The 72,089-nt window shown below is 43.4% G+C and overlaps 1 protein-coding gene across 4 annotated transcripts; it reads right to left on the bottom strand.

The window, feature by feature from the left end:
- Positions 1 to 15,765: 15,765 nt before the first annotated feature.
- MKNK1 (MAPK interacting serine/threonine kinase 1) lies at positions 15,766 to 52,622 on the bottom strand. 4 transcript variants are annotated; one of them, XM_038413307.2, is made up of 14 exons: positions 52,370 to 52,622; positions 47,247 to 47,309; positions 41,700 to 41,805; positions 37,088 to 37,189; positions 36,082 to 36,179; positions 34,406 to 34,485; positions 33,108 to 33,181; positions 28,618 to 28,722; positions 23,318 to 23,373; positions 23,081 to 23,176; positions 20,656 to 20,850; positions 20,017 to 20,181; positions 19,230 to 19,273; positions 15,766 to 17,865 (listed from the first exon to the last, which is right to left on the bottom strand). In XM_038413307.2, exons 1-14 carry the CDS (start codon positions 52,373 to 52,375, stop codon positions 17,634 to 17,636), a joined length of 1,422 nt encoding a protein of 473 aa, XP_038269235.1. In that variant the 5' UTR covers positions 52,376 to 52,622; the 3' UTR covers positions 15,766 to 17,633. The 4 variants fall into 4 exon arrangements, with proteins under 4 accessions (XP_038269235.1, XP_043376178.1, XP_038269236.1 ...); XM_043520243.1 differs by lacking the exon at positions 52,370 to 52,622 and adding an exon at positions 50,318 to 50,426; XM_038413308.2 differs by lacking the exon at positions 19,230 to 19,273.
- Between the last annotated feature and the right edge of the window lie 19,467 nt (positions 52,623 to 72,089).

Genomic DNA, 72,089 nt, shown 5'->3' with positions numbered 1-72,089 from the left:
GGGCTAAAAACATCAGAACCTCAGTATCCTAGCTGGAGGCTACAGTAGACTCTCATCCTCTATGGACACAGGAAGGGATGATGACAGCAGGCTGAACAATGAGTCCATGTATACTTCACAAAGGGGACAAACTATTATTTTCTTTTGCTTTGCCATTCACTAACTCTTAAAAGCAACAAGCCAGGCGAGAGAGCTGCATGGCTAGCAAGGGAAGAAAAGAAACCGTCCTCATCTCAAAGCTCGGAGACAATGGGGTGATTACTCATCCCATGATCGCCTTCCCCAGCTGCTACAAAAATGAAGCACTCATGTGTAGCCCATGCATGGAGGAAGGGCCAAGCAGAATCACAGCGGATAAGAACATTGTTCCTTCAAGGTGAAGCTCTGATTTGAAGCCGCTGTCTTAGTTTAGTTTGATTCTAGAAGAGATGAATGTTAGCACCTGGAGAAGCAGCACCTTGGTGGAGGAGACACTTTTAGATATTGCCAAGTCACGTTACCAAAAGCAAGAGCGAGGTACAGGGGCTAGATCCTCAGCTGGTGTAAATCAGTGCAGCTCCATCAAAGGTTATGAATTATGCTGATTTACACCTCATGATCTAGACCATAGTTTCTACTGGCTCATCTTCAGCAAGCTCAAGGAAATCTATTCATTTAGTCCTACAGTTCACAGCAGGCCTACATTCAGACAGGTGCTGAGTGCCTGCAACTTCAGTCAAGTCCCACAAACTCACATCCCTGTAGAAAACAGACAAGGCCAGAGAATACAAAACAAACATGACCGTCTGCTGTTACTCTTAAGAATACCACCCCTGCTCTGACTGCAAGCATGGCATTAAAGGTCTATGGCAGCAGCCATTAATAATACTTGGACAAGATAAGTCATCCTTCTTAACAGCCGGGTAAAATCCAATCTCATGCAAGCCAGAGGGGCATATGTATTCCTTCCACTAATGGCTCAAAGATGAGTCAAGAAGGCAATGAGCTCCATAGGACACTGCCGAGAGGAAGCCTGCAGGCTGATTATAAACAATAAGCTGACAGTGATGAGGCCCGGTGGCTGAAAGCCTCATGCAACTAGAAGTCAAGCTGCCTTTTAAAGCAACAGTTGCAAGCTAGTGTTCCCCTAGGGATGAGCAAAGGGAAGGGTTTCATTGTGGGGAGCATTGCATGAGATTTTACAATTATTTGCTTTGCCAGGTTTTTTTTGTCCATCTCAAATTCACCTCCCCAGTTTTTGGATATATCAGATCGATCCAAACAACAACCCATATCCTCCGCTGCTGTAGTCCAGTCAGCTCTGCAAATTTACACATCCGCTTTGTGTCTGTTAAGGGTACGTACATTAATACCAGCTATGTGAACAGGACTTTTCTTTAATTTCAAATTCACAAATGCTTATCTCAAGCCGAGACTGCTACATCTTGTCCAGATCTGAAATTCAGCTCAGTTTTCTGCATCTCGATGAATTTGCTTCCAGTAGTAAATCCAGGCCACATGAAACCAGGAAAATGGAATATAAACTCTTTGTGACAGGACCTGCCTTTTTTAATCCGTCTTTGTAAAGCACCTAGTGCAAGGGGATCCTGTTCCATGACTTAGGCTCCTAGATGCTCCTGCACGACCACCACCACCACATTTTTAAAAGCGAAAAGATTTGAAGGAACAATTTGTAAAACAATATAAATTATCTTTAATGGGCTACTCTCAAGTCAAATATCACGGGCTAGATTTTAAGCTGACATAAAATCAGCATCATTTCATTGCCTTCAGTGGAGCCCTGCTGATTTACAGGACCCGAGGATGCATTCTCAATATTTTAACAAACAAATGCGTTTTGTTATATTGCAAGCCACATCTCAGAGAGTGTTGCATCTTAAAGAAGCAGTGAAAATTAAATTAGCTTTTTCATGGTTGGTTTCTTTTTGTTTGCGTTATTCTCAATACCCTGTGCCTCAGTTTCCCAGCTGTAAAATAGTGATGATGATGCTGAGCTCCTTTGTAAGGTGCTCTGAGATCTGCTGCTGCTGAATGCTAGGTAAGAGCTAGTTATTAATTTGGTTTGTAGCCAGCTTCTAGAGGGATTCACTTTCAAATTCTCATGCCCTAGAAATCCTGTTGAATTTCACCATACAGAATTTTTAACAGTCACTTGTGGGGGGGGGGAGGGGGAGGAGAAGAGGAGCTGTGCTTGCAAGCAAAAGGAAGGTGGGTTTGTTGCAAACCTCAATGTGTCTATCTGTTTCTCTGCCACACAAAGTGTTGTGGGTGTACAAAATGACAATACTAATAAATAACCGCAACTCCTTGATTTAGTGGGGTTTGAGAGTATTCAGCACCCGGAAGACTCTGACCCTGAAACTCAGAGGCCCTGCTTCTCCGTCACCTTGCCCCCTGTGTAGTCCAGCATGAAGTGAGTCTAACATCACCACTCCCATTCATCTGGGGTTTTCCCAACTACTTTGCACAGTGTAAATAACTACACAACATGCAAGTCCGTGGAGACAGAGGCATTCCGGTGGCTGATAGTAAGACAGAACTGGACTGTCTCTTGTCCCCAGATCTCATGGAAATCCATTATTTCTGCGCAGGTATACGTAAAAGCATGAGGCATGGCAGGAGTGTATACTTAGAAATGGGGTGCATCTGGTTGCTTGCCAGCATTGAAATGAGGTGAAATCTGGGCAACATGACCCTAGAGCAGTGGAGGTAAACAGACAGGTCAATCCAGGTATGAAGCAATGCAGCATGGGATAACACTGGGAGGACTGCCAGAGGTGGAAAAGTTGATCCAAAATACAGATGCAGCCGCATGAACCCCTCTCTGGACTAACTCATCCTAAAATAGCCTTAATACACTTAAAGGAGATTATCCAATTTGCAAGTAGTAGTGAAAGAATCAAAAAGTTGTCTCACATGGATGCATTCAATCCGAAGAAAACAGAAGTTAATACAAAACTCCCTCCCTTTGTAGACAATCTTTTTCATGCTCACATAGAGAGAGAGCCGGAGTAGAAACATCCAGTCTTATATTCCTGTGCTCTAAACTAATGTGGCCGTCTGTCTTTGGAGAGCCAATGTTCTTTCTTTCAAACATTGCAACATTTACAACGCTCTTGGGCAAAAGATGTGCCTGCTGCAGGTGCCTCTTTTCACACACATTTCACTTCTGAACATTAGGTCAGGTTTTTCACTCCATTTACTTTCTTCTTGCCCACTTAAAAACAACATTTTGTTTAGTACCTCCAACATTATTCCATGTTGGTTTGCAATCAAATGACTGGAAAGCTGAAAGTTGGCCAATAGCTTCCCTCATTAGAAATCACAAGTCTCAAGGACTTGAACTGCAGTGGATAGGATCAATAATTCATTGGCAGGAGAGGCGAATGAAAAGAAAACCTCCTTCAAGTAGGTGGTGGTGGGGAATCTGACTTTGATGACCAGTATCAGGGGGTAGCCGTGTTAGTCTGTATCCACAAAAACAACGAGGAGTCCAATGGCACCTTAAAGACTAAGATTTATTTGAGCATAAGCTTTTGTGGGTAAAAACCCACTTCTTCAGATGCATGGAGTGAAAATTACAGATGCAGCGTACACTGGTTCTCCACTTGTGAGGTAGCTCCCTTCTCTTCATGTGTCAGTATATTTATGTCTGCAGCTGTAATTTTCACTCCAAGCATCTGAAGAAGTAGGGTTTTTACCCACGAAAGCTTACACTCCAATAAATCTGTTAGTCTTTAATGTGCCATCGGACTCCTTATTGACTTTGATACACCTAGAAAAGTCTGACATCATTCCTTGAAGATACACCCTGGAGTTAAATTCACAAAACAAATACATACAGGGCTAAGTGGCTGTGTGTGAACAGACAGAGCCTGCTGTTAATAATTCAGCCCTGGTAGCACTGCAGGTCTTTAGATCTGACATTAATGGGGAGAAAACACTGGGAGGCCAAATCACTCTTTATTAATTCTTGCAACCAAGTTAAGGCTACAGTGAAGTTCTTTGTATTTTCATTGGTTTAAAATGCATTAACCAGCAAATCCTTTGGGTAATTTAGAATATGACTTAAAATATAAGCAATGTTTAAAAGAGGATGCAAAAAACCTACAGCTGAAGCAATATTTTGGCAGACTGCTGGGACTTTTATGCCAGGGAGTGGCCCTTTAATGGAAATGAAAAGGAGACTGCTTCCTGGCTCTGAGGCTCTCTTGCATTGTGTACTCACATAGGTGCCAAGCTAGAAAAACTCTGAACTTAAAAGATGCCCTCAAGGACTTCACTAGATCAGGACCCTGTAGCTGTGCCAAGTGGCTGCAGGATACAACCAGAAAGAATGTGAATTCTGCACCAACGGTGACATTTTATGCCAGCTATGCTCAGGGGTATCCAATCACACAAGGTGCAAGGTGGAGTCAATGCCCTTGTCTCCAAGATGTGCTGATCCGGGCTCTGGTGGTAGGCTCTGTTGCACAAGGCAAAATCTCTGAGCCTATAACACAGACTCCTGGGAGAGAATGCCACTAAGATGCAGAGGTGGATGCCTTTCGTCAGAGAGCCAACATCCAGTATGCATGGATAACGGGCATTTGCCTGGAAAGGCCCTGTGCTTTCATACAACTCCCTGGTATCCATTCTCCATTTGAGGTATTTATATGGTCCCCATTCCTATAATCTCTGAGCACCTCACAATCTTTAATTCTCACAACCCTCCTGTAAAGATGGGCTGTGCTGTTACCCTATTTTACAGATGGGCAGCTGAGGGACAGAGAGACTAAGTAAGTGACTTGATGAAGGTTACACAGGAAGGGTTTGACAGAGCAGGGGATTGAACCTTGGTTTTCCAAGTCCCAAGCCAAACACCCTAACCACTGGACCTTCCTCCTCCTTTATATATAATATAGTCTGACAAAGATTAACTAACCAGGATCTAATTGGATGCTCCTGCTAAGCTATTCTTTTTCCTTGCTTAGAATTCCATAGGGTACAGATGGCAAGGAAAGTTTTGCCTTATTTATATGCAACAGAGGTTTCGTGCTATAAAGGTTATCAAGTGGTTGGTACAGAGCATGATGGAAACATGGGTAGTTTATAGTCATCTCATCCAATTGCCAGGAAAATGTAAAAGCACAAATCATTGTGCAAATCATTCACTTCATCTAGAAGCAGAAAGGACCCTTAAAAATAATAATTAAATGAGAGAAAATACATAGTGAGATCAAAATGGTTTATAGCTTACTGACTTTTTTCCAACTGCCAAAGAAACGGCAAGAGGAAAAATATGAACAACAAATTAAGTGAGAGCGCCCTACCTTGATACTTGGTTGTAGGGAGCTTTCAAATGACCCCAGAATCCTCCTTCCTTTCTCGCATTTATGTCCTCTCCTTGAGAGCTGTTCCTTTGCAATGCTGCTTATTTCTTCCCAAGTTGCATGCTGTCATTATATGAATAATTAAATTGTTCGTTGGCATAATAACCTGCCAGCCCTGAAATTCTGAGACATAACCAAGGGAATTTGCCTGAGTTTTCCTGACAGAATATAAACGTAGGCTGCTCTTCCACTTTTCATTGCTTTTGGCAAGGATTTCCTCAGCCTCCAATTGTGGGGAGAATCAGAACCTTTGACAGAATGCAGCTTACTCTGTATTCTTGTCCAAACCATTAGCAGACTCTGAAATAACTGTCCCACGCTAAGTAGGGGTGATTCATTGAAATTAGAAAAATATATACATCTAATGACACATTTTCAAAAAACAAATTGGAAAATTTTGGCAGAAAAATGTCCCCTTTTTTCATACCATTTGTAGATCTGGTTAAAATGTTCCGAGTTTCAAAATGTCAACACAATTTTGAAATTTGGGCAGATAACGGGAAAAAAAATACAAATTTTCCTTCCACCTCAAATATTCTATTTGCTAAATTGTGATTAGTATTTAACGCGTATAGCAGTAGCACCTGGGAACCCGAGTCATAGATAAGGGATCCGTAGTGCTAAGCAAACACAGAGCCAAAAGACAGTCTCTACCCCTCAAGAATTTAGGTCTGATTGATTATATAATCAATTGGTGCATTTTTAATTTCTCTTCTTTAGCAAAATCCAATTAAGAGGTTTGTGTAGCTACTGCACGGTTTCTCCAATGCAGCATTGTCCTTTTAAAGTACATTGGTGAAAGATCAGGTTTTTTAGATAGCTTTGCATTCAATGGTGTTATTTTATTCTTGAAACTTTCCTTTGCTGCGATATCTACCAAAAAATCGACACCTGTTTGGCTGCTGCACTGATATGACTGCCAATCATGCTGAGCAATAGTGTCTCATTGTTTCTTTGTATTCTCCCCACCTGTCCATCTGTATCCATCTGTGTGTTGGCTTATTTTGTGAGCTGGTTGGGGCATGCACCACCTTTTTGTTCTGTATTTGTACAGCTCCTAGAGCAATGAAGTCCTGTTCTGGAACTGGGACTATGGTAATACACAAATAATGTTGCAAGACTCCTCATGCTCTTTATAGATATACTATTTCAGAGGAGAGATGGGCCTGAACAGGAACGTCAGCTCCAAAAAACTGAATTTGGGGAGTCTTTGGACCCAGGATGCCACATCTATCATCTGGGCTTCTGTAACCCTGAAAAACATCAGTTATCTGCTTATGAGCTTCAGCAGTGGAAGTTACATCACTCTCCCTTCCCTTCCCCCACTACCTTCACTCACCATTGGGCTCTTCTGGGATGGGGGCTTCCATATGCCTTGACCCCCTGACTGTTCAGGTGAATGAGGCTGCTCCCCTTCCGCTGCTTCTTTGGGGGGGGGGGAGGGGAGCTTTCCTGATCCAACTCTGGCCCTAATCCACTGGAAGTTTTCCATGGGGTAGCAGATGGTCAGATACACACAAAGGGCAGCAGTCTGCAGTACTTTCTGTTCCCGGTACCATCCACTACAACTACAAATCCCAGAATCCCTTGCATGTTTGGCTAGAAGCCTGGGACCTTGAGCATCACTGCTTTGTCTGCTTTTATTTATTTTTTTTAAAAAAAGGGAAAATGAGAAGCCTTTTTGCTTACTAAGACTTGAGGCCAGGCACGTGTACCAGAGGGAACTCCTTGAGACTCCTGACTGAATCATAAGGGGGATGTTAATAATTATTCCATCTTATTTATATAGCACTTTTCATTACCAAGGGCTCCAGAGTGCACAGGAAGGAAAGTACTTACTGAGTGAGCAGTTGTTTAAGTTTAAGTTGTTTAAGTTTCTTTTAATCTCTTCGGTATTTCTTTTTAGCCTCATCATTCAACGTGTGGCCCGTGCATTAGCCACGGCCCATCATCGTGCACTCGATACAGAATTATTAATTTCCTTAGAAGTTTTTTGATGATGCTCTTAGCGAAGTGTCTCTCAGTGCCTTAAAAACACTAATGAATTTATGTTCACAACACCCACGAGAGGTGAGGAGAGATCTTTAGCCTCGTTTTGCAAACGGGGAACCACGGCACAGAGATTAAAGCCCAAAGGGTCAAAAGTGTTCACTCATTTGAGGCATTAGTATGAGACGCCTAAGCTTTATTTTTCAGAGTGCTTAGGTTTTCTGTGGTATTTTGTACATTCAGAGCAGAGCTCCCCTTCACCACAGTTGCAGTTGTGGGGGGAAAAACCACTAGAACCATGCTTACCCCTCCACCTGGGTCATCAGCAAGGCTGAGCTCTCTGATGCCACACACAGTCCTCAGCCACATGAGCTAGCTAGCTAACTGGTAGCAGCAGAAAGCTTTCATGTTCTAGGTGGCTCTACCAACTAGAGGGGGATGGAGACACTTTACCAGTGGGTTTCACAGCTACCTGCTGACATTAATGATCTGGATGCACGGGATGGATTGCACCCTCCGCAAGTTCATGGATGACACTAAGTTGTGGGGAGAGGTAGATGCACTGGAGGGTAGAGATAGGGTTCAGAATGACCTAGACAAATTGGAGGATTGGGCTAAAAGAAATCGGATGAGGTTCAACAAGGACAAGTGCGGAGTCCTGCACTTAGAAGGAAGAATCCCATGCACCACTACAGACTAGGGACCAACTGGCTGAGCAGAAGTTCTGCAGGAAAGGACTTGGGGATTACAGTGGATGAGAAGCTGGATATGAGTCAGCAGTGTACCCTTGTTGCCAAGAATGCTAATGGCATATTGGGCTGTGTTAGTAGGAACATTGCCAGCGGATCGAGGGAAGTGATTATTCCCCTCTATTAGACACTGGTGAGGCCACATCTGGAGCATTACGTCCAGTTTTGGGTCCCTCACTACATAAGGGATGTGGACAAATTGGAGAGAGTCCAGCGGAAGGCAACAAAAACAATCAGGGGGCTGGGGCACTTGACTTATGAGGAGAGGCTGAGGGAACTGGGTTTATTTAGTCTGCAGAAGAGAAGAGTGAGGGGGGGATTTGATAGCAGCCTTCAACTACCAGAAGAGAGGTTCCAAAGAGCTCAGCTGTTCTCAGTGGTGGCAGATGACAGAACAAGAAGCAATGGTCTCAAGTTGCAGTGGGGGAGGTCTAGGTTGGCTATTAGGAAACACTATTTCACTAGGAGGCATGGTGAAGCACTAGAATGGGTTACCTAGGGAGGTGGTGGAATCTCCATCCTTAGAGGTTAAGGCCTGGCTTGACAAAGCCCTGAGTGGGATGATTTAGTTGGGATTGGTCCTGCTTTGGGCAGGAGGTTGGACTAGATGATCTCCTGAGGTCTCTTCCAACCCTAATCTTCTATGATTCTATGATGAGAAGAATGGTGAGAAGCAAGAATGATGAATTCAGCTCCAGGTTCTGGAAGGGAGGATGTTCTAATGGTGATAGACCCTTCTGCCCCAGTGCCTCCCAACCTACCACTGTCCCCTTTGCTCTTAACCCTTCTCCCAGGCTGCTGCCCTCCTTCTATTATCCCCCCAGCTCCTGTCCATTCCCCCCCTACTACTCTAACCCTTCCCCAGCTCCTGCCTCCCTCTCTCCATTTTCTGCCCCCATCTGCTTTTCTCTCTGGTTCCTGGTCCTCACCCCCTCCTAAGAAGCCTATCCCCCCCTCTTTCATTTTGTCATTAGAGTCAGGCTGCTCCTCTATTCCACACTGCCTGGGTGTCAGCAGAGGGCGCACCCAGAGACAGGAGAGAAGGTCATCCCTGGTGTTTAGCCTTTCAAGCGCCCAGGAGAAATAATTGCAGGGAAAAATCCTGCTCAGTCGCTATAGTCCAGGGCTTGTCCATGCTCCGTTGCTTTGTGGGGATGGCCCTCACTCAGTATAATTGGCACATAAAAAGCCATGAGAGGTTGGAGCATGCTCAGTACATAGATGCTTTTTCAGAGAATTTATGCCAATTTTTTTTTTGTTTTTAAAGATTCAATCTGAGGCAAACACCCTGCATGGAAAATTTCAGCCTGAAACATTTATGTTTGGCAAAATTATAAGCAACTACAAACAGGGTCTTAGAATAAAAAGTGTTTGGCCACCTTAACTATAGGTACCACTATGCGTAACCTATCAAACAAAATTCTCCCCAGGGTCAGGCCACTACTGAAATGCAGCAATTGTTTAAGAAGGCATGGAACTGCTAACAGTTTAGTACAGGCAATGAAGAATACACTGTCCAGTTGTGACTGGAGGGAGAGCTAAGGTGTTGCCCAAATTGGAATTTGGCCAGAACATGAGCGTTAACACAGCCTGCTTTTGCAAAAAGTTACCCAAGGAATTCTCTAACAGCTTTACAGTGGTCATCACCATAAAGTACTTGCCAAGTTTGCCATAAATACATATATACACACCCAGTATTACCAAAACTGCCCTAGAAGTACTATATAGAACAACATGGATACTGCACATATTAATATTAAATGAAGCTATTTACAACTTGATCCAGCACCGTGGTTCTCAATCAGGGGTACACAAATCCCCTGGAGCTATGGAGAAGGCTTCCAGGGGGCACATCAACTCATCTAAGTATTTGCCTAGTTTTACAACAGGCTACATAAAAAGCACTAGCCAAGTCAGACATTAAAATTTCAGACAATGACTTATTCATACTGCTCTATATACTATACACTGAAAGTACAATATTTATATTCCAATTATATGTAAAAATGAGAGTAATTTTTCAGAAATAGTGTGCTGTGACTATTTTTTTGTCCGATTTTGTAAGCAAGTAGTTTTTAAGTGAGGTGAAACTTGGGGTACACAAGACAAATCAGACTCCTGAAAGGGATAGAGTAGTCTGGAAAGGTTGAGAGCCACTATCTAGCAGTCATTGAGCTCGGTCAGTTGAAAGAGTCTCGGTGACTTCAATACTTTGGCATTGGATCAATCCATTAGTTCTTCTTCGAGTGATGGCCCCTATATGGATTCCAGACATGGATGTGCATGCGCGCCATGCACCGGAACTGTTTGTAGCAGTGTCCGCTGACCCACACATGCGCCGACCACGTCTGAGGCTTTGATGTGAGGCAAGTATTCAAGAGTAAACCAGCTGATTTACATCTCACCTGCAAGACAGCACATCGGACTCCTAACTCCATGCAGGAACATAGTTAACAACAACTTGGAGGGATAAGCGTCTTCTGCTAAATCACGAACATGTCTCTTGAGGTCTCCCCTCCAAGCACCATCCCAGCCTGATACTGTTAAGTTTTTGAGAGCCAGTAGGATGGCAACACAAAGTGGCAAACATAGCAGCAATGACAACTCCAGTTTCTTCAATACACTGCACCACACTCCTAACGCACTACTTGCAAATCAGGTTCCTGCTAACACTGCTTGGGGGCTTCTTTTCCCCATTCACCTCATCTCTCCAAGTGCAACACCTGTCCTGTTTTATCCTCCTATCAGTTTTCACCACAAATAATCCACTCATTTCTGTAACTAAGTTGCCCCCAGAATAGTTTACCTGTGAGAGATCCAGGCTGTGAGCAGATGGATCTCTCTAGAGTGACATAGGAAGGCCAAACAAATGCCAATCATAATCAACAGACCTGAATGCAGATATTTCATGTAAGGCCCTGAACATCCTTCCAAAAATCTCTGAAGACTGTGCTAACTGTGAACAGCTATTTCTGGCTCTAATGAAATGAACATTCTACAGAGAGGCTGATCAATCAGTTCATAGTTAAGTAATGCTCACCACACAGCAAAAATATATTATTGCAGAAAAATATTTACAATTATAATTCTCAGCTTGTAGCCTTTGGTACTCTTCTACTGCCTCTGTTTAAGGTAGGAATTCACCCCCTCTGCTTTTTTATCTGCCATCCACACTCTCCTCTTACATATTCCTCCACAAAACTCCCTTCTTCCATGTCTATTGCAGCAGCTTCTAGAGGCCAAAGTCTGGATGGTGGTTTATCATGCAAGTAAAGGACACCCCTTGCTCCAAGGGCCATCACAACACAAATAAATAATGGAGACACGAGTTGACAAAGGGGAATAGGAGACATTTTCCCCAGAAAGCAGCCTGTAGCTAGGAGTCAGACTCCACCAAGGACTTTGCTATTGCTATTTGAGCTGGTTGATAAATTTTTGATGAAAGACTTTTCTGTCAAAACATTTTGCCAGCTCAAAATTTTAGGTAAAAAGTGAGAGAGACGGACAGCAACTCACATGAACAGCCAAAAGCCTGGTGGTGAAGGCACTCACCTGGGACGTGGGAGACCCAAATCCAGATTAGAGTTGGACATTGGGTCTACCACATCCCAAATCAGACCCCAACAACCACCAGGCTATGCTCGGGTGTATTTTCATGACAAGTTTCCAAGGTCTTGTTTTCATTCCGTATCAGAAGGGAGCAAAAATTTTGAAGTCTTAAATTTTTTTTTTTTTTTTTTTTTGCAAAATAGAATTTGTTTTCCAGCCCAAACTGCTACTGATCTTATGTGGAAGTTTAGATATTACGGTGATGGTCAGTAGCATAAAATTTAGATACATAAGCCAGAAGGGACCAGACATAGTGCTGGTATTCTGTGCTTCTCTGCTAAGCTGTGTCTACACTTACAAGTGGTGGGTGAAATACACACACTGCATATATCTCCAGCACGGTATGAAGAGCAGTGTAAACGGAGACTCTGATGAGCCAAAAACTTCAGGTACATACTTTACATATCCAAGCAATGACTCCCCCAAGTACATTGCTATTTTTAGCAGGGTCGCGTCTCACTGCTGCACGTAGCTACATGCTGCATTGTGGATGCAGCCTGCTTTTCGCTGCAGCACATAGCTACGCGTACTCTCCACACCACCGCCAGTGTACACAAGCTCTTAGATGACAAACCGGCTCTCTTACTCTCAGGGTTCATTACCACCAATTTACATCAATTTGTACATCTGATTAATAAAGCAGCCCATTATTACTACTCCCATTAAGCCCACTGGCAAACTGTATAGATGAAGAGTTCACTTTATGAAGTAGTCTCCTCCTATTGTCAGAAGAGAAATGTGCTTACTGAGAACATCTCCCTCTAAACTTGCAATAGCTTTTCACAAAACCAAAACAGAATACTGCTATTTTCAAAACTATTTCTTCCCAGGAAAGTGCCTCTCTCTACCGCACCCATCACTGTGGTATAAGCAAGTCAAACAAACATATTTCGTGGTGAATGAAATCAAGCAGCAAGGGCAAAGGGAACCATGAGTATGTCTTAGTACAATTATACATTTCCTCTGCATTGTCAGGTCTTTTGGTTGCCATGGCAGTGTGTTTCCATGGAAGTCAAACTTGAAGCCTGTTTCTGCCACTGGAACGTCCAAAGAAAATCATCAGCCTTGGAAATTAACCAAGCTGCTCTTAAGTTGAAAGCCAGCCCTCCCACAGCCTCTGCAAAAATAGACTCTCTTTCCATTTCTGACATAGGAGTAAGAGGGAAAAAACACACACCTAGGACCATTAGCACTCTTTTGTGCAATGACCGATACGGAAAGTAAACCCTTCTAAAAAAAAAAACAAAACCCTTTGCCAAGATTGAGCATGAATATTTGTATTAAGGTCACTTCAAGATACATCATGTGCACAGACAGCAAAATCTTGCAAAATGTTCTGTTCCGCAAGATTTAAAAGAATGTAATTCAGTACTTTGAGATTAATGCATGTTGGTTACTGTTCTTTTAACGTCAGGACGGGGTTAATTAGATGCTGTCTATGGGGATGCCTTACTTATGACTAAATATCAGTTTCCTTAAGGAAACAGTAGGTTAGTGAGTGTCCCTAGCTTCTGTATGCCTGAAACTGGGAGTGGATGACATTACTTGAGGATTACCCAATCTCTTCATTCCCTCTGAAGCATCTGGCATTGGCCACTGTCAGAAGACAGAATATTGGGCTAGATGGACCATGAGCCTGACCTGGTCTTATACTCTATATACTTATACTCTACTTAGATCTTTGCTTGCTAACAGCCTCACCGCTTATCCTGACAGTCAGATTTCACCTGCCAAGGCCCACACGTGGGAAACAGCATAGGACAGACACTCAAAAATGAGGGACCAAGTTAATGCAGGAAAGTTTAAATGACATCAGATTCCTCCTTGTAGAGAAATGACTTTCTATAATCTCACCTACATAATTCTGTGAGGTGAAGGGACATCAAGGTGTGTGCAGAATATGTGACTAAAGTGAGACATTCCTTGAAAGAAGGGACAATTGAGATAAAAAAATTGGTATTCTGCTCAAAGGCTCAGATAAAAGTCATGGGTATGATTCATCAGGTCCTGAAGGTGGGTGGGGCCAGTGTCATTCTTACTGATCTGTAGAAACACTAATCCTCTTTAGATGGCACCTTGATGTGTTGCAACAGGTCAAGGGAGTTCTCTCAACTGCAAACCTGAGTGATTCAGTGGTGATTCAGCCTCTTTTATATTGTCGCACTGGCTCTGATGTGATTCAGCAAGGAAATGGAGACACTTTCCAGTAGGCCACCTTAAAGGCAGGGCTTGTAAAGACAAGGGCAAAACCATTGATACTCCCAGGGTGCAGCCCAGCCAGTATCTAATCTTGTGCTTCATTCTCCATCTTCAGGAAGCAAGAAAACTAAAGAATTTAAGTTGCTGACAAAAGTGTGAATTTTCCACTTGTATGGAAAAAATGGCAAAGACATACTAAATATACCAAACTCCTTAGAAAACACTAGGACCTTAAATATTTGAAATCATTAATTCTAATATGAAGACACAAGAGGTAAGAGGGGTAAAAGCATTTAGTGGTAACAGAGCTAAAGCACTGTTACCCCCCTGTATGAATATTGTAGTACTTGGAGCATAGCTCCTATCTTATTTATCAAGACAAAAAAAGTGAACCTCCCTCTCCCTTTTGCTGTATTTCCTGCTGGATGCAAGAGAATGTTAACACAGATGCACCTAACGCACATTTTAATAAAGTACCTGGAACAGGATATGACCAGAAGGCTGACTTTAAAATGAAGGTGATCACCAAGGAGGGACTCAAGAAGGCTGATGAATCAGAGATGCTGGCTGTCTGCCTTTGAATTCCAGCCATGTTCAGAGTTCCTTGTGAAGCTTTACTGAACACTACAATATCTTTCATAGGATGAATCATCTGCTTCCTCCAGTTTTTTTAAGATTGAACATTGCACCCCTCAGTGTTGCAAGCTGTACTCTGCCTAGTGAATTGCTGTTCATTTAAAGACAAGATGGCAGATTTGCGATCTATCCCTTTAGGATCTGAACTAGGTTTGTTCATTCATTTTTAAAACACATTCAAGATGAAAGTTTTGGAACAATGTTCAAAACTTTAAAGTTCTTAATGGAGTAAGGAAGTTTGCTTAAAGGTCAGTCAAGTTCAGGAGGTTCACTTAGTTTCTAACTTTATACAGAGGGAATCTACAACCAGTTTCACAAGGTAATGTTTTTTCCTCTGAACGCCTAAAATATAAGAATCAGCTGAAGTTAGCCCAGCTGACTGCATCCCTCCTCTTAAAATTCGTCGTCTCCAAATCTTAATACATGCCAACTAGAAATTGAGACCACAGGACATCAGGTGACGTTCAGAATCTTTTCATAAGCTTTGCTTTGACATCAAATATAGATTGTCCACCTGGACTTAAGGGCAGTCTCAAATTTAAAGGGACAGTTGAGAAATGTCTTCTGGATTCTATGTATCCAAAGGCTAAAATTCTCTTATATATGCATAGTCTTTACCCATTAAGGGTGTACAGAAGAGCCATAATAAATGGTCTGCATTGATTGTAAGAGTGTAAACCTTTACATCAACCAATGCGATCACATTTTAAAATCAAAATGACATTACGACCTGCACTCACAAGAGCCGGATGCTACACTAAGATATACTGAAACCTCTCTCCTCCATCCCTTCCAGCAGGACTTATGGGCAGCAGCAGCTCCCCGACTTTCAAACTGACAATTCCTCATTGTATGTTTGTGTGTAAATATGTGCATTGTATGCTTCACTTCCTACTGTCTCCTACAGAATGAGCAGGGAGAATGGACCAGTAAGCCAGCAGATCTTCCAAGATCCATGGAGGTGCCCTGGCCCCTGCTCAGCTGACCTCCCCTCACCTTGACAATGCAGCTTCTTCTACCTCCACTGGACAGTAGCATCTGCAGAGGTATTGGGCTTGATGTAGGAAATCTCTAGATGAAATTTATGACCCGAGTTACACAGGTCAGACTAGATCATAATGGTTCCTTCTGGCCTTAAAAATCTAAAATTAGTTGATTAGTTTAACCATGAAAGAGACTAACACAACACCAGAGATGGATAAAGACAATACAGAAGGTAAATTAAGTTTAATTTTCAGAACACAAGTTAACAAGAGTGTAACAGAGAGCGGTAAGCAAATTGCTTCCTGAGTTTTCAGTCTCCAAAATCAGACCAAAAATACTCAGTAAATTATGGAATGTATTAAATCTATAACTTAACATTTTAAAAAACAAGGCTAAGTACAATTCATAATCTTTACCACTGGCACAATATATAAAATAGTTTAAATAAAGTATAACATTTTCTTATTAGTCACTAATACAGCATGTTGTATAAAAATATTTATATATAAAAATACACACTTCTCAAAAGGCAAATGTGAAACTCTGACAGACTGGGTGATGAAATCTGCTATAGTTCAGATTTCTCCATTTCCAATGGTTTACTGGATTATTTCCGGTGTTCATTCTCTAGCTGTTTAGGATGATTAATCCTGAAATCTGAAGGCATATTTTTCACCTGCCACGACACATTAGTATAAATTTTCAAAAATGACTAGCACTTTTGCATGCCCAGCCTGAGACAACTTAAAATGGCCAATTTTCATAGTGTGGGTGCTGAGCGCTTTCTGAAAATGAAGTGCTGTTAAGTTACCTCAAGTTGAATACTTAAAATTGCTAGAGACTTTTGAAAATTTGGGCCAATGCACTTCCATGATCGCTCTTGAACCACCTTGGCTCAGTATGCATAATGTAACAATGCAGTAACAAAAACATTCTGATCTAAACCTCACCCACCTGGTTTGACTGCTGCAAGTGCCTGACCATGCCCCCTCCCTGCCCTCACACAAACTGTATCTTCCCACAGGCTGGAAAAGCTCAGATTTCTCACCAAAATAATAATTGCTTGGAACCTGTGCATTCACCCCTCCGACATCAAGAAATAGTCAGGATAACACAGGAAAAAGTAATTAGAGACATGCTCCTCATAAGATAAAGATCCCTACATCATTGTTCTTAGTATAACATACATTTGTTTAAAGTTTCTCTGCTAAGACTACTATATCAGATTCAGATTTAAGAATGTAACTGGCAAGAAAAGGTGGAATTTTATGTATTAAAACAGAGAGCAACAGTTGAAATTGATATGAGTGAGTACATTCTAGTTATGAGACTATAAAGAGATGTCTGGTATAGAAATAAAACAATGTTCTGGGTCCACGTGCTTGCCCACTGCACCCCCTCCCCAAAAGATGAAAATCTACTTCCTGGCATTTATTTTTGTTTCCAAGGCCCTGATCCTGTTACATGCTTGAGCATCCTCAGCATCTTCAAGGATGCGCTTAACTCCAACTGAAGCCAATGGGAGTGGAGAGGGCTCATCAAGTTGCAGGGTCCAGCCTTAAGCATCCTCTGCACTTCCTGAGTCAGCAGGTGTTAAGGACAAGGGGCACTAACGGCCTTTTGGTGGGTTAAAAGAAATGTACAGAGTAAATCATTAGCAGCAGCTCCAGCTGATTAAAGCAGCAGCACCAAGAGGCCCCAAAGGAGCAGCACCATAGTTTCCTACACAAGGGTGATTGAGTTGGAGGTAGAATGCCTTTGTACTTGGACACGCAAAGCAAGAGAACTTTTCCAAATGTCCTCAAGTCTATATTTTAAAGTGTGCTCTTTTAATAGAAAATAAGGAAAGCTTAGTGGTTTATCATCTCTGGAAACATAGCAGCAACCTCGCTTTCTTTAGTTTAAAAAGAATTTCAATTAAATTGTCTTAATCTACCAAATCCATCAAGCAAAAACATTCCTACAAAATATATCCATTTAAAAGGTACAAGTGAGCTTACTACTAAAAGTCATTAAACCTTGATGTCTATTAGACTTTAAAATACATGAAATAAAGTTGACCAATCCCATTGGACCCTACAGCAAGATCAGCATGTCAAAGGTCTGCATGAGTGACTGGCTGGAAGTCACCATTTTTGGTGGCTTGGGTCATTGCTCTGCGTTTGGCTAAGCGGGATTTGGATGGGGGAGAAAGCTTCATGGAACACATGGCCTGAGCGATGTTCTCTTGCTCCTCGTCCAGGTCATTCTCATGCTGCGACAGCTGACGGTTAAGAGCAATGGCCTCTGCTGCAAAAAGCGTCAGGTCTTTCGTGCTGCTGTTCCTTCTGCAGGAAAAGGAAAATCAGGTTATTCAACGTATGCACAGAAACCACTGGACCCAACTATGCACCTGCCAAGTCTTCTTAAGGAAACATTCGTTTAGCAAGCAAGACACTGAGGTTTTGTTTTCACACTTGTACTTGTTAGGACGACTAGTGATTCACGTTATAATGTGGATCTGGTCCCATGGTTTGGGCACTAGTCAGACTCCAGAAACCTCGGTTCAAGTCCCTTCTCTGCCACTGACTTTGTGATACTTTGGGTGAGTCACAGTCTCTCTGTACCTTGGTTCTCTTCTGTAAAAGGTGGATAATAGTTTCCCACCTGACAGGGTGTTGTGCAGATGAATACATTAGAAGATTGTGAAGCGAACTGATACTACAGTAATGGGGGCCACAGAAGACAGACTTAGAAAGCACTTCAGAAATAAGTTAACACTGCTGCTATTATTTGTATTATGGTAATAACGAGAGACCCCAGCCTCTCTATAACTAGACCCTGTACATAAACCTGAGTGAGGTAAGTACAATGCTCTTGTTACAGAGGGGAATGAGCCCCAAGAAGTAAAGTGACTTACCCAAAGACACACAGTGATCCAGTAGCAGAGCTAGGAATAGGATCTGGGTGTTCAGACTTGCAAAACCCCTCTGCCACAGGGCCTGTTGCTCAGAATTTTTCACCAAAACTCTGTTACTGAGGCCTGACCTTACTCCCTCTTGAATTAATGGCACAATTCCCGCTGACTTCAATGGGAGAAGGATCAGACCATGTGGGTGCAGCAATCATTCACCCATCATTGAAACAACTTCCTTAGACACCGTGCGCTTACATGTCTTTCCTCCTGTGCCCCACATCTCCCATCCCACCCTTCAAATCCCTCCAAGTATCTCAACACAGAGGAATGCCCTTTATTGCCTCTCCCACAACTAATCAAGATTAGGATATTAAAAAAAAAAATTCCAAGCATTAGCACAACAAAAAAATTATTGCAACCATGTGCAAAATAAGCGTGCTTTCCCTAAAGGAGCTCTCCCAAGTTGTTACCCTAATGCTCTCCCCCAGAACCCAGGTGGTGAGATTACTTTAATCAGTAAGTGTTGCCTCAACTAAATCTCTCTTGCTCTCATGCCTTTTTTATTCCACGTGGAACATAGGGCCTTCACCACTGCCTTCCATCTTTGGTGGTCTCCTGCTCCACTTTGAGCTTCTTCCCAGGTCATTCGGACAGCTTTCAGTTCTGCTTCTATTGTGCAGGTCCATGTTATCTTTGTTCTATTTTGTCGCCTCCTGCCCTGAGGGTTCCAGTGCAATGCCTGTCTTGTGATGTTATTCTCAACTAAAGCAACAGATTCTTAACAAGGAAGGTTACCTTTGAAGAACTTGTGGCGTGGGTAATCCCCTTTCAGGAGCCTGCTATAAAATTTTAATTAAAAAGTTAGGTAAATTTCCTTACTGTACTTGCATTTGTGCTGCCCAAGATTTTCCAAGGGAAATCTATTCTCTGCCCACCCCACATCGTTACAACCAAAACACTTCATATACAATGACAGATTTTCTATTTTCTAAAGACTTTAATAGGACTCAACACATTTCTCAACTTCCTTGTCTTTAAAGGAGATCCCATGGGGTTTCAATAATTGCGCAACTTTAAGGCAGTTTAATAATTGGGAAGCTCTAAATATAGTATGACTAGAACAGCAGAACAAGCTACATTTGTATCCAGTACAAATATGATGTACATACTTTCCTGAATTGGAAACTAACATACAAGATCATGCAAAATATTAAGGATCCTCAAAGCCATCACCTAGAATTCACCAGGGTTCTTAATCACTGTGTTAGAGATCATATGTCCCCAAAACAATTTCTCCGGTCCAGTGCCTGGCAGCCACAGGGGAAGCTATTTAAATACACAGGCCAGTAATGCTGGAGAGCAAAAAAGAGTGCCTTACATTAGCACCTAGATAGATTCCTGCTAATATCACTTATCCATGGTGCAAACAGCAGCTTGAGGAATAAAACCATTGGATTTTATTTACTTCATTAATCAAGGCACACACTGATACAGATATGGGCAGAGTGGTCATGTCTGAAGATGATGGCTTGTAGTCTGACTCAGGAGAAGCCAATCTGCAATGCTTTAAAAGGATACCTACCCCTTGCAGCCATACATGCTGAAGAACCTGAGCAGCACCCAGTCTTTCTTTGGCATCACGAACTAGCAACTTTGAGATGAGATCTTTGGCATCATTGGATATATGAGACCAGTCCTTGTCTGGAAACTCATACTTGCCTTCCTGGATACTCTCAAAGAGCTTATTCTGCCAAAAGAATATTCATTTACACTAAATATTAACTACAAGTAAGAGAAAAGGTTTTGTTCCTGCCCTTTACAATATTTCAAACCCAAAAATACTATACCCTTCAAAACAGCAGGTCCCAACTTCTCACTTTTAGCTGGAGGGCTTTGGTAGTTTATGTTAAACCCAGCTAGTGACAGTGTAACCAGAGGCCCAAACACCGAGATGCAAGTCTCCTAGCCCATGAGAGGAAGAGGGGTTGCCAACTCTCAGACTGCAAATTTAAGAGGGGCACTCAGTATATTAGCATCCGTAACTCACATTTCTACCTCATCCTCCACACTTATCAGTTAAAGTTTATTCTCTGAGGATTACTAGTTGGGTTATAGGAAAAACCCAGAATGACTTGCTTTGCAGCCCAATCTTATATGCCAGCCAGCCCTATAAAGTTCAGTTATATAAATCTCTCCCAAACATCCCAGATTATGCATTCACCTGACAGACTCTGCAGACTTCTCCCCTGTCCCAGCCACAGTCTGTGCCACAGTTCCCCACAAAAGGAGGGTAGCCACTGAGCATGATATACAAAATCACACCCAGACTCCACAGATCACATCGCTTGTCATAGAATGTGGCCTCCTCTGTGAAGACTTCGACCACCTCTGGTGCCATGTATTCCGCGGAACCACACTAGTAAACAGAGAATTCAAATTCGTTTTCAATGGGAGTGGTGGTGAACAATCAATGCAATCAATACAACCTGCAAAAAGGGGACCATGAAACTGGATAGAATTGTCATATTTGATGAACTACTTAGAGTAATGCTGGGATGATTGTAAGAAGTGGTCTAAAGATGGGACTAGGAGCCAAGATGTACTGAATTTTAATCATGGCTCTGACATGAGCAATGTAGATTTCTTAAGTCAGAACTATTCTGCTTTTGCATCCGTCAAGAATAAAATGGGGCTGCGGAGAGGCTTAATGTTTAGAAAGTTCTCGGACCATGCAAAATGCTAAGTGAGATATCCAGCTCTAGCTGTCCTAGGTGTGCAGGGAAAAGGGGAGCACAGAGCACTTGGAAATTTTTGAAAAAAAGCTTGTTTAATGTTTATGTTTTTTCAAAATGCAATGCATATTTAACTAACTGCTTTTATGACAAAAAAAATCTAGCAATATAAGTGGACGGTCTTCTATACAAAATTTTAAAAATTAATTCCTGCTCCACTCTCAAATTATCCTTTCATTGCACTGCCAAAAATAAACTGTCTGGGTTTATGTAGCGATGTGTGTTACAACTACACAGACAGCGGAAAAGCAGTAATGTAGCTTAAAATTCAGTCTTCTGCCCATAATTTAATTGCTCAGTCCTCTGAGGCTCAGCAACCAATTCCAAATATTACATACTGAATAATACTGTATAAATATGTACTGAAAATGTGCTTTTAACCCAATCTTTACCTATAAAAATAAATGCTATGCAAAAGCCTCCTTATTCAAAAAACAAACGAAGGGGAATTTTAGTAATGACAGATTTCACACGATTTAGAAGTGACCAACAAAAAAGCAGACAAATAGCTAAATAATCAGCTACTGTACCAGTTGCTGGGCAACAGTCAGAACTAACAGAGAAACAAATACACAAAATTTTAAAAGTTCACTGAGTCTGATCTCTGTCAAGACAGAGTGTTTAATACACATAACACAAATATTTTAGAATACACAATGCAAAAAAAAGTTGGTTGGCTTAAGAGGATCACTACCTTTTAGTCAGATGTTTTGGAGAACACCCAAAATTATGATTCAAGTTGTCTTCCTGGCTGTGAATCACAAAGTCTAATAGACCTCATAGAAGCACCAACTAATGCACAGAGTATGTTATTGCTATCATTTGCGAACTACACCACTGGCTTTTGGATGGCGCAGCAAGATTCGTGACGGCATTTGAGAAGGGTAAATCATGTGAAAAAGCTGCTTGCAGAAACATGTGCAATCAAACAGAATCAAAAGCCGAAACAATTCCTTCAGTCAGTAGCAGATGGACCACAAGGGCACTTTTTCCATCCTTTTATTTTTGTATTGCATCCCCTCAGGACTGAGGAAACAGACAGAAAACCACCTAAGCTGTTTTTGCAGCTGCCCAAGAAATATCCTTTGCATACGCTAACTGTATTTCATCTGTTAAACAATGAAAGACACAGAATGTTCATAGCAGGTTAATGGGTGTGATTATTGTTCTTTCCCTCCTCAGATGGAAAATCCGAGGTAGTGGATTAGAGATGGACAGTCCTAGCTACTAAACCCGTGCTCAAAGGGTGCATCTTCTACTGTGATGTATTTCTTTATTCCTTTACTATTTACAAAAGGATTATTTTTAACAGAGAAGCAACAGAGCTATCTTACGGTGATTTGATTTCCTCCCCAAACAGAGCTTCTCTCCAGTTGGAAGTTCATTATAACTGGAATTGCATGGGCACATTTTAGTGCTTTGAAACACTTAGTGATTTTTGTTCTGCTTTACTATGTATTATTTGTATGGAGACAGTGCCAAGAGACTTCAGTCAAAATCAGGCATCCGCCATGAAAACCGCTGTACAAACACAAACATGGCTTCTCATCCCCAAAATTTTACAATTTAAGACAAGACACAACTGGCAAATATGACAAATGCCTCTTGTTTGCAAAAGGCCAGCTGTGTGCATAACTGGATGGTTCTCAATCATTTACATGGAGCTCCCTCCCCTATCCCTTAAATAGAGAAAGCCTGCAATCCAGTCTCTGCACCCCTAGACAAGGAATTGGTTTAGTATGATCTCTCCATATTTAGAGTAGTTCGAGTAATCCCTTTATAACCTCTCCTTTAGAGGTCTCAGTGGTTGCTTTACAGTATAAGTAATGGGGCAGAAAACAGAGGGTTACATACTGGAGTAGTTAATTCAGGAGTAGTTATTGGAGTACATGCACTGTTCAGTTTCACTCCACTACCAAGGTCAAAGTCACATATTTTCACTGGTGACACCTGAAAATGAAAAGTTAAAAAAAAAAAAATAGAGTTAAGAGGTTATGGAAGCCAGAAACTAACAAAATAATTACACAGGTGTCAGTCCCCAGGGCCTGAAAATGTTCACTTTAACAAGGGATTAAGAAAATAAAAGAGCACCTTTTCTGGAGATTCACACAATATGTTTTCAGGCTTCAGATCCCTATGTGCAATGCCTAAAACATACGAGATAAAATGTGCATTAGTAAGATTCCCTCAAATGTTTATCTCATTCTACCTTTCTTCACTACAAGGGAGCCTCATAAGGCTATTCTAAGTCTAGGTCTGATATAAAAAGCTATCTAGCCTAAGGTTATTTAATGACAATAACTAGATGATGAGCAGTGTACATTTGGATTGCGCTGTACATGTCCCGCTGAATTTATTTTATGAAATTACATATGTATAAGCGTCAGTAAAGTAAAAAGATCATTTGAAACACTTTGGAATTACTCACTGCACACCAAAACAACAATGCACTAAGTGGCTTATTAAAACCAATGAACTGTAAGAAATATTTACACATACATGTATGCATGATAGTTTAACAGCCAATCAGAGGGGCTGATGGAATGACCAATCGGGGGCCAGAAGGGCCCTATATAAGACTAGCAGCAGAGCACAGTAGTTCAGTTGCAGCTGGATGGAGCTCGAGAAGTAAAGACTGGGTGACTGGCTGAAAGGGCAGCAGCAGCAGTACCGTGGACAGCTCACTGCAGACAGGACTGAATCCCAGGGAAGTCTGCTGAAGACCGGGTACCTGGCTGGTGGGAAGAGCAGCAGGACCAGTGGAAGGTGAGTGCAGGCAGGCTGAAGCCCAGGGAGACTAAGCACAGAACCTGGCCAAGCCAGCAAGGTACCCAGATGGGCCCTGCTGGTCTTGTTGAAGACTGAGCCCAGGGAGGCCTTCTGAAACATCACCAGCTGCAGGTACTGAGATGGGCCCCGGCTGGGTGGTTGAAGAAGGCACTGCCTCTGGGAAGAAGCCTAAGAGTTACAGCCCCATACCAGGGCCGAAATAAGAACTTGGGACTGTATACGCCGGAAGGGGGGGGACAGTGTAGATGGCTCGGCCGAAGAGCTGAGTTGCTGAAGACCTGTCAAGAGAGGATTCTCTGCTCCTTGAAGTCTTTAAACCACGATTTGAGGACTTCAATAGCTCAGATATAGGTGAGGTTTTTCGCAGGAGTGGGTGGGTGAGATTCTGTGGCCTGCGTTGTGCAGGAGGTCAGACTAGATAATCATAATGGTTCCTTCTGACCTTAGTATCTATGAATCAATCTATGAATCTATAAACATCAGCTGAAAGAGTGCTTGTGAGAGGCAGGTGAAGCCCTGATGCAAGACCAAAAAAGATCTAATCGAGAGAAAAGGGGCCATCCACAAGAGGTGGGTGCCTCCCCCAGTGAAAAGAAGTGGTTGCAGGCACTATCAGCCACAGAAAAGGGGGCACCCACGAGAGGTAGGCGCTGACCCCGTTACACCAAAACACAGATAATTGGAACATCAAGAAACCCAGAAAAGGGAGTAATTTGGAGGTTTATTTGATTAACTGATTTCTTGAGGGCATCACAGAAAAAAGTGAGTCTTAAGAAGGCACCTGAAACACATCCATCCAAACACATGAAGGTGGTTTTATAGTACTGAAGCACTTCATGCACCTGATCAGCCAGTTACCAAAAATTCTGCATCCAAAATTAAATTTAAGAAGGGCGGTTATAGCAAATGAATCACCAGAAGTAAATCATTGAACTGCACAACTAACCTGCTTGCAGTTTATGACCATCTCAGCAACACAATTTTTCAAAAGTTGCTAAGCTTTGACACACCTGCTATTTACTATTTTGGAGTATGAGAAAGTACGGGTGCTTTATAAATAACCAGGTAGGAGAAGAGTCAAATCCTATTAGTTTAGGACATTAAGCCATTTCCTGCAGTTTAACTAGAAAAATAGTTACATTTCTAACCAAAAGGATTCTTCAAAGTGTTAATACTGGTGCAACTCGCTTGTGTGTGTGGAAGAGTGGTGTGATCAAGACTGTCTTAAGACAACATGTCTGGTATTTCTAGCTAGTCTCCCGATATTTGTCCCTCTTTGTCTCCAGCTCCTACAATGTATTTCACTGCTGTGGGTTAAGGTTTTGTGGGTTGCAGATTCTCATTTGCATTTTTGGGTCCATTATGTAACAAATTCACTTTGTAATTACTCCACAGTGCCTTGGAAGGAAAGCAGCCACCTTTTAAATATTCATGCAATGGTTTGTTATCTAGCCATGGGGTTTCTTCCCAAGTGTGCCATGTGAGTGTTTGAGGAAACTGTCATTCCCTTATGTTTTAGAATATCGCTAACTGGAAGATTAGTTGTCTTGCTGTTAAGGAACATTTGAGTTAAGAAGTCACTTGCAGCATCAGCATCATGACAAAATGATGTGTGATAACACTGCTTTAATTTCCTGTTTACTTTAATGTTGTGAGAGCCGCTTACCAATTATTTTAATGCCACACAGTAGAACCATAAAGTAAATGGGAAATCGAAGGAATTATTACTGCAGGTGATTCTGCAGCGATGTTCATGCTGTACTGCTCTTCACCAAATGACAAAATCCAAACCAGGACAAACAAAAAGTTGAGTCACTGTTTATGGAAGCCATTTTGCAAAAGCTTCCCTTGTCTCCCCTTTCCAAAGGAAAGCTAATGATTCACAGTAATTACCAGAGCAGGAAATGAGCTAAATGGGGAACTAAGGCATCTTGGATTTTACTAGTGACATTTCCCAACACTAAGTGCCTCAATATTAAATGCAAACTTTTTTTTTTTAATAAATTCATCTACTTTTGCTAGACACGCTCACCTCTTCATGTCTGGGAAAATGTGAGGAAAGCTTAACATGCTGACATCTGCAGTATGTCTTGAACAGTCAATACCATGCACAAGACAGTACCTATATATAGGTTAACATATGATTTTACTATAACCTTAACAATTTGTGCTTTCCCTAGATACTCTGCCTGAACTTTCTGTTGCTCAAATTTACCCATCACTAAGCCAGAGGGGGCAAACTATGCCCGTGGGCCACATCTGGCCCACAGGACCTTTCCCTCTGGCCCCCGAGCTCCTTAGAAGCAGGGTCAGGACAGGTTGCAGAGGAGCCAGCCCAACTCTCTGGAAGCGGGGCAGAGGCTAGCCCCTGGCCCCTCCCCTTCTGCTCCCCTCCCTTCCTGCCTCCCTTGCAGTCACAGTGCCCCCAGCACCTGGGCAGCGTGGCTGCAGCTCCGGCCAGGCAGCAGGGCTATAGCGCGGCCAGACCTGGTGCTCCAGGGCAGCATGGTCAGGGGGAGTACCCGGGGGGCGGGGAGGCGAGGAGAGGAGCAGGGGTGGGAGGTTGCAGGAGAGTGGTCAAGGGGCCCTGCTGCCAGGGACAGGGGCAGAGCAAATCAGTCCCCCCCCCATGCTTGGCCCCTGTCCCCAGCAGCCAAGCCCAGAGAGGGAGCAAGCCCTGCCCGACTGCCAGGGAGAGCAGCCAAATGAGCCGGGGAAACGCCCAGGGAAAGGACTAAGCCCCCTTTTCCCCCACCCCATAGGTAACGTAGGGCAGGGAGGGTTGGATAGGGGGCGGGGAGCAGGGGAGATTGGATAGGGGACAGGCGTCCAGGAGGGATGGTCAGGGAGAAGAGAGCAGGGGTGTTTGGATAGGATGCAGGAGTCCCGGGGGGCAGTTAGAGGTGGGGAGCAGGGGGTTTTGGACTGGGGCAGGGTCCAGGCCACACCTTGCTGTTTGGGGAGGCATAGCCTCCCCCAGCCTTCCCTACCTGGCCCTCCATACAATTTCTGTACCCGATGTGTCCCTAGGGCCAAAAAGTTTGCCCATCCCTGCTCTAGGCCATAACTCTCAAACCACGCCACACAAGGGGCAGATCCACAGCTGCTGTAAACTGTCAAAACTCCATTCTCTCCCTCAGCATTTATACTTGTAGATAGTTACCTCGCCTTAGTCATTATATAGCCAAGCTATTAAGATTAGCAATACATCTTTCTCCATAAATCAGTTCCATAAACTGGTTAGCTAGATTCTCTGTATTCCACCCCCCAATTTGACTTCTGATATTAACGTGAATAGAGATATATAATAATCCATATACCTTAAGTCTGCCATTTTATTTGTTCCTCAATTGTTTAACATTACATTAGTAGCCGAAAGCCCATACTGTTGTACAGGTACAATTTGTAAAGTCACGTGTGTATAAACAACTAAAAATGGCTGAGAATTTATGAACTGAACAGACTACATATCCCACTGATTGAACACGATGATATTCTGAACCAAAAGCTTTCAACCATGCTTGTAGCTGCTTCAAACCCTTCACGCTGACTCAGACGTTTTAGGCTTCAGAGTAACAATCTTGGAATTATATTATATAGATTCTTTACCTTTGATGGGTTTAATCCAGCAAGGTGTTGAGCACTCTGGCCCCAATCCAACAAACTACTTAAGCACATGAGTAGTTCTGGGACTTAAAGATAAGCACATGCTTAAGTGCTCTGCTGAACCTGGGCCAAAGTGTTCAATATCTTGACAGAATCCTAAACCTACAGAGCATTTGCAATCCTGATTGGTAGAGTGGAACAAGGGCAGGAAGTAAATAGCTTTATACTGTCCATTGTAGAGTGAGATTTAATGTCTGGTTACATGCAATCTAATTCAGACACACTGATGGTGCAGTAATGAGAGCACATAATGAACAAAGTAACAACTCAGATAGGACCACCAAACAGCCAAATGGTAACTCTTAATAGTTTAATTGTGCCCATTGAGTTCTGTGTCTATATATTAAAGCTGTGCAAAGCACACACAACATATTTTAATTTAGAGCTTGAGAATCCACTCCAAATCCTATAAAGGATAGGGAACAAATTTTACAGTGAGATTATTTTCCACAAAAAGATGTGCACGTCTTTGCTCCTGCACAAAGTTCTATTGAAATCAGTGCGTCTTCAAGCAGGCATGAGGATTTGCTTGCATGCAGCTACTAGCATGGTTGGAGCCTTTAGGCTGGAGAACAGATCTTACTGTAAAACTCAGCTGAATAGAGCTATTCTGGACAAATATTGTGAAAAGAATCCAGGTAAGACTAAAAGGAGACTGCAAAAAGTAAAAGTAGTTCTGTTCCAATAGTCATCACATACTGGTTTAAGCCCCAAACAAAAACAGACCTAACTCTCGATATTAATTCTCCCTGGCGGGTGATTTCCAACAGGAGTTACCCACTTAAACACAACTCTAACTAGAAAATGTTTGGGAATTTGACATGACTGGAAAGGTTAGCAAAGTTAATGCTTAATTCTGAATATTTATGGATTAATTTTGTAATTTGTTTGACATGTAGAACCTCAGTTAGGAGCACATAGAGTTTATGTTTTACCTTTTGTATGCAGAAAATCCAGAGCAGATGCAATGTCTCTTACCACCCTGCTGGCTTCCCGTTCATTAAAGTGCTTTCGCTTTTGTATGTGGGTTAGGATCGAACCTGTGAAAGTGACAGGCAAACAGAAGAAGAGACTATTTGAAGCAGAGCTACTGAATGTAAATACTGCAAGTATCAAACGCCAAAGACCCTGCGTATATTGGGATTGGAGTTGAGTTAGCTTCAACCTCTTTGTAACTAGCACAGGTCTGATCCAAGTGTGAACAGTGCTAAAATTTAGAAGATTATTCGTAATTACATTAGAATAGGATTTCATACGTGCTCAATTAATGCGTTACATGGGTTTTGTTTCATTTGGTATTTGTTTTCCATAAAAATATAAACTAACATGTAAATGTAACTAACAAACATTAAAATCCTGTCTTTGATTATTCTTTGGATTAGCTTGTTGGTAACTAGCACATTTAGACAAAACTCAGAATGATAGAAAAAGGATGTAAGGCAGCATACTTGATACACAGTTTTGCGAGAGTGAAAATCTAGCATGTTATAATGAACTGCAAGTGCACAGAAGATACCCACTTCCTACCAAATCAGGGTATTACTGCAGATTTGCAAATATTGTGTGTAAAATACCACTGGCCTGGTAGTGAATTTCAAAAACTGATCTAACCATGGCCCAGCACCTGGGTTGCTGCTGAACGTTTGCTACAGCACAGTGGGACTATACCAGCTGTGGTACAGAATGACCTGGGTGTCATCTAACCTTGTGTAACATATGCTTGACTTATGAATAAATTTCTGTAGAAGTCACACACACACACACACACTTTTTGTCCCTCAGTGCCAAAACCAAACCTCTTATTTTAGATATGCATCAAAACTTCCACTAAAGTAAAGGTGAGATGCTGACATATTCGGGCAGAATGTCCCCCTCTGTGCTTGGAATCCTGAACAAGACCTTTCACATGACACTAGTGAACGTAGATCAACTTTCAGACAATATTAGTGTCCCTTTAATACAGGATAAAGACTTTTCCCCACATAGGTTTACATTTTCCTCCAACATAAAATCTTTCAAGGCTTACAGTTAATGTTGCCCACTAGGCTCCTACCATACTAAATGGCCCTAAACTCTCTTTTTTCTCCCCACACACTCAGCATGATTGTTATATTTACCAGAAAGATCAGGTGGTGAGGACTAAGAACAAATTGCCACCTGTTGATATGAAATCCTTGAGGCAGCGGATGTTTACACAGAGTTACTTCAGTCCTATTATTTTGAATGGGTAGATGCCCAGGAAGGAAGCCTCACATACTGTACTATGTGGAGGGTGATGTTCCCCTCCTGCATATTTATCCATTAGGCAGCTGCTGCCACTTTTGCATAGTGGCAACCCATACGAGAAAGGGACATGGCTGATCAATGGTGAACACAGTCAAAACTAAGCCTATGGTAACTAGGCAATATTTACAGAGAAAGCAAGCCTCATTCTAGCTTGATAGAAGGATACAAAGACTCTTGGAGCATTTGAAATAGCATTGCAGGGCCTGAGGAAGCCTGCTCTCAGTACATATTTCTATCATGCACAAGCTCTACCTTGCTAATGACAAGGGCTTCTAGTTTGCTAAGTCTTGCCCCTTAATAGTCTACTGTTCAGAGGGTCTTTCCTGTAGAGTTGTTAGATACATCTTTAAAAAAGCAAATTAGCTTTTTTGTCTTTTTCGTCCTTGTGGAAAAGCTCCTGCAAACTTTGCAGGAGGCCAATAAGCAAAATGTTCCATGTTACTTCAGGTATCAGTTTCATTCAGCAGAACACCGAAAGATTTTTTTAAAGTTTATTTTAGATATCTTTTTGTATACAGGTAGTCTGTTAGCTCTTCTCAAAACAGGAATTAGACTGAATAGTGGTGAGAATAGAATCAGATAGTTCCTAGATCCAGTCCACAGAGAATGCATGACTGAGGGAAAGCCACATGTGGTCATCCTCCAGATGTTACATATTCAGATTCATGGATTCCAAGGCCAGAATGAATCCCTGTGATCATCTACTCTGACCTCCTGTATAGCACAGGCCACAGAACTTCTCCATAATAATTTCTACAGCAGTTCTCTTAGAAAAATTGCCTGTGATGGACAAGCCACCATGACCCTTGGTAAATTGTTCCGAAGGTTAATTACCCTCAATGTTAAATATTTACACATTATTTCCAGTCTAAATTTGTATAGCTTCCACTTCCAGATCTGGTTAGACCTTTCTCTGCTAGACTGAAGAGCCCATTTTTAAATGTTTTCCATGTAGGTACTTTTAGACTGTAATTAAGTCACCCCTTAATGTTCTTTTTGTTAAGGTAAACAGATTACACTCCTTGAGTCTATCACTATAAGGCAGGTTTTCCTATCTTTTAATCACTCATGGCTTTATCAACTTTCTTCTTGAATTGTGTACAACAGACCTGGACACAGTATTCCAGTTGCAGTCAGACTAGTGCCAAATACAGACATAAAATAATCTCTCTACTTGTATGCAAGTTCATTCATCCCAGGATTGCATTAGCTCTTTTGGCCACAGTGTCACGCTGGGAGTTCATGCTCAGTGACCTGAAAAAGATTTGGGGGTTGTGGTGGATAGAGTCCCCCATCCTATAAGTATGGCCTCCATTTTTTGTTCTTAGATGTATACATTTACATTTTGATGTACTAAAACGCACATTTGTTTGCTTGCGCCCAGTTTACCAAGAGATCCAGGTCGTTCCGTATCAGTGACCTGTCCTCCTCATTTTTACAATTTCCCCATGTGCGTCATCAGCACTGATAAAATTTGTTATGTATACTGTATCATTTGTTCAAAAGGGACTTTTGGGAATGGAGAGAGAAGACTTTTAGGATGCTCTGGAATGAATGAATAATATGTACTCAAAATTCAATCTTGTTCCACATTCAGGTGGGTTAATCATGTAAATTAAGGAAAAAAAAGCTAGATTTAAACATAAGCAATTTAGACATTTTGTTTAAAAGCTCCAGGGCAAAGACAGTGGTAGTAGTTGAGAGTCTGTTTAACCAATTACCACAGTCACAGTAAGGCATGACTGCAATAGGAAAGTGCAAGTTATGCAACCCTCTGGCTAACTGCACAGCCACATAGCTTGGACAATGAAGTCCCATACAAATATATTTGTAAAGTGATGTGAGAGCTGAATACAACCTTGCACATAAACCAAATTATAGTCAGAGGTGCCAGACACACTGCTGAGGACAAAACCAATATCTGATGGAGTATATGTAGTGTTGCATGTCAGGCATAGGAAATTAGAGCTTCACTCCTAACTCACATTATTTCAAGCGCGTTTCAATGGTACTAGTTTAAATACACAGTATAAAACTTACACACAGAGTTCAGATCCCAACGTTAGCTGGGGATGTGGGCTGAAGGAGCGAGCCCCTCTTGTAACTCAAATACACCCACACACCAACCCAACTGTTACAGGAGCTATACACACAGCCCCTTTATTACACTCTGATAAAATGGGTTACAAGTTATTCGGGAAGAGCATGGAAGGAGGGAGGGAGACAGAAAGGGGACTCATGCTTTCAAAGCATGCATTTAATGTAAGACCATTCCCATCTTCTATTTGAGATGGGCCTTATTTAATTAAACTTGTATGGGAAGACTGCAATTCCCGCAAAAAAGAGAATTCAACATCAAAGAGTTTGGGGACATCATCAGGCAGCATTTTAAAAGAACAAGAGAAGCATCTTACTTTTTGAAATGTGTCATTACTACTGATGTTTCAAGGGAAAATTTGTATCTAGTGTTTTGCTAAAGAACACATATACCCCTAGCACTGTCTCCTGTCAAGCACCACTTTTTCCTGACAAGCAGTGGCAGAAAGCACACTTCCTTGTGAGGTGGTTAAGACATCCTCCTTACTAACCCATCAGTTTCCATGTTATTGAAAACCAGTGCCCAAGCATGCTTAATTAGACAAGTCCTCAAAAGACTCATAAGCAAGCTGTTACAATTCAGTGTTCTAAGCCAGAAGCAAAGTATTATTTGCAACAGTTCCCCATACCCTTCCAGAAAAATAATAAGTCACTGAACATCTACATCATATTATTAGGAGGTAAAGTGCTGCCACAGAGAGTGCTGTGTCAATGTGACAGCATGACATCCGGAGGTGTCTGGATCTGCTAAAATCATGCAAAACGTTTCTGAAATTTCATCCTATTTTCCCCCTTTCCCTATGGAAACTATTTGACTTGATAATTATACTCCAAATCTTCCAGCCTAACGAAGTTGAACATTTCATTATTTAACTATAAAGCAGAAGATATGTAAATGTATGATCAGTTACATCAATATGCACCTTATCATGCATTTAAAATAAATCCTTCATCCTGTTTTAAAAAGTTCTCTTTAAAACACTGAGACAATGATAGATCAAGCTAACTCTTAATAAAAATGCACAAATTTGATGTACAGTACCTCCTCGCAATTTCTCAAAGACAAGGTAATACCTTGTGTCATCTTCAAAAAATTCTATTAGCTCCAAAATGTTCCTTAAAGAGAAAATAAAAAACAAGCAAACAATGGAAAAAGTGTGTTAAATATATTTATATATGCGCTAAAAATATGGAGTGCTAGAAGTAACCAAAAAATGAAAGTACTAATTGAGAAATAGATTATTTTTGTAGCCTGTGGGATTAAAAAAATTGTATGTTCACCTTACACCAGACAGATTCCACTACTTAAATTTCACATCACTGAAACATAAAGCAGTCTACTAGGCAGGGTTATAAAAAGAACAGCTGAATGGCAACACAGAAAAGTGAGCTGTAATAGTTTGCAGTTAATAATTTGGAACAGCATGTCTGTCCTGAAGGCAAGAACAAAAATAATTACTCGCCATTCTTCTCCTCTATAAGTCATAAAGTGGAACTTAACACTGCTTGAAGGAGACAGAAACATCTATCTGGTAGACTTTGGGCTCAGTGTGATAACCAACAGGTCACAACTAAGTGTTGCTTAGCTAAGCTGTGTTCATTGCGGCAGAAAGTATAAACATCCCTTGTTGCCTTATGAATTACAGCACACAAGATCAGCCTGCATTTAAGTAAGTATGAAATTCATGCTTTGCACATTGTCATGAAAGTTTCATTTTTTAAATCACTTACGTATTGGATGCACATGCATTGTTAGGTGCATACCAGAAATGGAGATACGACACGTCGCTCAAAGAATCTAACAAGTTCTACCAGTTGTTTTAGAAACGGCCTTACAAAAGAAGTTGTAACACCAGGCAGTATGAAAAAGATGCTTAATGAGGTGGTCATTCTTTCAATTGCCTTTGATAACTCAACATTATCTCCATTTTTACAGTATTTTCATGGTTAAATGTGTTTGTACAGAGCTTGCCACAGTGGAGCTGTAATCCTGCTGCTGAATAAATAATAAGGAATACTACAAATATTAAGATAATAGTATTTAAGGTCATTTCAGACAAATATGGGACTTTAAAAATGTTATTGGAATGAAAGCCATTTAACATTCAAACCCATTACCTCCATGCTGATCTGGCTGCTAATAAGAGTTTTAACATTTCATTTTTCCCCCCCAATATTTTCTTAAACTTTCAAATAAAATGTAGTAGGCATGCGAGTTACACACCCAAAACACTAAGGCTAAATTATAATTGATATGGGGGAGAAAAATGCACTTCTGTCTCTTCCTACACCACCAGTTCTGAGAGACACCTGTTAAAGACAAAAATAAGCAATACTTACTTGTTACCCTGACATTGATACAATGTTTCTACTTCACGAAAAACACGACTCCGACTGTGTCCGGTATTTTTCTCAATTATCTGTTAAAAGAATTGGAATCTATATTTAAAAATGGCTCTGTGGCCCACATGTACAGTTCTGGCTTTGGGTTCAGAGGTCCTGGGTTCAAATCCCGTCATGCCCTGTCCCAGGGAAATATCCATGGCTTGTCTAATTTCACATGTGAAGGCGTTAGTCACAGCACTTAATGCAGCACTGGGAAGCATTCAGATACTGCAGTAATGAGGGCAATCTAAGAACTGGAAAAGAGTAGAAAAAGGGACATTCAAAACCCAATTACCACATTTTAATTTTCTGTGGCCGGAAAAGGAAATCCTTTTGAGTTTTTACAAGAAAGTTTTATGGCATGACTCAAATCTAGCAATCAAAAGAGAAGAATTGGTTATTACAGGCATCTAATGACGCAGTTTTGACTTCATTCCAAGATGAGAGCTGGTTAGTTAATTCAATAACTTAGTCAAGTGTGATGCGTTCACAGATCTGAGCAAATCTTTAATACCAGGAAGCTGCAATAGTTTTGCACTTCAGGTACTGCTCAGTGGTAAAAACAAAAGGGTGAGGACTAGAAAGGCAAGGATGTTGCAAAAAAGTTGCAATTAAATAGATGTGTGGGCTAGAAGCTTGTGAAGTAGCTACAGGCTCTATCACTAGCTATACCCAATATTATAGTTTCTCACTTTCACAAGCACAAAATTCACCCATAAAAAAGAAAAGCTCAGAAGCCAATATTATTGGTGAGGTATATACCTTAATGTAGTTTATTCATAAAATTGTTAATGCTCTAATCTCAGTTTTTAACTTCAACAAATCAAAAGATAAAGGCTTTCAGTATCTACAGGGCCAGATTTTTAAAGAGGCTTCAAAACAGTTTCCATTTTTGTGTCTCCAATATTGTGTCACAAGTGATTAGTGTTTAGACAATCAGGTAGTGAAGTGTCTAGATATTATCACTTTCACTTGCAATTAATCACTGCCTCAAAACTACAGGCACAAAATGTTTCTCTCTATAATCCCAAGGTTGGTGCCATTAAAGAGTTTGTTGCATCATAGCATTTACCTTTACCAAGGTATTTCCTATACTTAGGATGGGAAAGAGCAATAACTATAACTATAGTGGTTGGTGGTGCGCTCTGTACACTGAGATGCTCTGTCAAAAGCTCATAGCTATTTAATAGGCCACCCTGGACTACCCTCCAATCAGAAAGATTGGAGCGCTGTGGCAGATGACAAGCTATTCAAACAAGTTGAAGAAAAATGCTTCCGATGGACCTTTTTGCCTCCACTTTCATAAATTAAAACACCAGCTGTTAGAATTCCATTTAAAATAGGACGGAAAGGGAAGGCAGTGAAGTCTAACCATTATATGGTATATTATTGTGTGAACTCTGTCCACTGCTAAAATATTTCAGTTCATTCCAGAGGGCATGGTATGGAATGTCTATCAATGCTACTTATCACTAGAACAGACTTTTTTTGGGGGGGGGGGGAGTGTGAAATAAACAGAGCTTTATGTATTTCTTACTCAATTATTGAAGATACTCTATCATTGATTCAGCGTGAGGAACAAGATATGCAGACACAAATGAAAACACTCCCTCCTTGAATACTATACTTACTTTTACTGCATATTCTTGCCCATTTTGCAGACTAACAGCACCTTGAACCTTGGCATATGCTCCCTCACCAAGGAGCTCAGCAGTCAGCTTGTACAAGTCTGCCAGAAAAATCAGCACAAAGCAAACATTAGCAGAAGCATTTTGGTGAATTGTAAAGACAAGCTACTGTTGTGATGAACACCCCTAATACAACAGCAACCATGAGAACTCCCTTGGTAATAAACTGGGGAAGTTGTACTTGTGCAGCATTTTCACTTAGATGCATCAGCTTTACTTGCGCTTCAATTTTTATCTGTTCTGATTGCCACCCAAACAACATGGAAATGGATTTCCTTGTAGGAATGAAACTGCAATCCTATTAATATTAGGAAGTGTTTCTAACTCAATGAATGCTGGAATCTCAACCACTTTTCCTATGTTCTCAGTATCTTACTGAATGAGGGATTCGAAAATTAAAAAACAGAGGGCTGATTTTCTAAAGAGGGAAATATTTCATCATTTCTTAATCAGAAAATGCTCTAGGTTTAGAAATCTATAGAATAAATACTTCCTGAATTTAAATATTAAAGCTAAAATGATATTTAGGGTAACTATCTCAAGTTTTTGGTTTTCACTCAATGCTATTTTTCGCACAGGGTTCTTTTTTTTTTTTTATTGATCAGTTCAGTTACACTGAGCTGTTCTAAAATGGTTTACATATACAGGTACATGTTACTTAATAGAAACAGTTTGTATGCAAATATTCTCAAAAAACAAACACTTGTTTAGATGTTCTGCACCATGCCCATTCTAAAAACAAATTTACAATGGAAATACAAAGGCAAAGAGCTCACTACAAGGCATAAAGACACTGAAGACTAAAGGAAACAAGTGATGAAGAAATAAAAGATGAAGCCGTGTTAATTTTCACTGCACTGGTGATCAGCAACTGTTTTGCTTAGAAAATTGAAAGGGCCCAAGAGGATACAGACATTATAAATCAGAGGCACTGCAAATTGACACCAACCTTCAAACTTCCCTGGGAGATGGTCTGTGGCTCTGGTCCTCCTCTTTTTTTTTTTCTTTTTGCCATTATCTACGATGGTGAGAGGCTGACTGCTGACCATCTCTGTGTGGCAGAACAAAGGCAGCGTAAATAAACCTACCCTATGTTAGGAGGAAATCAACATGGGTTGCATATGTGCTCCTAAACTAACCAAAATGTTCACTGCTTTTCTTCATCATTATAGGCGGACATCTCTCCCCCAAAATCAGAAGAAAGCAAAAAAAAAAGACAAGACAATTTGGATGCTAATTAAAAACACACATGAAGTAGTACTGGTTTGATAAGTAGGACAGAAATACAAGCAATTAGCATGCAGCTACAGTGAAAGTAGCTCCTATTCCTGCTACCATGGTATACACTAAGTCAGCCCTGCAAACAGCACTGCTCAGACTGCTGCAAGAGCCACCTGCATGTCTCCATCACCTAATAAAGATCGCAGGGGTTAGCAGGATTCACAGCAAGTACATAGGTGTTGGCAGAGAGCTACAACATTTTTCAATACTTTTTCAAGTCCTTTTGTTTAAAAAGAAAAGGGGTTCCTATAGCAGGAATTGGGAAGTGGGGGAGACAAGGAACAGGAAGGCACAGAGGGCATGGCTACACTTGCAGATGTAGAGTGCTGAGAGTTAAACCCACCTTCGGAGAGCGCAGTAGGGAAAGTGCTGCAGTCTGTTAACACTGACAGGAACAAGCGCACTGGCGTGGCCACATTTGCAGCGGCATTGGGAGCGGTGCATTATAGGCAGCTATCCCAGCATGCAAGTGACTGCAACGTGCTTTTCAAATAGGGGCGTGGGGTAGAGTGTGTTGTGTGTATGTAGGGGGGAGAGAGAGTGGGTTTTTGGAGTGCTGAGAGTGTGTAAGCATGCTGTCTTGTAAGTTCAGATCCCCCTCACCCTCACACCCTCCCCCCCCACTCATTCAAAGCAAACAGTAAACGTTTGCTTTTTCTCAGAGTCTCTGAAACAAAAGGGAGCTTTCACCCAACCGGCATTTCCGCATTTCTGCCCTCGATTTCACAACAAATGACAAGAGTGGCCACTTGTCTTAAGGGGATTATGGGACGTTTCCAGAGGTCAAGCAGAGCGCAGTAATGCAACATCTTGTCCACACTGGCACTGCGGCGCTCCAGCTGGGGTGCAGCAAACATTATTCCACTCACCAAGGTGGAGTACCAGCAGCGCTGTAGCCGCAGAGTCAAAGCGCTCTAAGAGCCTTGCCAGCGTGGACGGGTAGTGAGCTAGGGCGCCCGGGGCTGCTTTACTGCGCTGTAACTCGCAAGTGTAGCCAAGCCCAGAGAGTCTCAGACTGGTGGGAAAAATGGAGGAATGAAGACTAGACTTGTAAAGACAATTAAAATACCAAATCAGACTACTATTCCATTTAGGTCATTCCCCAGCTCTGACAGTGGACATGCTTCACAGAAATGTGCAAGGCATAACAATTATGCAATAACCTGTCCATAGGGGATGTTTGTTTCTAAACACAGATCAGTTGTTTGCTTGCTTATGCCCTGAAACACATACCCTTTTTACATTTTGTTCTCATGTTATGCAACTGTGGATTTTACCCCTATCAGTGTCTAGTCCTCATTACCTTCTTATTATGCCTTTGTTTGGACTCAATAACCTCACTCACTCCGTGTCATTAATTTGCATTGTGTATAAAAAAAACCACCACACATCCTCTTGTTCTTGTACTATGAGAATGGGTAACTAGGAGCATCAGATTTCCCTTTTCTATGCCATTCGTTATTTCATATACTTGTATCATGTCCCCTTTTATTAGTCTCCTCTCTAAACAGGCCTAATCTTTTCAATGTCTCTGCACGTGTAAGCTTTTCCATGCCTCTAATCATGTCTATCCATGCTGACAGATACCATGCTAGCTAAAATCAGTGTTCAAACGGATAAGTACTGTTTTGCCATAACCTTGTCAACCATTTTCCTGAATTCTTGTAGGTAGGATTCCTAAAGAATGAAATGCAAATAATTCACTATTTTACTTTACATAAATAAAAAAAAATTTTTTTTTTTTTTAAAAAACCCATAACATGCTGCTGTGTTGTGCCACAGAAAAATTCCTGTAGGAGGTATAATTCTGAGCATATTGGCAAAAGGAAGCAGAGTAGAAGTTAAGGGGATATTGTCAACTTCAATCTTTTTTACTTAATTAACCAATTTTTAAAAAGACTCGTTTCTAATGAAGCACCCAATAAATAATACATCTTTTGAATTATTATTGATTTTAAAATAAGGATTTTTCTGCTCTCCAGTGATGTTTGTAAAGGTCTTTTCAGAATAAGATGCTATGCAAGTTAAGAGTAAGAGACTACACAAAGTGCTGTCAAAGGCACAAAATAAGATGAAATACAGAGAAAAGCATTTTTCCTGCCAACACCTTTCAGTGATAGTAATTATGGGAGTCTCTTAACTGCCAAATGTTGTATACAAAATTTTCAGACGAGAGTGATTTGGAAATTGGTGAAAAATCTGTGTCGCTTTAGAGCCACTCATTGAATTACTTAATGCATCACTCAAAGCCACAATCATCTTTCAGTCTCTCATCTTCAGATCAATGTTACTTTAGATACACCCTAATGAGACTGAAACCCAAGCTTCAAAGAGATGCTTCTCACACCAGAAAGTAAACTAGTCATTTAAATACAAGTTGAATTAGTGAAAAGTTTACACTTTCAACTTGTGTTCTGTACTAAATTTGTGCAGAAACAGGGACACAAGATTTGTTAATTAGCTTTTTGTTTGGCCTGTGATCTGATAAGGATACCTCTGTATGAGAACACTTAGTTTCGTTTTCTTAAAGTTGTTTCAACAGAAAGGAGGAAGCTCGGTGCAGTCTTGTTCTCATTAGTCACTCTGTTTTGATTAAACCACCCCTATGCTTAGGCCCAAGTAGCAATTTGAACGACATGAGAAAACTCCTTTACCCCAGCAACTTGTTTTGGGGTCTCACATCCTTAATGGAGTATACTTTGGAGTAAGTGTTAAGAACAAGCCTTCACACTTGAATGTTCCCATTAACTGTCGAGTCTTACAAATATATCACCCATTTAATGGTAATGGTTTCAGAGGTTTAACCTTCTCAGACATGACTCCCCTATCTTCCCAGCAGTTGATCCTGGGCCTGGTATTGGAGGGTCTAGAAAAGAGGTTCTCAAACAGTGGGTCGCAACCCCATTTTAATGGGGTCATTAAAGCAGGTGTTGGCCCTGGGCCCTAGCAAGTCTGAAGCCCAAGCCCCACTGCCTGGGGCTGAAGCTTAAGCCCCATCGCCCAGGACTAAGGTTACATGCCCACTGTCCAGGCAGAAGCCCTGAGGCTTCAGCTTTAGCCCCTCCCCAGCCCAGGCGGTGGGGCTCAGTTTTCAGTCCCCCCTCCTGGGGTACTGTAGTAATTTTTGTTGTCAGAAGGGGGTCAAGGTACAAGGAAGTTTGAGAACTGCTGGTCTAGAACAGTATAGACTAGCTCCTGCTTCCACTGAAATCAATGAGAATTCTTCCACTGACTTCAGCTGGAGCACTCTCAGGCCTTCTGTCAACAATGAAAACAAAGACATACTATGCCCACTGACAAGAGGTGACAGAATCTGAGAGAAACTAGGATTCAAACTCTCATTTTCCCTTCTGTTGGGTCTAGGCATTGCAGCTCTCATTCAAGCCAAAGAGGTGAAGCTCTCCTCTCTAGGTGTAATACAAAAGGACAACAGAACAAGCTAAGGGGAGAATACATTTTGTAGCAGCAATTCTACCTGAGCCTCAAGTACTGCTGCTCTTGTAAGTGCTAGGGTCAGCAAGCCGGCCGGCCGGCCTGGAGTTAACAGTTAAGGTGTGTTAACCGACAAGACTGATGCTTACCGGTTAACCTTTTACATCCCTAGTAAGTGCCTGCACACAGGTAAACTTGCTTAGTATTAGAGCCAATGTTCAATACATACAATATTTAAAGTCCTCCATGGAATAGTTCCTGGATATACGAGAAAAGCCTTTTTCCACAACTATGGCCTCCTACAATACCTATCAGGTTTCAGAGTAGCAGCCGTGTTAGTCTGTATTCACAAAAAGAAAAGGAGTACTTGTGGCACCTTAGATACTAACAAATTTATTAGTACACTGTAGCTCACGAAAGCTTATGCTCTAATAAATTTGTTAGTCTCTAAGGTGCCACAAGTACTCCTTTTCTTTCTACAACACCTATGTTCCACTGGATCAATGAATCCACTGACAAGAAGAATGGCACTCATGAGTGCCGAAGACAAAATTTCAGAGAGGGGGGAACAACATCACAGAACACACTACCAGAAAAGGTAAAAAGGACCATAGTTTTGCGTTAAGTTCTGGACGCAGTGAAACCTACCTGTTGAAATAGCTTCCCCACAAATAAGTACTCCTCTCTCTATGCAAAAAACCCAAACCAAAAAAGCCTTGATTCTAATCACCTGGGTTGGAAAGACAGGGATATAAAATTATTTTTCTTTAAAAAAAAATCCTGCGGGGTAGTTGGGTATTACAGCGATGAACACCAGCATAAGAACTTGAGAGAGAAAAAGTGGATACCTGGTCTGCGTTGGATTGACTTCACTGCAAGAAGGGAGTTTGGGTAGACAGGCGGATTACCATTTGCTTCAAAAACCGGACTTGCTGAAGTAGGATTATTTTGTAACTAAAAAGAAACAAAAGCATATTTAGATTCACAAATCATTTACCTTTGTTATTTATATTACAATAGTGCCTAAAGGATCCGGAGATTGGGGTCCTGTTGCTCTAGGTTCTGTACAGACACACAGCAGAAGGAGACCTTGCAATCCAAAAATAAGCATAGAATCAGACTCACAAAATATTAGGGTTGGAAGGGACCTCAGGAGGTCATCTAGTCGAACCTCCTGCTCAAAGCAGGGCCTAATCCCCATTTAAATCATCCCAGCCAAGGCTTTGTCAAGCCTGACCTTAAAAACCTCTAAGAAAGGAGATTCCATCATCTCCCTAGGTAACCCATTCCAGTGCTTCACCACCCTCCTAGTGAAAAAGTTTTTTCCTAATATCCAACCTAAACCTCTCCCACTGCAACTTGAGACCATTACTCCTTGTTCTATCAGCTGGTACCACTGAGAACAGCAGAGCTCCATCCCCTTTGGAACCCCTTTCAGGTAGTTGGAAGCAGCTATCAAATACCCCCTCATTCTTCTCTTCTGCAGACTAAATAATCCCAGTTCCCTCAGCCTTTCCTCATAAGTCATGTGCAAGGCAGAAAGACTGTATTCCCACGGGGAGCTAATGTACAGTGAGCTTAAGTGAACTGCACAAAGTCACACATGAAATCAGTGACAGACCTGGGGAACTGAACACAGATCTCCCAAGTCTTGGGCCATCCCGGGACTCTAGAACTCTGCCTTGTTGAGCCAGACATGCTAGCCTTCTGCAACACAGACCCAAGTCTGGTCCCCAAAGCTGCAGATTAACTAAAAACTGCTCAGCAGGTTACTTGTCTTCAGCACCCAGACACCCAGTTCCCAATGGGATCTAAACCCCAAATAAATCTGTTTCACTCTGTATAAAGCTTACACAGGGTAAACTCATAAATTGTCCGCTCTCTATATGGACAGAGAGATATGCACAACTGCTTGCTCCCCCAGGTATTAATCACTTATCACTTTTGTTTATTAATAAACCCAGAGTATTATGTATAAAAAGTAGGATTTAAGTAGTTTCAAGTAATAAAGTAAGTCACCAAGAAAAATAAAGCAAAAACACACAAGTCTAAGCCTAATACATTAAGAAACTGATTACAGTTAAAATCTCACCCTCAGATGTTCCAATAAGCTTCTTTCACAGACTAGACTTCTTCCTAGTCTGGCCCAATCCTTGCCCCTGGTACAGTCCTTGTTAGTTCCAGAAGACATCTTAGGTGGAAACTAGGGGTTTTCTCATGACTGGCAGCCCTCCTTTTCCTACTCCACCCCCATTTGTAGCTTTGGCATTACGCGGGAATCCTTTGTGTCTCTTGGTCCCCACCCTTCCTTCTACATGGAAAAGCACCAGGTTTAAGATGGATTCCAGTATCAGGTGACATGGTCACATGTCCTGTGAGATCCCAGCCTCCATTCTTCCAGGGCTGGCCCACACGTACTCAGGAAGGTTTGCAAGTAAACAGAGCCGTTTACAGGTCATTGATTCTGAAACACCCTTAAAACTTAATATGTTTACATCTTATTCTTCTAACTCCGGACATAGAAATAATACATGCAAACAAATGGGATGAACACACACAGTAGATCATAACCTTTGTAATGATATCTTACAAGAGACCTTTTGCATAAAGCATATTCCAGTTGCATCATATTCACACTCATAAGCATACTTCCATAAAGCATTATGGAGGGTAACATCACAACACAGAAGGAAGGAACATACTCTTCAAATTCTGTCAAAGAAAAGGCACTGCTATTGGTCACTTATCTATACTAATAATTTGACAAATCACTCTAGTAATTAAGATTGCCTGTGGGTGGTGTAGGGAGTGGCTCAGCTATCATAGTTAGCGTTGGACTTCGGTGACCTAAACAGCATGATGAAAAATGAGACAGAAAAATATCCCATACATTCCTGACGAAATGTACGAATTTAATGTATTTTTGGACGAAATTCTGAAAATCTACATAAAGTCTGAGTAATCTGGCTCTGTGAAAAGGTAAACGTGATAAAGTCTACCATGGCCAGCTGCAATCCAGCCCAGCTGTAGCCATAATGGAAGTCTAGTGACCCTGGCTGCAGGGGGTTTTGAGCTACTTCATCAGCATAAGAATGAGTCCAATGGCCTACCCTCTACAGTTCCTCTACAATGGCCTCCACACTGCCTTTGATCAGCCATCTTCCAAGTGTACCCTGAATGGCGAGGCCAACCCTATCGCTGCTCAGCTACCCACCTCTCTTGCAAGGTAACCATGGGGTTTCTGTGGCATGGAGAGTGAAGTCCTCTCACAATGGATCAATCTCACACTTTTCAGACTAGCATAGACTGATTTTTAAAACGGATTCCTCTCATCTCAAATCTGTTGTTATTTCTTCATGATACCTGTTGGAACGCTGTTAGAGAACATAGTGAAATATAGAACAAAATATTTGCTGCTTTTAAAGTTTAAATTTCCTCTTGGGAGAAAGTCATGTACTTTTACCACAAAAATCTATTGCCACTAATTTTTCTGTAGTGGAGATATATCTATATTAACACAGGCATTAATACGTCTTTTTAAAAAATGTTATCAGAATATCAGCCAGGTAGGCAAGGGTAATTATTCCTATTGGCCAGGTGAAGAGGAAAGCAAAGTAAGGTTAAGTGACTTGCACAAGATAATACAATAAGTCAGTTAGCAAGGGCAACAAGCAAGACTTGAGGCAACTTAAAAATAAGATTGAAAACTATCAAGTTTATTTATTTTTAGGGGAAAAAATGGGAAAAACAGTGACCTGGCTGCACTCAACTGCAAATCAATATTAGGGTTGAGAAGGCATAACAGCAGCCAGTGTTTCATTCAGCAGAAAATGAATATGAGAGGGTCAGTTTCATGCAAGGGTTCCCTGGCATACCAATTGCTTCGTGCATCAAGGATCACCTCCTTTCCAGTTTCCTTCAGAGAAGTAAATACGCTGGATTAACAGGAAAGGCTGCTTAATGCTACTGATCAAGAGAAAGCAGCACTCGTTGATAAGCAGTCTTCATCACATTTCAGTAAGAATTAAGTTGCAAAGTTATTTTGGAATTCAAGAGGAGTTATTTAAAAAAAACAAGAACAGTAATAGTACTTAATTTGACTTAAGTCAATTTCTCTGAATCTCAAATCAGAATGTTGTTGAACTGTTTTAAATTACAGAAAAAATATATAGGGTAAGTCAGTATTGATGGCCACTTATGAAAGAGTAGCATTATGGGTTTTTTCTCCATTTGATTGCTTAGGGAACTCTCCGTGATCTCAGAATGAATCATCAAACTCTAATTTGGTCAGCTAATTTCCTATTACTCAAATATAACCAGAAATGGAAGCTTTTTAGGAAGTGGTCTTTGGATTTTTGGTTGCCTTTTAAAATTTCATGCATCTACAAGAGTAGTTTATTTCCTGCTCTTAAGAGACTCACTCAAATCAGATATATTTCTTACTGGAAGTTAAGCTATAAAACATACTTCCTTCCTTAGGCCGTGTCTACACTAGTGAGCTTACAGCAGCACAGCTATACCAATGCAGCTGCACTGCTGTGAAATCGCTTGTGTAGCTGCTCTATTCCGACAGGAGAAAGCTCTCCCATTGACATAATAAAACCCCCTCCACAAGCGGTGGTGGCTATGGGAGAAGCTCTCCAGCCTACATAGCATTGTCCACACCGGCATTTGTCGGCGTAACTTGTGTCACACAGAGGGGTCTTTTTTTCCACAACACAGTGATATAAGTTATAGTGACAAAAGTGGTAGTGTAGACAGCGCTACCTATAGTTGCTAATTTACAACCAATAAATATTTTAAGTACTAGAAGGTAGAAAGTGATTTTTGCTTGTATTACCTTTCTGTACTTTTAATTCTGATTCTTTAGAAAGAGTGAACCATGTTAAACTCCATCTTGAATGAAGTTGAACCATGTTGAACTCCATCCCTCCAACTTTAGGGTATACTGCCTCAATCAAGCAGTAATGATCTTTTCTGTGGTATAAAGGAATTCTCCCTTACCATAATTAGACTCCTCTTCTAAAAACAAATTCTATCATTTGTATATTCCAATAGTTTTACATTATGAAAGTTCAATGTTCTTTACAAAAAATCAGAGGTTTAGTTTAGCAGTAAGTAGTGACTAAAATATTCACTGACAGAGTTTAGACTTGCTAGAGATGGAACGATTTCAGTTTAGCATAGTGACAAAAAATTACACAGGTTGCTGAAAGCAACACATGAATAGAATTACCATTATTGTCAGTAGAGCAACTCTGAAACAATATGTAATGTCCCTCTCTGACAATCCTGGAGTTTAAAATATTGTAGTTTTCAAAATACTGGATATTTTAGGTAAAAGCCACTACTGGCTATGTTTTGCTTGTATATAAACTAGTAAAGATAGATGGGTTTCAGAGTAGCAGCCATGTTAGTCTGTATTCGCAAAAGTACTCCTTTTCTTTTTTTATAGATAGTATTTCATTTCAATACAAGTATTACTAATAGCCAAATATTCATTTACATTTGACAATTTGTAACCCAGCTAACACTACTTTACCTTTGTCATAACTAGTTTTCAACTATGGAGTCACAATGGCTAATCAATAATCAAGTTAATATTTAAAACTGAGTATTAATTTAGTATCTGACCTGAAAATTTTCAGTTTAAGGCCAACCAGCAAGATTTCATACATTTTGTTCCAATCATTTGCAGTTTAGTCAAAGGTTTTTTTTCAAAGCCCCCAAAGCATCTGGAACTGGAAGAAAGTCTAACATGGTAATGAAATATTTTTTTTTAAAATTAAGTCTTAATTTACTAGAGAGCCAACTCAAACTTTGCAATACTGATACAAATGATGACTTTTCTAAAATTTTTTAAAGTCTTTACTCAGTTACAGTTAAGAGTTAATCCGAGCTGTAGCCCACATCACGTGTACAAACAGACTTGCCACCTTTGAGCCAGTTCGCATATTACAACAACTTGTTTTCATTCATAGAATTCTTTCCACAGACAATCAGAACTACAGACATAAAAGGAGCAATGCCAAAAATATTTTTCCAGTAAGGTACAAGCTCTGGCTAGGTCTACACTTAAACCGCTACAGTGGTGCTGCTGTAGCATTTCGGCATAGCCACTCACTAGTGACAGGACGGGCTCACCATAGTTAATCCATCTCCCCCAGAGGCGGTAGCTAGGTTGACAGAAGAATTCTTAAGACTACTTTTAAAGTTAATTTTAAAAGCAATATTTTAGTTAAGAGTTCTTAAACTGTCTGCATACCGGAACAAGTTTTTCCCCAAAACTGAGAATATACAACTTCAGAATGCATGCAAGCGTCAAGGCACATGGATCAAACATAACGGGAAACTTGTCAGCAGTAAGAGTGATGTTAATACTCTATATGCTTTACCTTAGAAGAAAAGAGGAAGTTCTTCAGTTCCGCAATTTTATTTTGCCTCACAATATCCGGCATCTAGAAGGAATAAAGAACAACTTATTTTTGAAGAACGTCAAAGAGCATTCCCTATTTCCTCAGTCATCAGAACATACACTGAAAAACCCAGATGAGCTTCTACATGTAGTTTCTTTATTTGAAAAAAGCTTTTAAGGCCATTTAATTGAGCAGAAATCTAAAAATATTTTAAATCACTATTGTTTTAAAATTACATGTACAAGAGCTCCTAGCATCAGAGTGGATAAGGCTAAATTTTGGCTACTGAACAGCCTTTTGAGATAGTAGCATACTTTCATGCAGGAGTTAACAACAGTATATTGTTTGTCGTGCATTTGCTATGATTCGTCTTATACTGCTTTAAAAGAACACAAAAGATTGAATTTTTACCAGATACTAAGAGATACCTGCATTGAAACTAGACAGCCTTTCAACATGTTTCAAAAAGAAAAGCAGTACTTGTGGCACCTTAGAGACTAACAAATTTATTAGAGCATAAGCTTCCGTGAGCTACAGCTCACTTCGTAGCTCACGAAAGCTTATGCTCAAATAAATTTGTTAGTCTCTAAGGTGCCACAAGTACTGCTTTTCTTTTTGCGAATACAGACTAACACGGCTGCTACTCTGAAACCTGTCAACATGTTTCAAAGGGTTTGCAATTCTTATTTTTAAGATAGAAGAAAAATATAGTAAATACTGAACTTCAAGTAGCAGCGATTAAAATTAGGGCTGTCAATTAACCGCAGTTACCTTGTGCGATTAACTCAAAAAAATTAATTGCAATTAATTGCAGTTTTAATCACACTGCTAGACAATAATAGAATACCAACTGAAATTTATTATAAATGTTTTGGATGTTTTTCTACATTTTCAAATATATTGATTTCAATTACAACATAGAATATAAAATATACAGGGTTCATTTTATATTATTTTTATTACAAATATTTGCACTATAAAAACAACAAGAGTATTTTTCAATTCACCTCATACAAGTACTGTAATGCAATCTCTATCATGAAAGTGCAATTTACAAATGTAGATTTTTTTTTGTTACATAACTGCACTCAAACAAAACAAGGTAAAACTTTAGAGCCTGCAAATCCACTCAGTCCTCCTGGTTCGACCAATCGCTAAGACAAACCAGTTTGTTTACATATATGGGAGACAATGCTGCCTGCTTCTTATTTAAAATATCATCTGAAAGTGAGAACAGGCATTCGCATGGCACTTCTGTAACTGGCGCTGCAAGATATTTAGGTGCCAGATATGCTAAACATTCATATGCCCCCTTCATGCTTCGGCCACCATTCCAGAGGACATACTTCCATGCTGATGACGCTCATTAAAAAATAATGCATTAATTAAATTTGTGACTGAACTCCTTGGGGGAGAATTTTATGTCTCCTGCTCCGTGTTTTACCCTCATTCTGCCATATATTTCATGTTATACACATGTTGTTCCTTTTAAGAACATTTTCACTGCAGATCTAACAAAACGCAAAGAAGGTACCAATGTGAGATTTCTAAAAATAGCTATAGCACTCGACCCAATGTTTAAAAATTGGAAGTGCCTTCCGAAATCTGAGAGGGATGAGGTGTGGAGCGGGCTTTCAGAAGTCTTAAAAGAGCATCACCCCGATGTAGAAACTACAGGACCCGAACCACCAAAAAAGAAAATCAACCTTCTGCTGGTGGCATCTGACTCAGATGCAAATGAACATGCATCAGTCTGCACTGCTTTGGCTTGTTATCGAACAGAACCCGTCATCTTCATGGACACACGTCCTCTGGAATGGTGGCTGAAGCATAAAGCGACATATAAATCTTTAGCATACCTGGCACATAAGTATCTTGCGACGCCAGCTACAACAGTGCCATGTGAATGCCTGTTCTCAGTTTCAGGATGACATTATAAACAAGAAGTGGGCAGCATTATCTCCTGCAAATGTAAACAAACTTGTTTGTCTGACTGAACAAGAAGTAAGACTGAGTGGACTTGTAAAGGCACTAAAATTTTACATTGTTTTATTTTTGAATGCAGTTATTTTTTGTACATAATTCTACATTTGTAAGTTCAATTTTCATGATAAACAGATTGCACTACAGTACTGTATTAGGTGAATTGAAAAATACTGTTTCTTTTGTTTTTAGAGTGCAAATATTTGTAATCAAAAATACACAAAGCACTGTACACTTTGTATTCTGTGTTGTAACTGAAATCAGTATATTTGAAAATGTAGAAAACATCCAAAATATTTAAATAAATAGTATTGTATTATTGTTTAACAATGCAATTAATCACAAATATTTTTTTAATTGCTAGACAGCCCTAATTAAAATATCTAAAAACCAGTAAATTTTTATTTTAAACAGTAAAACATAGGGACAGGTATATTTCCCTATCTCCCTCCCCCATCAAAATATATTCTTATTAGGAAACATCAATTTGATCACAGCATGTCTTGCTATATAAATTACAGAATACCCTGAGTTTGATGCTCTCAGGGAGTAGTTATACACGAAGCAATAAGAGTCTTCCATGTTGTTTTATGTTGCAAAGATGGGGCTCCAAGACTTGAAGCTCTTTCACATAGTCCTCAGCTCCCAAATGTTCCGCTATATTGCTGTACAGTTTTATTGTATTGCTTCTCAAGTGAAAATACTAGTATGTAAAAAGAAAAGGAGTACTTGTGGCACCTTAGAGACTAACAAATTTATTAGAGCATAAGCTTTCGTGAGCTACAGCTCACTTCATCGGATGCATTTGGTGGAAAAAAACAGAGGGGAGATTGATATACACACACAGAGAACATGAAACGTGTGTGTATATCAATCTCCCCTCTGTTTTTTCCACCAAATGCATCCGATGAAGTGAGCTGAAGCTCACGAAAGCTTATGCTCTAATAAATTTGTTAGTCTCTAAGGTGCCACAAGTACTCCTTTTCTTTTTGCGAATACAGACTAACACGGCTGCTACTCTGAAACCTACTAGGATGTAGATTTACAGCAGTGGATGCAAAACACACCTTCAAAAAGTTGCTTTAGTTCTGGAGACTTTTTGGTTATTGTTGTTACAGCGCACACTGTACTTTCAGTGAAGCCCTGGATGCTTATCTTAGAACAAAAGCCGAAATTCTCCAAGATCAGAAGAACCACCAAAACCTTAACTCGGCTAGTAGAGCCCAGTGTTACCCAGAACGGTTGCCAGCTCGGTTCCCCACCCAGGGCACTACTGGCCCAGCCCAAGAACAGTCGGTGGTGAGGCTGTTGTAACCTCTGCAGCAGCAGTGAAAGCCAAACCCAAACCCACCCCGCCCTTACTCGAGCAAAACTCTCACTAGAGTTCCACTTCCTGTCCCAGCCCCCAAACTGGGGTGCCCCGGGGGAGGGACCCCAGGGGCCAGGGGGGATAAGGGGTGGGGTGGGGGAGGAGGCCCAGGCCTAGCGGGGATAAGGGAGGGGACCCCAGGGAGGATAAGGGGTGGAGGGGGACCCTGGCCTAGGGGAGATAAGGGGTGGGGGGGAAAGGGAACCCAGGGCCTGGGGGGGATAAGGGGTGAGGGAGAGGACCCCGGTCCCTCCACTAGGGTGCCCCGGGGCCCACGGGGGATAAGAGGTGGAGGGAGACCCCAGGGCCCGGGGGGGGGGATAAGAGGTGGAGGGAGACCCCAGGGCCCGGGGGGGGGGGATAAGAGGTGGAGGGAGACCCCAGGGCCCAGGGGGGGGGGATAAGAGGTGGAGGGAAGGGGACCCCGGCCTAGGGGGGATAAGGGGTGGGGCAAAGGGGAACCCAGGGCCTGGGGGGGATAAGGGGTGAGGGAGAGGACCACGGGGAGGATAAGGGGTGGGGGGAAGGGGACCCCAGGGCCTGGGGGGGATAAGGGAAAGGACCCCGGTCCCTCCACTAGGGCGCTCCGGGGCCCACGGGGGATAAGGGGTGGGGTGGGGGAGGGGGCCCAGGCGAGGATAAGGGGTAGAGGGGACCCTAGGGAGGATAAAGGGTGGGGGGAAGGGGACCCCGGGGCCCGGGGGGGATAAGGGGTGGGGGGAAGGGGACCCCGGTCCCTCCACTAGGGCGCCCCGGGGCCCACGGGGGATAAGGGGTGGGGTGGGGGAGGGGGCCCAGATGAGGATAAGGGGAAGAGAGGACCCTAGGGAGGATAAAGGGTGGGGGGAAGGGGACCCCGATCTAGGGGGGATAAGGGGTGGGGGGAAGGGGAACCCAGGGAGGATAAGAGGTGGAGGGAGACCCCAGGGCCTGGGGGGGGATAAGAGGTGGGGGAGGGGACCCCGGGGAGGATAAGGGGTGGGGGGAAGGGGAACCCAGGGCCTGTGGGGGATAAGGGGTGGGGCGAAGGGGAACCCAGGGCCTGGGGGGGATAAGGGGTGAGGGAGGGGACCCCGGGGGGGATAAGGGGTGGGGGGAAGGGGACCCCAGGGCCCGGGGGGATAAGGGGTGGGGGGAAGGGGACCCCAGGGCCCGGGGGGATAAGGGGTGGGGGGAAGGGGACCCCAGGGCCCGGGGGGATAAGGGGTGGGGGGAAGGGGACTCCGGCCTAAGGGGGATAAGAGGTGGAGGGGAGGGGAACCCAGGGAGGATAAGAAGTGGAGGGGAACCCAGGGCCTGGGGGGGATAAGGAGTGAGGGAGGGGACCCCGGGGGCCCGGGGGGGATAAGGGGTGGGGGGAAGGGGACCCCGGGGGGGATAAGGGGTGGGGGGAAGGGGACCCCAGGGCCCGGGGGGATAAGGGATGGAGGGGAGGGGAACCCAGGGCCTGGGGGGGATAAGAGGTGGAGGGGAGGGGACCCCGGGGGGGATAAGGGGTGGTGGGAAGGGGACCCCGGGGCGATAAGGGGTGGGGGGAAGGGGACCCCGGTCCCTCCACTAGGGCGCTCCGGGGCCCACGGGGGATAAGGGGTGGGGTGGGGGAGGGGGCCCAGGCGAGGATAAGGGGTGAGGGAGGGGACCCCGGGGAGGATAAGGGGTGAGGGGAAGGGGACCCCAGGGCCCGGGGGGGATAAGGGGTGGGGGAGGGGCCCCCGGCCTGTGAGGGGCTCCGGAGCGCCCCGCTTCTTACCTCCATCGCTGCCGTCCCTCTCAGTCCCCTCGCCAGGGGCAGGGGGCACCGCTGGCGACTCGCCCCGAGGCCACCACACCGCCACAGAGGAGGATGGGAGGAAGCAGCTTAGCGCAGGCGCATTGCGGAGCGGAGAGCGGCGGCGGCGGCGGGCGAGGGGGTGGGGAGGGGTGGAGATGTGCGCAAGCGCGCCGCGGAAATCGCGCGCAGGTGCACTCGCTGGCGGCGCGGGCGGGGAGCTGCTCAAGTCAAGGCGCTCTGAGGGGGAGCGCGGGAGCGGCGCGCAAGCGCAGTGCGTCCGGGCGGGGGGGGGAGGAGCCTATCGAAGCCACAGGCCACGCCCTCCCTCCTTCCCCCCCCCCCCCCCCGCAGGCTGTGGGGCCACCAGGCTCTGGGCTCAGGCACCACCCGACCCGCCCTGCCCGTGGGGTGAGGCCGTGGTCGTGGCTGACGGGTGGGGGCTCAGGGGAGGCTGTGGCTAGTAGGCGTGGCTAGTGCTGCTAGGGGGTACATAGCCATATGGGCTCAGGCCAACAGTCCATCTAGCCCAGTATCCTGTCTGCCTACGGTGGCCAATGCCAGGTGCCCCAGAGCAGGGGAGGCCAACCTGAGCCTCAGAAGGAGCCAGAATTTACCAATGTACATTGCCAAAGAGCCCCAGCCCTACGTCAGCAGCCCCCACCCCGGCCCCGCCTCCCGCTCCCAGCGCTTCCCGCCCATCCGTATCTCCCCCTCCCAATCAGCTGTTCCGTGGCGTGCAGGAGGCTCCGGGTGGAGGGGGAGGAGCGAGGGCACGGCCGGGGAGGGGGCGGGAAGGGGTGCAGCGGGGACAGGGCCGGTGGCAGAGCCAGGGGTGGAGCAGTGAGCACCCCCTGGCACATCGGAAAGTTGGCGCCTGTAGCTCCCGTCCCGGAGTCGGTGCCTATACAAGGAGCCGCCTATTAACTTCTGAAGCGCCACATGTGGCTCCGGAGCCCCAGGTTGGCCACCCCTGCCCCAGAGGGAATGAACAGAACACGCAATCATCCAGTGATCCATCCCCTGTCGTCCAGTCCCAGCTTCTGGCAGTTGGAGGTTTAGAGACACCTACATCATGGACTTGCCGCCCTGACCATCTTGACTAATAGCCATTGAGGGACCTATTCTCCATGACCTTATCTAGTTCTTTTTTGAACCCAGTTAGACTTTTGGCCTTCACAACACCCCCTGACCCCAATAGGTAGGAAGTGCTGAAGCTCTCTTTTAGGGGTGGGGAAGAACGTATGGGGCTTCTAGATAGCGCCCGGAGGAGTCTGTAGTGGATGCTGGGTTCAAGGGACTCTTAGCCTATCATTTTGACTATGTCCCCATCCGCCTTTGCACCCCACCATTGGCTCCCTTTTCTGTAACACATCAAACATAAGCTACTTGTCTTCACTCCACACCTTACATATGCTTTCCTACTTAGTATCCACAGGTCAGTTTGGCCCATGATGCAAGCCTCCATGGCCCACCTGTTACATTTTGAAAGAAGCACCTTTGTGCTTTCTCCCATAATGCCCTTTGTGCTAGTCAAGAGTGCCCCATAACCATCCACAAAACCAACTCATTGTTCTCCTTCAAAACCCTACTTAAAACTCTTCTTTGCTGTGAAGCCTAAAAAAAACTTGTCAATGGAGAGGCTACTGTCGTGTAGAGACCCATGCCTCTCATCTTGACAATATAGTTTCTTCGTACTCCCTTGTCAGTGTTTGTATCCATTCATTATCTCTTGTCTTATACTTAGACTGTAAACTCCTTAGGGCAGGGATAGTCTCTTGGTTCTAGGTTTGTACAGAACCTAGCACAACGGGGTCCTAGACTGTGAGTGGGGCTTCTAGGTGCTAGGACAGTACAAATAAATAATGAGGCAGCCTGTTACAGCTCAGAAGTGAGGAAACCTGAGACCAGTATTGAACCTGATACCTTGACCCAAAGCCTCAAAGGTATTTAGGCTTCTAAATGCCAGTGCTGGTGCTGCTGTCCCCAGATCCTTCTCCAGCCATCATCATTGACTCCAGGGTTCTGGTTCCTGCCCTGATCAATCTTTGGGGAGAGAGATGAGGGCTCTGGTCATCTGCGGGGCAGGCACTAATATGGCTTCTAGCGGCCAAAAGGTTCATCTGCAGACAAATGCCTGCAACCTTCCCATAGTTCAATTGGATTCATGAGAATCCTGCTGAGTTACTGGAATGTCTGACTAGACTTCCAAATGCATGACCATCATGTGAGATGCATGACATTTGACAATCCTGTACGTGTAGTAAGGGAAGAGCCCAATACAGAGCTTTGGCATCGGTGATGCTATTTCCCCTACAAAGGGAAAATCAACCAGCTAAAAAGATCCTTGTAAACAGCAGAGGATCAGAAAACCTCCTAAATGGGGAGCTGGGAGCCTGGAGACTTCCTGGCTCTGTTACTGGCCTTCCGTGGGACTGTGATCAAGTCACTTTCCCTTTTGGGGCCTCTGTTTTCTCCTCCCTCTCTTTGTTTATCTTTTTTTATTTAGATTGTAAAGTCGCTGGAGCAGTCTCTTTCTCTTTGTACTGCCCCCAGCACAATGGGCCCCAAGCTTGATTGGGGCTTCTGGATGCTAACTGTAATGCAAATAATAGTTATAAATATTTGTAAATAAATTTAATGAACAAGAAAACAGAATTCAGGATATGCTGCCTAAAGTGTCAGAAAATGTCCAGTCAAGTTCTGAAAATGCAAGCGTCAATTTAACTTTTCATACTATAGTGAATGTTTATTCTGGTTATGCAATAGAGCATAACAAGAACATTTATCTCATGTAAATTTTTTATTCAAGAACATCTATTTGGCTCAAATACTTTCACAGAAAGTTAATACTGTGTTATATTTATGCCTATGGCATCCCCTACACATCACACAGCTGATATTTTGAAACATATCTCCTTTACCTGTTTTCTCTCATTTCACATACTCTCAGCTGGTATGCTCTCCAGATTAGCCTCAGGATCCAGGAAGGTGCTCGCATATGTCGGCAGTCTGTCAGATAACACAAAGCACAAGACTTCCACATCTTTGCCTTCATAGCTGTATGGCTAAAGTCAGTGTGAGTTGTGTTATGTCTCCAGAAATCGTGTAGACCAAATATCCCTCTAAGTAAATCAGATTAAGAACAAGAGGAAAAATAAAGTAAAAATAAAGTAACAATAAAAATAAAATTAGCACAGTGTATCTTCATTTGCAAGGTTTCAGTTTCATTTGCAAGCTACATCAGTCCTTGGGTTCAGTCTAAAACTATGAGGCCAGCTGCAATTGTGGCCAACTGACAAATCTTTTGTGTTCTGTCACAAGCTGTCCATCTTTTGTGTTCTGCATCTGATTGCTACAGTTGTTAAATCTCCATACACTACATAGTGCATCTAAGTGTCTGAAGGCAGAGTAACTTCTCTGTAGAGAACAAGACCACTTGATTGGGGGGCTGTCTGTAAGCAAGGACTGGCCTGTCTTCCAAGATCTGTAAAAGTGAGGGATCGTCCTTCAGGATAGGTTGTAGATCCTTGATGATGCGCTGGAGGGGTTTTAGTTGGGGGCTGAAGGTGATGGCTAATGGCATTCTGTTACTTTCTTTGTTGGGCCTGTCTTGTAGTAGGTGACTTCTGGGTACTCTTCTGTCTCTGTCAATCTGTTTCTTCACTTCAGCAGGTGGGTATTGTAGTTGAAAGAATGCTTGATAGAGATTTTGTAGGTGTTTGTGTCTGTCTGAGGGGTTGGAGCAAATGCGGTTGTATCTTAGAGCATGGCTGTAGACAATGGATCGTGTGGTGTGGTCTGACAAATGAATAAGATGTTCTTTTCCTGCAGAACTGTTGGAATATGAAGGCTTCAGCTCTGCACACAGGAGCATCATTAAATGATAAAAACCAGTATCAAGTATATATCATAAGCATCAGAAGAGAACATACTGTGTTTATGCAGCCAGAAAGCAAGTCCTGTTTCAATGCAGTTGAGTTCTGCAGTGACCCAGTTCTAAATTAAGACGCTCCAGTCCACCTCTCCGCAGTTAAAAAGGCCTGAGGGAAGACAGTTATCCATGGTGAGTAGTTCCCGATATAGGAACGATCAGGGGAGTTGGATGACTTGTGGACAAATAGCACTGGAGCTAAAAAGCTCTGCTACTATTCACTCAGGTTGACATTCACAAAGGTCAACAGTTTCAGCAACATTACAAAATCTGCCACAAACTAAATGCAAACTTTGTTGAGCTAACGTCCATATGAAATGAAAAGATTAAAGTAGATTAAAGTAAGGAGCAAGAAGCAACTGCCAAGTACCACTACTTGGCTGCCTTAAAACACCCTCCATCCAATGATAACAGGAACATTCATACATTAAATCTCTCAACACTCTTGTAAGGAGGAAAACGTTCCCATTTGACAGAGGTTAAGTGACTTTCTCACAGTTACACAGGAAAACTGTGGTTGAGCGTTCCACAGACATTATACAGATATCCTGTCACCTGAATGGGAATTGGGGTGAAATTCACCCCCATGCTGCAGATTCAACAGTTGAAGCTTAAACAATGTATAGGCTTTGTGGTGCCTTTTGCACAGGAATCAATTAGGACTTAAATGGCTCTTCAGTGGTGCATAGAGTTTGTGCTGGCCCCTCTTTATTGGGTGGATTGTGCCCCAACATTATTTTGAAGGATTAGCAGGCGAAAATAGTACATTCCTTCTGGGTATATATGGTAGATTTCTTGTTTATTTACCCATCCCCCTTTAAATAGTTTGTGCCAGGTTATTACACAACCTAACAGGGCCATACGAGAGAGCAAGAACCCACGCCACTGTCCTGTGTAGCTACCCTGGCACTCGCCACATTGCAGCTCAGACATAAGGGACAGGGTTTGAGCAGGGGCTGCACACCAGTTATTCCTCTGTCTCCCCTAGGTATGTGGATGGGGGAGTGGGCAGAGACATTTAATCCTCCTCCCTCCCATGCCCAACGAGCATCATGGAGCTGGCACAAGGGGGAAGTAAACTACACCCTGTTCATAGAGGTTGTCAGGGTTCCTTCCCCACTCTGAACTCTAGGGTACAGATGTGGGGACCCACATGCAAGACCCCCTAAGCTTATTCTTACCAGCTTAGGTTAAAAACTTCCCCAAGGTACAAACTTTGTCTTGTCCTTGAACAGTATGCTGCCACCACCAAGCGTTTTAAACAAAGAACAGGGAAAGAGCCCACTTGGAGATGTCTTTCCCCAAAATATCCCCCCCCAAGTCCTACACCCCCTTTCCTGGGGAAGGCTTGATAATAATCCTCACCAATTTGTACAGGTGAACACAGACCCAAACCCTTGGATCTTACGAACAATGAAAAATCTATCAGGTTCTTAAAAGAAGAATTTGAATTAAAGAAAAGGTAAAAGAATCACCTCTGTAAAATCAGGATGGGAAATACTTTACAGGGTATTAAGATTCATAACACAGAGGATCCCCCTCCGGGCAAAACCTTAAAGTTACAGAAAACAGGAATAAACCTCCCTCTTAACACAGGGAAAAGTCACATGAAACAAAAGATAAAATAATCCGCCTTGCCTGGCTTACCTATACTGGTTGCAATATTGGAGACTTGGATTAGGATGGGTTGGAGAAGATGGATTTCTGTCTGGCCTCTCTCAGTCCCAAGAGAGAGTAACCACGTAAACAAAGAGCACAAACAAAAGCCTTTCCCTCCCCCTGCCCGCAAGATTTGAAAGTATCTTGTCCCCTTATTGGTCCTTTGGGTCAGGTGCCAGCCAGGTTAGCTGAGCTTCTTAACCCTTTACAGGTAACAGGATGTTGTCTCTGGCCAGGAGGGATTTTATAGCACTGTACGCAGAAAGGTGGTTACCCTTCCCTTTATGACAGAGGTTAAGGCCAGAAGGGACCATTAGATCATCTCATCTGAGCTCCTGTATAGATAGCACAGGCCAGAGAATTTCAGCTGATTACTACTGCACTGAGCCCCAAAACGTGGCTCAAACATACTTCCAAAAAGGTATCCAGTCTTGATCGAAAAACCTCAAGAGAATCCACCAGTTCCCTGGGTACTTGTACATCCCTGTTAAATAGTGGTGCCTTATTTCTCTTTGAATTTGTCTGGCTTTAACTCCCAGCCATGGGATCTAGTTCTGCCTTTCTCCACTAGATTACAGAGCCTGTTCATGCCAAGTATTTTCTCCCTGTGAAGTTTCTTGCACACTGCAGTCAATATAAAGGGACCCAGGAAGTTACTGCAGCCCAGATCTTCAAAGGCAGTTCGGCTCCTAGCTTCCACTGAAGCCAGTAGGACTTAGGAACCAACCTACATTTGAGGAGCTGAGCTTTCCTTTTCCAGAAGCAAGGTGGCAGGGCCTTGGGGAAGAGCCGGAGCAGGGGTGGAGCAGCACGCAGTTGCGCAGAGAACCAGGAAATTTGGTGCCCCAAATTTCCTGGTGCCCTATGCAGCTGCATACAGGTAAGAACAGCTCTGCATCCGCCCCTTACGCAAGGCTAAAATTAGTCTTAGGCCTGGTCTTAAAATTTAGGTCGACCTAGCCACATTGCTCAAGGATATGAGAAATTCCGTGTAGAGGTAGATAGGTCAATGGTAGAATCTGGATCTAGCTACCACCATTCAGGGAGGTGGATTATCTGCATCGAAAGGAAAAACCCCATCCATCGCTGTAGGAAGTGTCTACCCTCTGGCACTTCAGCAGCATAGCTACAACACTGCAGCACCTGTAGTGTAGACATGGCATCAGTCAAACCCAGCGATTCTCAAACTGTAGGTCGGGATCCCAAAGTGGGTCGGGACCCCATTTTAATGGGGTTGCCAGGGCTGGCTTAGACTTGCTGGAGCCAAAGCCCAAGTCCGAGGGCTTCAGACCTGGGCAGCAAGGCTCAAGTTACAGGCCCCCTGCCTGGGGCTGAAGCCCTTGGGCTTCAGCTTTGGCCCCCCACCCCAGGGTGGTAGGGCTTGGGCGGGACTTAGGTCAGAAGGGGGTCACGGTGCAATGAAGTTTGAGAACCCCTGGTCTATCCCTTTCTAACAAATACAAGAATGAAACTGTTCTTTGGTGTCTTCTTTGGGCTTTATTATTTTGTGCTTTCAGTAGCTTTTCAAAGCACACTCCCTCCTAAAAAGGACCTTCTGCTTCCAGGAAATCATTATGCTGATATTCCAGGAATTAATCTTATAAAATGACAGCAGAAAGAACAATTATGGTCATTTGCTAAGGTGCCATTTACCAAGCGCACTAAAATAACTAATTTTTCACAGGGCCATGCGTTTTTTATTTACTCTGTTTATGGCTTTGCAGGTAGCTGTTGGCTTTTAAACTATGCCATGGACAGCAGTGAGAAGACATGGCCACTCCATGTGAGGAACTGCTGGCTTCTAAACAAGGATGAGAACATTAGCATTTTGACAGTTCCAAAACAAAATGTTTTGGCATTTCATTTTGAAATGGTGTTTCATTTTGGAATTTACCTAATTAAAAAAAACCACCACACATGGTGAAAAACACCCGAAAAACAATCTGAAATTATAAGAAAACAAAAACAAATTTTGATTTTGACAAGAAAGACTGGGGGGAAAAAATAGTTTCTGTTCAAACTGAATCAAATACATTTTCATATTTTTCAGTACAGCCCTCAGTGAAAAATCCATTATTTGATCAGCTCTATCACTGCTCGTGACTGCAAGATATAAGAACACCAAGAAGGGAGAAGAATTGTATATGGTTATGGAATGTGGTATAGCGAGGAGCAATGAGATGACATGGAAGAACAGAAGTTTTAGGTTGAATCTCAAGAGAACCAAGTTTCCTGATGATGAGTTTTATTGAGTTATGTAATAGTCTCCCCCATGGGAACTGGTAGAAGACCTTGTGCTTTGGATATTTAAAACTAGACTGGGCACTAGAAAAGGTATTTCAGGCAACAATCCTGCAATAGCAGCGTGATGGATTAGATAGTCCAAAAAGCCTTTAGAGACAAGGTGGATGAGGTGATACCATCTCAGCTACCTTTTCTCTCTAATATCCTGGGACTGTCACAACTATGCCATCACTGAATACAAGAGGCCTTAATTAATCTAATCATTCCTATGATTTCTAAGGGTGGAGGGGAGTCACTTATTCATGGCTGAGAGCTTAAACATTAAGCTGATTACATTAAAAATAGCTACAAATTCAGAGAAATTCACACTCCCTCCCAGAGGACGAGCTTTGCCAGATGGAACAGGAGGGTACAGAGCCAATTTGTAAGGAAGTGATAAATGCACAATGACTTACTCCCCACTCCACAATGGCATTGTTAGAAGAAGCTAAACACGCAGAAAACAAATTGGTTTCCCTTGGTGGCTTCTCCATGCTCAGCAGTGCTGCCTTGAATATCTTAATTCCAAGGACCCAAACCAGGCTCCGCTAAAGTCAATGAAAAAATCTACATTGACGTCAACAGGGCCAGGATTTCACTCCCCCACTGCATAACAGGACTGTGTCCCTGGGGGCTGCCGTGGCTCCCCAGCTCCATGCATGTGCTGCCATGCCCAGTTTCAGTCAAGGAGGTTTATTCTTTTATAATTGTTAATGAACAGAACGTAGTCTTAATTTAATACCTGGTCCCCAGGCTTCAGGGCCACCCAGCTCCTTAGCTCTGCTGCCCTCCTGGAGCTGCGGCAATGGGCTTGCTTCCTTGAGCCCCCGCTTTACCCACCACAGGAGTCAGCTCCACTCCACCATGACTTTGCTCCCTAGGGCTCAGTTATCTCAGTCTTTCCTCTCAGCCACCTTCAAGCAGCCCTTTATAGGCTGAGGTGTAGCGCAGCCCTCTTTAATTAGCTGGATTCGGCTCACCTGCTCCAGTACAGGGTTTCCCAGCCCAGTCTCTCCACAGAGACCAGCTACCCTGGGACAGACCGGCCATGCTTAGGGTCTGATCCTGCTAACCTTACTCCAATGACCAAACCACAGAGGTGAAAGTAAGCCGATATGCCGCAGTACGGCGTACCGGTAAGAGCTGATGTGCCGTACCGGGACTGGCTTTCCCAGATGGCAATTTAAAGCCCTGGGGTAGCAGCGGCGGGGACTTAAAGGGCCCCGGAGCTCCAGCCGCTGCTAACGTCCTGGCCCTTTAAATTTCCACCTGAGCCCTGCTGCCGAAGCCCTGGGGTAGTGGTGGCGGGGCTCAGGTGGGGATTTAAAGGGCCCCTGAGCTCCAGCCCCCGCTATCGCCCCGGGCCTTTAAATCCCCGCCGCCACTACCCCAGGGCTCAGACAGCAGGGCTCAGGTGGGGATTTAAAGGGCCCCGGAGCTCCAGCCGCTGCTACTCCCCGCCCCCGGGGGCCCTTTAAATCCCTGCCTGAGCCCTGCTGCCCGAGCCCTGGGGTAGCAGCGGTGGGGCGCCGGAGGGGATTTAAAGGGCTGGGGCCGAAGCTGCAGCTGGAGCCCTGGGGCCCTTTAAATTCCCGACAGAGCCCGGCCACCGCTACCCCAGGGCTCGGGCAGCAGGGCTAAGGGAGGGATTTAAAGGGCTCGTGGCTCCGGCAGCCACTATCACCGTGGAGCCCCAGGCCCTTTAAAGTTCTGCCAGAGCCGAGAGCCCCGGGATAGTGGTGGCAGCCGGGAGCCCCGAGGGCTCCTCAGTGATTTAAAGGGCCCGGGGCTCCGCTGCGGTAGCTGGAGCCCTGGGCCCTTTAAATCGCCCCCGAGCCCCAGGACTCCCAGCCGTCTCTGCAGCTGGTGATGATTTAAAGGGCCCCGAGCTCCCAGCTGCCACTACCGCAGCTGGAGCTCTGGCCCTTTAAATCAAGATTTAAAGGGCTGGGGATTTAAGGCCCTGCCTCTTCCGGTTGAGGCCACGCTTCTTCCAGTTGAGGCCATGCCCCTTACTCAGGACTCCGGCGTACCACTTACTTTAACTTACTTTCACCGCTGCCAAACCGTCTTCATATAAATACTACCTTGGCTTGAATGGGGTTATTTGCAAAAATAGAGCGTATTCATATGAGAGCTATGGGATTAAACAATGGATTCGACATTGGTATGGCTAACAAGAATATAGATTCATAAATTCATCCCTACAGCTCAGGGCCAGGACAGACCATAAGATCTTCTGGTCTGATGTCCTGCACATCACAGGTCATTACATTTCACCCGGTTGCCTCTGTATGGAGCCTACTAACTTATGTTTGGCTAAAGCATCTCTTCCAGAAAGGCACCTGAAGACATCAAGAGACAGAGAGTCCACGATTTCCCTTGGCTCCAGTGGTCAGTCACCCTAACTGATAAGGGATAATATCAGGGGGTTTAGTTGCAAATATTTAACAAAATAAACAAGAGTTTTGGAAGGACTATTAACCCTTCTGCTCCAGGACGAGAGTCGACCTCTAATGGGGGTCAGGAGGAACTTTCTTCACAGCTGTTTGTCTCCTAACTGCCAACTACATGATTTCTTGCATCTTTCTCTGCAGGATCCTGTGCTCATCAGCTCGTGACACGATACTGGGCTAGAGGGACCACGGCAATTCCCTTGTTTGTGGTAAAGATTGCAGGATTGGAACCCGAGACACCGAAGGCAGTTTCGGGGCTTGTCTGCATGTCATGTTACTACCCGGTGCAGCCGGTATGAATCTACAGTGCACCAGCGCACACACACCGTAACCTCCTGTTGGTGTTATGGAGATACCAGCGTAACAAACCAAGCTGCACAAGACGTTACTGCACAGCAAGCTGGTGTGCTGTTGATTCACACCCTGACTTGCTGCCTGGTAACTTGCCATGTAGACAGCACCTAGAAACATACTAACTCACATGTCCCTTCGTTTTTCCTCCTTCCCACTCCTCTGGCAGGTCCTTAGACGTTCCCCCATGAGCTGACACACAGTTAACACATACCTCCATGATCCCCTTCACTCCCCACTATCAGTCTCCATGCTAGGTATTCCACCTGAACAACCCACAGTCCTGATCCGACAATTCTGTATTCCCAGGAATAGTCCATGGCCACTGGCTACAAAGGGTCTGCTCTACTCCAAGGAGTCAGGGCTGTATGAGCAAGGATATATGTATGACTGCTCATTGTCCCCCTGAAAGAAAAGGAGTACTTGTGGCACCTTAGAGACTAACAAATTTATTAGAGCATAAGCTTTCGTGAGCTACAGCTCACTTCATCGATGCATTGTCCCCCTGGTGGCTCCTTTAGAAATATTTTGTTTGTCTCCACAAGAGGAGTCTCTAGATCATCATCTTTTGGTTGCTCGCTAAATATTGAGAGGAAGAGAATGAGACGTAAAATGCAGAGACCTTATCTGCTTGGCATGAGTAGTAGAGCTGAGATTGTCAAAGCTGTGTAAGGGATTTGGACATTCCATTCCCAGTCAAATGAATTGGGAATAGAGTGTCCAATTACCTTAGGTTCCCTCTGGCATTTTCCATAAGAGCGGCGGTTTGCCCTAGTATCCTTGGGCAACATTTTTCCACTCTCTCACTTTGTGCACAGTATGTTCCTCCCTAATGAGCTACCACCTCCACCCCAGAGGTGGCTGCATTTCAGTGGTGCTGGATGTATATATTAGTTTGAAATTCTGGTCCCCTTGACTTGGTAAACCCGCACTTTAGTTCAATAGAGTCTGAAATTCATCAATAGTTTGTGAAATGGATCCTTTGACATGAGAGGTGCTATATACATGTAATATATCATTATTGCTGAGGATATGCAACAAGCATGCTTCTTTGCATGGCTGGAGTGAAGTGGATTGCTTGTAATGCTCTCATAGACTCCCTTTTGGGTGTCAGAAAGAAACAGCATTATGCTGAGGGTGATGGTTTTAGTGAATTTGGGAGCTCAAGGGACAGGAGGCATGTCACAGAAAGACATTTACAGTAATTGCTTAGAACAGAAGTGGGAGGCTAATTTTTAAGTGGTGACACCTTTAAATGCAGAGCCTGGTTATGCTAAGTTCCTTTTTTTATTTACTCAATTATTTGTTAAATCTAACAAAATTATAATGCACATAAATTGAGGAGGTCAAGCAAGAGCTACCTGAGAGAGAAGCTAGAACAACTGCTACCTCTACAGAACAGAGATCAGCACATGTTCCAGCAAGAGAAGAATACTGGGACTGCACTGAAAGTGGCTTTTAAGAAATAAGTACACAACCATGAAGAGGTAAAACAAAAAGTCACAGCATCAGGAACCCAGGATCTTCTCCACAAAAGCTTCTCCAGCCATTCTGAATAGCCATACAACAGGGAAGGTGGTTCTGCACTATGTTTGCCCAATAACCAAGAGAAAAGAAAGTAGGGGACCTATATGACTGGCCAATACATTGTTGGGACATAGTCCCAAACAGTGTACGTAGGGCCAAATTTGTCTGGTGGACAGAGGATACTGGAAAAGATGGACCATGGATCTGATCTAGTTTGGCCTTTTTATGTCCTTATATAAGCTGATAGAAGTTCATTGAAGTTAATGGCCAGTGGTGAATTTGATCCATCATGTATCATTGTAGCCCCCTCCTCTAATGAGGAGTAGGGGGAGGATACATGAAAACAAAACTATTAGATCCATCCCTCTGCAAGGGTGGGTATATAGTCCCCCGAGAGAGAAAATATCAGGTAATTCAATTGATACAACAAATAGGCGTAGATGGGTACATAGGAACTGCCATATTGGACCAGACCAGTGGGCATCCAATGACTAGGACCAAGTGTTTCAGAGGAAGGTGAAAGAACCCCCATAATGGAAAATGATGGAAAAACCTTCCCACAGGGGAAGGTTCTTCCCAATCCCCATGAGTTAGAGGTTAGTTTATACTCTGAAGCATGGAATTTCATATTCCTTCCCAACTGTTGAGTTGTGTGGGTTTTTTTCCTTTCTCCCAAATCCCATCTTATATAACCATAGATGTTCCCATTGGCTTGACTCTGTGAGAGGCTAAGGACTCACTGAAGGTAATGGGAATTAAGGTCTTTCACAGCTTCCTAGATTCGAAGACCACAAGGGACCATTGTGAGCAGCTTGTCTGCCCTCCTGTACAACATGGGCTCGAGAACTTCCTAGAGCAGATCTTTTAAAAAAAATCCTATCTTGATTGAAAAATTGTCAGGTGATGGAGAATCCACCATGATCCTTGGTAAATTGTTCCAATGGTTAATCACTCTCACTGTTAAAAAATTTACACCTGATTTCCAGTCTGAATTTGTCTAGCTTCAACTTCCATCCACTGGATCATGTTATATTTCTCTGCTAGAAGGAAGAGCCAGAAATGGAGACGAGATTCCAGCAGCCATCGCACTCATGTCAAATATAGAGGTAAAATAACCCCTCTACTCCTACTCAAGACTCCTGTTTCTGCATCCCAGGATCTCATTAATCTTTTGGCCCCAGTGTCATACTGGGAGCTCATGCTCAGCTGGGGCAGGGACTGTCTTTTTGTTCTGTGTTTGTACAGCACCTAACACAACGGGGTCGTGATCCATGATGGGGCTCCTAGGAGCTACAGCAATATAAATAATAAAATAATAATAAATAATAAGTATTCAGCACTTTGCAGAACCAGGCTTAGAAAAGTCAGCTTGAAATGGAGAGAATAATTAGTGCACACTCTAATGTAGCCTTTAAATATAAACTTTGATAAGAGTTGGAGGAAGGAAACAAAGGAACTGTCATTGAAATAAAAAAAATCGTTTTCTTCAGCGGTTACAAAAACATCAGAACTTTCCACTTTCTCAAAGCTCATTTCTCACGTTAATGTGTCACCTTCTTCAGTGAACCCGCCTACCAAAAGAGCAGCATTATGCTGAGGGTGATGGTTTTAGTGAATTTGGGAGCTCAAGGGACATTTACAGTCTTTCTGTGACATGTAACAGTTCTGTGATAGATGTTGCAGGTGGAAAATAGGCACAGATCTCTCTACAAGTGAAATTAGCTTGTCAGCTGCAAAAGTTTCAGTTGAAGGGGAAAGTAGGTTTGGTATTGAAAATTAAAAGGTCGGCATTGAACAGACGATAATTTTTTCAGTAGTCCTTGTAATACAGGGACTTTTCTGCAAAAAGAGGTGTATTTACCCCAAGGCTTTGTTTAGTAGGGTTTTTTTAATCTGTTCTTACACCAGTTAGATTTATTTACATTTTTGTTCTATTCTGTAGTGGGACATCACCAGGTCTGGTTCTCCACTCATTCCCATGCATCAGAACCACCTCCATTGAAACCAGCAGCGTCACTGTAAGGCACGCATTCTCAACCTGGAGGCCTCAACTTCTTCTGCATATTTCTAAATGGGAGGAAAGTCCCGGGATGGAAGAGTTTGGGAAGCCCTACTCTAGTGCAACCTTCTCTTATCTATTCACTCTCAGGGAATTTTATATGTCTGCATAGTCTGGACAAGCAGTACCTGTCAAGTACATCACCAGTCAATGATAATGTGAGGAAAGCTCATTAGTGCTGAAGTCCGGGGGCAGATGCAGATAGCCCTTGTGAGAATGGATGTTAGCTCACCCAGCCCACCATTCCTCAGCCTCCCCTTCTATAATGTGTTGGAAATAGTTTTGTCCTGTCTTCACTAGCAGTTAAATTGGTTTCCATGCCACATGAGGGGGAACCTTTGCTACCACCCGGCAGCAGCAACAGGCCACTTTGCTCATGTGGATGGATCCTAGATCTTGCTCTGCTGTCGTTCCTATATGACCCCAAAGAGAAGCTAGAGCTCATGCATGGAAGGGGGAAGTACTCCCATCCCAATCCCCAGATTTGGTTTATTAATAATGTTTTAGATAGACAGCACCTTCCATCCAAAGAGCTCTACGCATTTTGCAAGCATAAATTAGATTAGTCTCTCAGCACCCTGAGGTATGGACACATTTCATATACGAGAAAGTTCAAACAGAGAGAGGTTAAGGCCTGGATCTACAAAAGAGCATTGCAATGCCAAACTTATAAGCACTAGAAAAATCACAGGAACCACACTGCAATCTACAAAGCCTATTAGATGCCTGGGCTCTCTATACAATGCATGGAGAGAGACAGACCCTTAGACTGCGATCCATGAAAGCATGCTGGCTAGGCAGGGAACCACCTAAACTAGCCAATAGGAGATGCTAAGTCTCTTCCCTTTCACAGAGTTCAAGCCTTAAGTCCAGGCTGCAGGGAGGCCCCATCTCTGCTAGGGAATCCATGAACGGGAATCAGCCGCCTGGAGTCCAAGTGGAGCAGGGGGGCAAAAAACTGAACTGGCTTCAAGATTGATATGTTTATGGAGGGGATGGTATGGTGGGACTGCCTACAAAGGCATGTAGCCGATCTGCAACTGCTAGCAGCAAATATCTCCAACGGCTGGTGATGGGACACTAGGTGGGGAGGGCTCTGAGCTACTGCAGAGAATTATTTCCCAGGTGTCTGGCTGGTGGGCCTTGCCCACATACTCAGGGTCTAACTGATCACTGGTGATATTTGGGGTCAGGGAGGAATTTTTCCTCGGATCAGAGTGACAGAGCCCCTGGTGGGTTTTTGCCTTCCTCTGCACCATAAGGCACGGATCACTTGCAGGTTTAAATTAGTGTAAATGGTGAATTCTCTGTAACCTGAAGTCTTTAAACCATGATTGGAGGACTTCAGTAACTCAGCCAGAGGTTAGGGGTCTATTACAGGAGCAGGTGGGCAAAATCTGTGGCCTGTGATGTGCAGAAGTTCAGAGTAAATGATCATGATGGCCCCTTCTGGCCTGGAAGTCTAAGAGTCAGGTAGCTTAGACGCCTACGCTGGTTTTTGCAAGAATGAGTTAGGCGCCTACCTCACACCGCACAAAATGGTGGCGGTAGCAGGTGCCCACCGTGTAACTTTTAACCTTATGGCTAGAACACTCAGCTGGGCTATGGGAGACCAGATTTAATTCCCCACTGCCTGATGGGGAGAAAGGATTTGAACAGGGATCTCCCACCTCTCAGGAGCATTCTCTCACAACTGAGCTGTGGGATATTCTGATGTGGGGAGGGAGCCCTCGGTCTCTCCGGTTGAAGCTGTCCCACTCTGGATAAATAATTAAATAGCCATGGGAGCAAGGGGATACCCGCTCATAGGTGGGAGCGCTAATTACTAGGCTACCGCATCATTCTTGGTCTCTGTCTGACCTAATGACTCATGATTTACCCACAGTGGAACAGCTTCAACAGGAGAGACAAAGAGCCCCACATTCAGAACGTCCCACAGCTTAGTGGTTGGAGCACCCACCTGAGAGTTGGGAGACCCCTGCTCAAAGTTTTTCTCCCTGCCAGGAAGAGAGAGAAGGAATTGAAGTTGGATCTCCCAAAGCCCAAGTGAGCACTCTAACCACTGGGCTAAAAGCACCACCACCACCATGTCCTCCTCCTCCCAGATTCTGAATAGGATCCAATCCTATCAGCAGCCTCTGAGTACACCTACCAGATTGGACCCCGCACACGGTTCGTGGATGGCTCAGGGGCTTAAGTGGGAGACAGGAATCCGGCCTAGAGGTAAGCCGCAATGCCCAGGCCCAGAGGCCAAAATGTAGGCATTGAGGAAATTTTATCCTGAACACTTAGGCACCAAGTGCATTTAGGCACCTCCAGGGTTCGACGGGAGTTTTTTGGATCACCGTGTAGCCAAAACTGGGATGGAGGCACCTAAACTCCAGCCTTTGGTGCCTACATCTGCGGTTCAGGTGTCTAAGTACTTTGGTGAATCCTGCTCTAAGTCACACCCCCACAGTGACACAGGAAGCCCAAGAAAGAGTCATAAATCAAACCCAAGTCTCCTGAGTCTCCAGTTGCTGTTGAAGCCACTAAACCGTCCTTCCCCTCTTTTCACAGGGTCACCATCTTACATTAGCAGCTGGCCTTCTGCAAAGATCTGTACAGCCATGTACCTGCCGCCCCCGTGCATCTCCTCACATTAGCTTCCTTTCCAGTTTGCTCCGACTACACAATGGAGCACGCTTTGTGATTGTGTCTGTGGCCCTGCCTGACCCAAACGTCTGTTCAGTCATGGTGACCTTTCTGGAACACAGTGACATTACTGATTAAGTCAGTAATATCAGAGCTTCTGCAAACAAACACTAATTAGACATTTGACATCAGGCCAAATCTCCAGTTTGACAGCAAGAACATAGATGAATCACCACATCACTGGATCAGCCCTTCCAAAAGCTTCTTTATTGTTCTTAGATTGGGACTGGGCATCAAATGATCTTATTTCCCTTATGCAAAATGACATGCATCCTTCACGCCTGAATATTAAGGGTGGGGGGGAGTAAACCATGTAACAGTTTTGAACCATCTTGGCAAGTCTTCTTCTGCTTGTGGTGCTCTCTGTCTCAGCATACAGGCTGCAAAAGCACGAGCAATAGTTTGCCTAGGGTTTCAGATTTCACACTTTTCCTTTTCGCATGCAGCACTAAGAAGTTTGTGTGGAGAAGCCAAGCAGTCTGTTTACAAGGGAGGAAATATTGTCTAGTAATCAAAGCAGAGGAATGAGGTGTCAGGGACAACTAGGTTATTTATTCCCAGCTCTGCCACTGACTTGCTCGTTGAGCTAAGGAAGTCTTATAATCTCTCTGCATCCCATCTGTAAAATGGGGGTAGCAATACTCAGCTCCTTAGGACAGGGGTCCTCTCTTATTATAATACCAGTGGTTCACCGGGTGCAATGGAACTTCACCCTGGTTGGGCCTCTAGGGGATATCACAAGATAAGTAGGTCATGCAGCTCCACTCAGTTTTGCAAAACGCTTTGTGATCCTCTGGGGGAAGGTGCATGGAAATGAAAAGTAGTTTTCTCAGGTATTGTAAGAACTATTCTTCACGTGTGGCTTTCAACAGTTAAATCTCCCACTCCTGGGAACACAGCCCCTGCTTCGGAAGACTGGAGAAAGCTCGTTTTTAGTGCCTAAACCCTCCGGAATGACTCTTAAATGGGAAAAAGACTCCAGCGAAGGCGTGGGCAGGCTCCATTCTTGCCATTTCACCCTCGGCAGCTGTCAGCTGCGTCCATGCAGAGGGAATCAAAACCTGCCACTGAGTCTGAAACTCATACAGCCTCAGCCTGAGTGAGCCAGAAATCTTCAAGATGCTCGAGTCAACGGAAACATGCCAGTGACATACAGACAAACATTTTTCATCCAGCGACCGCACAGCACTCTACCAAGGTGGGTAAAAAGCATAGTCCGTTTTACAGAGGGGAAAAAATTGAGGCCCAGAGGTGACGTGATTTACATAGACCCTAATCATACAGGGAATCAGCATATGAGTTAGGAAGAGAACCCAGGCGTCCTGGCTCCAAGTGCTGTGCCCTGTTCATTGAATCATGCTACCTCCTTTACTTGCATTTCTCCTTGAGCAAAGCACCCACCCACTCAGGTCTAGCCACCTTTCCCTTAGCAACGCAGGCTCTTCGCATCTGTGTGCCTGTTATCTGAGAATTACACCGACAGCTGTTATCAATGTATCTAGCTCAGAGGGAATATTGATAAATGAAAGGGGTTCTTTAAAATAGAATTGTGGCTGGACACCGGGGGAAACAGCACCCTAGGCAGACAAGTCTCCTGGGTTGTTTTCGCTCAAGAAAGCAACGCAAATAATGACAATTCCGTATTTCTGGGAGTGCCTGCAATGTGCTAGATGGCGCACAAGCATAAAGTCTATCCAAGGTATTATATGCTCCCCCAAATTCCCATAGTATCTGAGCACCTCACAATTTTTAACATCTTTACCTTCACAACACCCTTGTGAGGTAGGGCAGGGCTATTGTCCCCATTTTACAGAGCAGGAAGTGAGGCTAGGTAACTAAGGCCTGGTCTACACTAGAAAATGAGATTGGTTTCGCTACGTCGGTCACGGGTGTAAAAAATCCACAGCGCGAGGGCGACGGAAGAATTCTTCCAGCAGCTCAGCTACTGCTTCTTGGGGAAGTGGCCGATGGGAGAATCCCTCCTGTCAGTGTAGGTAGCGTCTACATTGAAGCGCCACAGCGGCGCAGCTGTAGCTTTTAAGTGTAGACAAGGTCTAACTCTAGGTCACACAGGAAGTCTGTAGAAGAGCACGGAATTGAATCTTGGTCTCCCAGGACACTGCCCTAACCACTAGACAATCCCTCCTCTCAGAAAAGAAAGCACGGTCCTTGCCCATCTCAGTCCTGCAGTCAGCTCCACCAAAACAGGAAGATCTAGCCCAAAAGCAAGTGGGATCTTTTCACCTCTCGAAGGAACTGCTCCTTCTTGCAGAGTCTTAAGTGCCAGGAAAGTTTCATCCGTTTCCTTCCTCCTCTGATTAGCCACAGGACTGGCGACAGCTTGCTTTGCTAAAACAACTAGACTGTCCTTAATGGGGCAGATTTCCATGCATGCAAACATGGTCAAACTGGTGCCTACAGTTATAAAGCTAGATTCTGTCCTGGGATGCTGATCTTGGTGGGACCCTCTAGATCCCACTGTCATGCAAATAAAATGAAATAATAATAGTACACAGGCTTCTGCTGGTGTAGACCCTGCTGACCGGGGGCCTGCTGGGAAAGGGAGGAAGAACAAAAGGGCTGCAACCTCCTTTTCACTGGTGGGCCTGCTGGCAGGTACGGAGCCTGATAAGCAGCCATGTAGAAGGTCTGAAGGAGAGGTGATCATTCAGTGCACCATCTTCAGCAGTGCCTAGTCCTCAGTACACAGAGTTAACTCCACCTTCTCCGTGCCTCTCA

This window comes from Dermochelys coriacea, chromosome 8 (genome assembly GCF_009764565.3).
Source record: "Dermochelys coriacea isolate rDerCor1 chromosome 8, rDerCor1.pri.v4, whole genome shotgun sequence".
In the NCBI taxonomy this organism is placed as follows: Eukaryota; Metazoa; Chordata; order Testudines; family Dermochelyidae; genus Dermochelys; species Dermochelys coriacea.
Note: the sequence above shows the minus strand (reverse complement) of the source record. Positions and strands in the feature narration are given on the sequence as shown.

Coding starts and splice junctions, on each gene's coding strand:
- MKNK1 (XM_038413307.2), bottom strand. Junction 23,374..28,617: donor GGATTTTCTGCATACAAAAG/GTAAAACATAAA, acceptor CGTATGTTTTAG/GCATTGCACATAGGGATCTG. Junction 19,274..20,016: donor AGCATGTATGGCTGCAAGGG/GTAGGTATCCTT, acceptor AAAATTTTATAG/CAGGCTCCTGAAAGGGGATT.